The following is a 62,142-nucleotide window of genomic DNA, read 5'->3' on the forward strand; positions in this document are numbered from 1 at the left end:
GGAACACAATGTCAGGGGTGATGAAGCTGTGAAGGAATGGAGCAGATGCTGGAACTGGCATGCTGAAGAGGTGCTGGAGAGAGTCAACTCCTGGGGGACTGCTTCGAGCAATGGGAGGGTGTGGAGCAGGAGTGTTGCACACACTGTGACTGGGCCAGGTTTGCAAGAGAAATCAAAACATGGCCACACAAACACTTCTGTGTAGATGTTCACAGCAGCACTATTCACAATAGCCAGAAAGTAGAAATAACCCAAATGTCCATGAGCAGATGAATGGGTTTTTTGTTTGTTTTGTTTATGTTTTTGTTTTTGTTTTGAGACAGTCTCACTCTGCTGCCCAGACTGGAGTGCAAAGGCGCAATCTTGGCTCACTGCAACCTCCACCTCCTGGGTTCAAGCCATTCTCCTGCCTCAGCCTCCCGAGTAGCTGGGACTTCAGGCGTGCACCACCATGCCCGGCTAATTTTTGTATTTTTAGTGTAGACGCGGCTTCACCATGTTGGCCAGGCTGGTCTCAAACTCCTGACCTCAAGTGATCCACCTGCCTCGGCCTCCCAAAGTGCTGATTATAGGCATGAGCCACTGCACTCAGCTGGATATGTATTTTTTAAAATAGAGATGGGGTCTCACTATATTGCCCAGGCTGGTCTTAAATTTCTGGGTCAAGCAATCCTCCTGCCTCAGCTTCCCAAAGTGCTGGGATTATAAGCATGAGCCATCACTTCCAGTCAGGATAAATGAATAAACATATATGGTACAGTCAGCCTGGCACAGTGGCTCATGCCTATAATGCCAGCACTTTGGGAGGCCGAGGTGGACCGCATCACCTGAGGTCAGGAGTTTGAGACCAGCCTGGCCAACATGGAGAAACCCTGTCTCTACAAAAATGTAAAAATTAGCCGGGTGTGGTGGCAGGTGCCTGTAATCTCAGCTACTCAGGAGGGTGAGGCAGGAGAATTGCTTGAACCTGGGAGGTGGAGGTTGCAGTGAGCCGAGATCGTGCCACTGCACTCCAGCCTGGGCGAAAAGAGTGAGACTCTGTGAGACTCTGTCAAAATATATATATATATGGTACAGTCATGCACCACGTAACATTTCCATCAACCACTGACCACATGTATGACAGTGGTCCTATAAGATTATAATACAGTTTTTTGTTTGTTGTTTTGTTTTGTTTGTTTGTTTTAGAGAAGGTCTCACTCTGTTGCCCAGGCTGGGGTGCACTGGCACAATCTCAGCTCGCTGCACCCTCCACCTCCTGGGTTCAAGTGATTATCCTGCCTCAACTTCCTGAATAGGGATTACAGGTGTGCACCACCATGTCCAGCTAATTTTTGTATTTTTAGTAAAGTCAGGATTTCATCATGTTGGCCAGGTTGGTCTCGAACTCCTGACCTCAAGTGATCCATGTGCCTTGGCCTCCCAAAGTGCTGGGATTACAGGCAGGAGCCAGGACACCTGACTGTCATACCGTATTTTTACTGTATCTTTTCTATGTTTAGATACACGAATATTTATCATTGTGCTACAATTGCCTACAGTTTTCAGCGCAGCCACAGACTGTGCAAGTTTGTAACCTAGGAGCAATAGCCTGTACCCTATACCCTAGGTGTGTAGTAGGCTCTACCATCTAGGTTTGTGTAAACACATTCTATAATGTTCACACAACAATGAAATCGCCTAAGGACTCGTTTCTCAGAACATATCCTCATCATGAAGCGATGCATGGCTGTATTATCCAGTGGAACATTATTCAGCCATGACAATAAATGAAGCCCTGATACATACTGCAGCAAAGAAGACCCAGAAAACGCTGTGCTAAGTGCAAGAAGCCAGACGCAAAGGACTCCATATGGTAGGATCCCATTTCTATGAAATGCCCAGGTAATTCATCAAGACAAAAAGTGGATGTAGTAGTTGTTAAGGTTGGGAGGGAGGGTGGAATGAGGAAGTGACTGCTTGTGGATACAAGCTTTCTCTTAGGGGTGATAGGATGTTCTCAATTTTTTTTGTTGTTTGTTTTATTTTGTTTTGTTTTTTGAGATGGAGTCTTGCTCGTTCACCCAGGCTGGCATGATCTCAGCTCACTGCAACCTCCGCCTCCCGGGTTCAAGCGATTCTCCTGCCTCAGCCTCCCGAGTAGCTGGGATTACAGGTGTATGCCACCATACCTGGCTAATTTTTGTATTTTTAGTAGAGACAGGGTTTGTTGGCCAGGCTGATCTCGAACTCCTGAACTCAGGCAATCCGCCCACCTCAGTCTCCCAAAATGCTGGGATTACAGGCATGAACCACTGCATCCAGCCATGTTCTCCAGTTGATTGTAACTATGGCTGTACAACTCTGTGAATATACTAAAAGCTGTTGAAGTATACCCTTTATTTTGGTTTTGTTTTCGTTTTAAGAGACAGGGTCTTGCTCTTTCACCCAGGCTGGAGTGCAGTGGTTGCGATGTGGGCTCATTGCAGCCTCAACCTCCTGGGCTTAAGCAGTCCTCCTTCCTCAGACTCCTGAGTAGTTAGGATTACAGGCATGCGCCACCATGCCCAGCTAATTTTTGTATTTTTAGTAGAGATGGAATTTCGCCACATTGCCCAGGCTGGTCTTGAACTCCTGACCTCAAGTGATCTGCTTGCCTTGGCTTCCCAAAGTGCTGGGATTACAGGTGTGAGCCATGGCACTCAGCCAACATTGTATGCTTTACGTGGATGAATTGTGTGGTATATGAATTACACCTCAAAACTGTTTAAAAAAGAAGAAAGGATGGAGACTTTCTGAACCTAATCTGGTTCAGAGGCTGCCAGATTCGCAAAATACTTTTAAAAGGAAAGAAAGAAATGGGGTGGGGGAGGGAGGAGGAGTCGGGGGAGGGAAGAGGTGGAGAAAGAAAAGAAAGAGAAAGAAAAAAGAACGGGAAAGAAAGCGAGGAGGGAAAGAGGGAGGGAGAGTGGAGAGAGAAAGCAGGCGGGTTTCAGAATTCAGTCCTGAGTCTGCAGGAGGGGACAGCTGGAGACAGGGGTCGGGGTGTGGGAGTGGGGACAGTGAATATGAGTGCTCCTTGTAGCACCTGACTCATTGTCGCTCCAGAAATGTCACCTTCTTTCACTGTTTGGGGTTTGTGCTTATTGGGTCGTCACTATTGCCAGACTTGCTGCAAGACAGGGTCAGCCTGGAGCCAGCAGGGGGCAGCAGAGGACCACACAGACCCAAGCACCAGCCCAGCAGCTACCCGGAGCCCCTCAATGCACCCACCCTGTCTCTGCTCTTTTTTACCCCGCTGGGAACCCAGAGAGTCTATCCAGCTGCCCAAGGCCAAACCTGGACACCTCCCTCCCCACTCTCACTGCAGGCACCAGGCCCTGCCCTCCAGGCCTCTTGAACTTGGCCTTCCCCTGTCCCTGCAGCCCAGCCCTGGGCCAGGCAGCTTCTCTCCTCTCCCTGCCCCAGCCTCCCACCCGGACTCCTCCCCACTCCCATTCTCCTACCACAAAGCAGCCCAAAGGATCTTTCTAAAGCCCAAACTCAACCTAGCCCACTCCTGCTCAAAACCATCCGTGGCTCCCCAGTGCCCTCAGAGTCCAAGCTCCTCACCACAGCCTCTAACACCTGCAAAGTCCAGGGGATGCTCAGTCTCACCTCTCAGCACCCACCACCCTCTCACCCTTGCCCCTCATCTACAGTCCACCGGATTTAACTTCTTTCTGTTTCCCCACACACTGTGTTCCATCTCACTTCCAGGCCCTTGCACACCCCCAGGCACACAGTTCCACTCTTCCTGCCCACCCCATTCACCCTCCAAGTCTCAACTCATCTCCTCCTCCAGGAAGCCCTCCTTGACTTCCAAGCTGGGTCAGATCCCTCCTGTGAGCTCACTCACCCCAGCCCTGCCCACTCTGGGCCATCACTGCCTGGGGACGGGTCTGTCCCACTGGACTATGAGCCCTATAAGCACAAGTGCTGTCTCCATCACTGAAGGGCTTCAGCACTGACCAGCACAGGGCAGAGGCCCAAGGAGTGTGGATGCTCATTAAACACATCCTTCCCTTTCCCAGCCTAGCAGTCCCCATTCATTCATTGACAAACATTTATTGAGCAATTACTATCACCAAACTCTGTTACATGAACTTGACTGGCATGAGAGAGGTGAAGATGAATCAGCCCAGCTCCTACCTTCAGGAAGCTTGAGGTCTAGTAGGGGAGATGACCTGGAACTAATGTAATAATAATAATTAATAATAAACATTATTGAGCACTTATTATACGCCATGCACTGTGCTAAGGGCTTTACATTTATTCACTGATAACCTCACAACTGTTCTGGAAGGAAGCTTTGCCATTAAAAGTAATGGCAAGCCAAGGTGCAGTGGTTCACGCCTGTAATCCCAGCACTTTGGGAGGCCGAGGCGGGCAGATCACCTGTGGTCGGGAGTTGGAGACCAGCCTGACCAACATGGAGAAAACCCATCTCTACTAAAAATTAGCTGAGCATGGTGATGCATGCCTGTAATCCCAGCTACTTGGGAGACTGAGGCAAGAAAATCGCTTGAACCCAGGAGGCAGAGGTTGCGGTGAGCTGAGATCGTGCCATTACACTCCAGCCTGGGCAACAAGAGTGAAACTCCATCTCAAAAAAAAAAAAAAAAAAAAAAAAAGGAATGGCAAATTGGCAGGGTGCAATGGCTCATGCCTGTAATCTCAGCACTTTGGGAGGCTGAGGCGGGAAAATCACAAGGTCAGAAGTTCAAGACCAGCCTGGTCAACATGGTAAAACCCGGTCTCTACTAAAAATACAAAAATTAGCTGGGCGTGGTGGCAGGTGCCTGTAATCCCAGCTACTTGGGAGGCTGAGGCAGAAGAATCGCTTGAACCCGGGAGGTGGAGGTTGCAGTCAGCCAAGATGGTGCCACTGCACTCCAGCCCAGGCGACAGTGCAAGACTCTGTCTCAAAAAAAAAAAAAAAACTCACACCTATAATCCCAGCACTTTGGGAAGCTGAGGCGGGTGGATCATGAGATCAGGAGATTGAGACCACCCTGGCTAACACAGTGAAACTCCATCTCTACTAAAAATACAAAACTTAGCTGGGTGTGGCAGTGGGCACCTGTAGTCTCAGCTACTCAGGAGGCTGAGGCAGGAGAATGGCTTGAACCTGGGAGGTGGAGGTTGCAGTGAGCTGAGATGGTGCCACTGCATTCCAACCTGGGTGACAGAGCAAGACTCTGTCTCAAAAAAAAAAAAAGTAATGGCAAAACCGCAATTACTTTTGCACCAACCTAGCACTATGATTATTCCCATTTTACAGATGAGGAAATTGAGGTTAAGTAAGTGAAGCTGGCCAGGCACAGTGGCTCATGCCTTTAATCCCCTGACTTTTTTATTTATTTATTTATTTTTATTTTTTTTTTTTTTGAGACGGAGTCTCGCTCTGTTGCCCAGGCTGGAGTGCAGTGGCCAGATCTCAGCTCACTGCAAGCTCCACCTCCCAGGTTCACGCCATTCTCCAGCCTCAGCCTCCCGAGTAGCTGGGACTACAGGTGCCCGCCACCTCGCCCGGCTAGTTTTTTGTATTTCTTAATAGAGACGGGGTTTCACCGTGTTAGCCAGGATGGTCTCGATCTCCTGATCTCGTGATCCGCCCGTCTCGGCCTCCCAAAGTGCTGGGATTACAGGCTTGAGCCACCGCGCCCGGCCTAATCCCCTGACTTTAAAAGGCAAAGGCAGAAGGACCTCTTGAGCTCAGGAGTCCAAGATGAACCTGGGTAACATAGTAAGACCCAGTCTGTACACATAAAAAAATTATTTATTTACTTTTATTTATTTATTTATTTTGAGATGGAGCCTCTCTCCGTCACCCTGGCTAGAGTGCAGTGGCATGATCTCGGCTCACTGCAACCTCTGCCTCCTGGGTTCAAATGATTTCCGGCTTATTTTTGTATTTTTAGTAGAGACGGGGGTTTTACCATGTTGGCCCCGCTGGTCTTGAACTCCTGACCTCAAATGATCCACTCACCTCAGTCTCTCAAAGTGCTGGGATTACAGGCGTGAATCACCACACTGAGCCAAAAAAATTTAAAAATTAGCCAGACGTGGTGGTGTGTGCCTGTGGTCCCAGCTACCTGGGGGACTGAATTGGAAGGACTACTTAACCCCAAGAGGTCAAGGCTGAGGTGAGCCGTGATTGTGCCACCACGCTCCAGCCTGGGCGACAGAGCGAGACCCTGTCTCAAAAAAAAAAAAAAAAAAAGGTGAGGTCACACAGGGTATCAGTGGACAAGCTGAGAACGAAACCAAAGTCTTTCTAACGCCGAAACTTTGTCTTCTGCTCATTCCAACCTGAAAGGAAGGTGAACCAAGATGAAACCAGTGCCCATTCAAGCGGGGTCTGTGTGTCCAAGGAGAGCTGTCTGCCCTCTACAAAGGGCACAGAGGAGAGAGTGATGCTTAACCCAAAGGAGGTCTCGCTGATGGTGGAATTTCAGGCACTGTGTGTGCGTTTGGCCTAATTAGGTTGAGACCAATGTCCTTGACTGGAAATAAGATGCTCCTCCATGCCCATCCTTGGCTCCCAGGCTCTCCACCCAAGTTCTGCCCACCAGGGGACACTGCTTCCCTCTGCCACCTCTTCTTCCCACGAGCCCTGGTACACCCTACATTCTCAGGGCTGTGGCTCCTTGCTTTACAAATGAGTAAGTTGGTGGCAGGGAAGGAAGTGGGCTGGGCCATGACCAAGAGTCATTATGATTCACGGGGAAAACCCTGCCCTCCCGATTCAACTCTGTGTGCAAAAAGGCTTTGTGCGGGTTCCCAGGGTCACACAGTCAATGTATGTAGATAGATCACTAGAGGTATACACAGCCCCCTCACCACCGTCCACCAACTCCCCCACCCCCGGGTCTGCCTACAGCCCTGGATGGGGATCCTGTACCTGGGGGAGGTGTGGACAGGTATGGATTGAGGTTTTGTTTATATGTTGAACACACTGGGGTTCCAGGTAAGTTTCTGTCAGCAAAAAGCACTTCACTGCTGAGGCAGAAATTTCAAAATATTGAACCACTTTTGGATCCTGGCAGAAGAGAATTTTCCCAGGGTGATAAAAGTGTTCTAAAATTAGATTTGAGTGATGGCTGCCCAAAAGGAATTATGATATTATTAAAGAAATCATAGCTTTTCTGAACAACTGAAAACTCGAACACTGAGTATTTGAAGATATTAAGGAATTGTTGATTTTTACGTTCACTGTTTTGGTGAAATGATGGCATTGTGAGTGTGTTTATAAAATGAGTCCTTATCTTTTAAAGATACAGGCGGAAATAGCTATAAAATGATCTGATGGCTGGGATTTGCTTTCAAATAATACAGGAGAGGGCCGTGGGTGAGGAGAAGGAACCAGATTGCTCATGAGCTGAGTGACGGGTATGTGGTTGCTAGGGAAGACACTTCTCTCTGCGTTCAATGGGTGTGTAAAATTTCCCATAATAAAAAAGTGGTTTTTAAATTGTTTTAACCATTGGCCTGGTGCAGTGGCTCAGGCCTGTAATCCCAGCTAGCACTTTGGGAGGCAGAGGTGGGCAGATCGCTTGAGGTCAGGAGTTCGAGACCAGCCTGGGCATCCTGGTGAAACCCCATCTCTACTGAAAAAATATAAAAATTACCTGAGTATGGTAGCATGCACCTGTAATCCCAGCTACTCGAGAAGCTGAGGCAGGAGAATTGCTTGAACCCAGGAGGCAGAGGTTGCAGTGATCTGAGGTTGTGCCACTGCACTCCAGCCTGGGAGACAGAGTGAAACTCCATCTCAAAAAAAAAAGAAAAAATTGTTTTAACCATTCTAATGGAACGAGAAAAGAATTCTAAAAAATTCTTTTTTTTTTTTTTTTTTTTGAGACAGAGTCTCACTCTGTCCCCCAGGCTGGAGCGCAGTAGCGCGATCACAACTTACTGCAGCTTCCGTCTCCTGGGTTCAAGTGATCCTCCTGCCTCAGCCTCCAGAGTAGCTGAAATTACAGGCATGTGCCACCACACCTGGCTAATTTTTTTTTTTTTTTTTTTTTGACAGACAAAGTTTTGCTCTTGTTGTCCAGGCTGGAGTGCAATGGTGTGATCTCGGCTCACTGCAACCTCCGCCTCCTGGGTTCAAACAACTCTCCTGCCTCAGCCTCCCCAGTCGCTGGGATTACAGGCGCACGCCACCACGCCCCGCTAATTTTGTATTTTTAGTAGAGACGGGATTTCTCCATGTTGGTCAGGCTGGTCTCGAACTCCTGATCTTAGGTGATCCGCCCGCCTTGGCCTCCCGAAGTGCTGGGATTATAGGTGTGAGCCACTGTGCCCGGCCTTTCTTTTTATTTTATTTTTGGTAGAGATGGTACTCACTGTGTTGCCCCAGCTGGTCTGAAACTCCTGAGCTCAAGCAATCCTCACACCTCAGCCTCCCAAAATGCTGGGGTTATAGGAGTGAGACACCATGCCTGACCCAGGCCTAACCATCATTCCCAATCAAGTCCAACCCCTTCCCACTTTCCTGAAGGGAAAAATGAGGTGGAGAGAGAGGAAGGAACCCCTAACCAGGTCCCTTTAGGGTCCTCACAGAACCGTGGCACTCTCTGCTGGCCTCTATCCCCCTAACTCTGACCTTCACTCCCTCCCCTCCAGCACCTTCCAGAAAAGCTCTAGGTGGCTGGTCCCCCTCTGACCACCTTCTCCCACTTTCCCCTGCCCCTCACTCAGCTCCGGCCACACCAGGGTCCCTGACGTCCTTATGCTCATCAAAGCCTCTCCTGCCCCAGGGCCTTGAATTCACTTGTACCTTCTACCAAAAACACCGTCCTCCCACACACCCACAGGCTCCTCCTCTGTCACCTCCTTCAGGCCAGCAAGCGCCACCACCACCACCTCCCAAACTAAAACAGCAACCCCCGCTCCTCTCTACCCACTTGCCCTATTTTATTTGATTTTATTTATTTTGAGACACGATCTCGCTCTGTTGCCCAGGCTGGAATGCAGTGGTGCAATCTCAGTTCACTACAATCTCTGCCTCTTGGGCTCAAGCGATTCTCCCACCTCAGACTCCCAAGTAGCTGGAATTACTGGTGCACACCACCACGCCTGGCTAATTATTATGTTTTTTGTAGAGATAGGATATCACCATGGTGCCCAGGTTGGTCTCAAACTCCTGGCCTCAAGCAATCCACCCACCTTGGCCTCCCAAAGTGCTGGGATTACAGGCGTGAGCCACTGCACCTGACCTATTTTACTTTTTATAGCTTTTATCTCTGCCTGGCATTAAATGCCATATCAGGGTTTTTTTTTTTAATTATTATTGCCCATCTCCCTCCAATAGGAGTTAGCCCAACAAAGGAAAGGATATGCCTTTGCAAACAGCCTGGTACATAGTCCATGCTTGATAAATATTTGTTAAATGATTGAATGGCTTGGAAAAACCCAAATGAATGAGGTGAGGAGGGTGGGGACAGGTATCCAGGCACAGGGAACAGCCTATGGAAAGATCCGGGGCTTCTCCAATCCACCTGCCTCCTCTCCTGCATGGAAGCCTGCATGGAAGCCTGGGTGCTCTTTTTTTTTTTTTTTTTTTTTTTTTTTTTTTTTTTTTTTTTTTTTTTGAGACGAAGTCTCACTCTGTCACCCAGGCTGGAGCACAGTGGTGTGATCTCGGCTCACAGCAACCTCTGACTCCCGGGCTTAAGTGATTCTCCTGCCTCAGCCTCCTGAGTGTCTGGGATTACAGGTGCCAGCCACCATGCCTGGCTAATTTTTTTTTTTTTTTTTTTTGTAGAGATGGGGCTTCTCCATGTTGGTCAGGCTGCTCTCGAACTCCTGACCTCAGGTGATCCACCCGCCTCAGCCTCTCAAAGTGCTGGGATTACAGGTGTGAGCCACTGCACCTGGCCGCCTGGGTGCTCTTTCTAGGATCAGGAATTAAGGGGACATTTGGTCCTTTCTCCCCAAGAACAACTTCTCCAGGCCCAGACAGAGTCAATTTCAGGCCTTGCCAGGCTGGCACAGGAAGCCACACCCTGAGGTCAGATCCCTGAGCAAATATTATGGCCCCCGCGGCCCCGCCCAAGATAAGGGGAGGCTGAAAGGGGTTCGGAAACCTGCTTCAGCCTAAGAGATTAGCTCCAGCCAAATCCTCCGACTCGAGGCCTCCCCATCCCTGCCTAGGGAGGACGGGACACGGATTGTGCCATGGAGGCCCAAGTCCACCGTTTTCATCTAATATATATTGATGATGTCAGTGGTGGGCAGGGTCTTGAAGAGGAGATAAAGGAGTTCCCAGCCTCCCTCCCACTCCCGAGGGAACTAAGTGACTGGTGAGATAGGAGGGCTGGCGGGCAAGGGGCAACCCTGACCAAACAAGGTCATAGACCGTGTCCCCAGATGGCTGTGCAGAGAAGTTAAGACTCACCTGCTCCAACCTCATGAGGCAATGGCCTGGGGCCTCAGTTTACTTGTCCGCAAAATGGGTTTTCTTGGGGGTGGGCAGCGGGGAGCTGGATGAGATAACAGGAAAAGCTGAAGCTGTCAAAAAGAATAATGGACCAGGCACAGTGGCTCACACCTGTAATCCCAGCACTTTGAGAGGCCAAGGCAGGTGGATTACTTGAGGGCAGGAGTTTGAGACCAGCCTGGCCAACATGGAGAACCCCATCTCTACTAAAATTACTAAAATTAGCCTGGCATTGTGGCACATGTTTGTAATCCCAGCTACTCGGGAGGCTGAGGTGGGAGAATCGCTTGAACCCAGGAGGCGGAGGTTGCAGTGAGCTGAGATTGCGCCACTGCACTCCAGCCTGGATGACAGATCAAGACTCCATTCCAAAAAAAAAAGAAGAATGATATCAGCAGAATACATCTACAAGCTGACCACTTCTCCCATCCCTGGTTCAGCCACCACTGCCTCCTGCCTGGTCCAGCACTGCCCAACAGGAACAAGACTGGAGCCACGAACACAGTTCGACCTTTCCCAGCCTCATCTCATGAAGAAAGGCAAAATGAATGTATTTAACACAACATATGCAAAATGTCATTTCAGCACAGAATCAATGTAAAAAAACTGATTATCTGTTTTACGTTACTGCGGGTGTGTGCTTTTTTTTCCTTAATGAGACAAGGTCTTGCTCTGTCACCCAGGCTGGAGTGCAGTGGGGAGATCACAGTTCACTGCAGCCTCAATCTCCTGGGCTCAAGCAATCCTCCTACCTCAGCCTGCCAAATAGCTGGGACTACAGGCGTGCAACACCACTCCTGGCTAATTTTTAAATGTTTTGTAGATAGGTGTTGCTACGTTGCCCAGGCTGGTCTCGAACTCCTGGGCTCAAGTCATCCTCCCGCCTCAGCCTCTCAAAGTGCTGGGATTACAGGTGTGAGCCACTGCGCCCGGCCCCTCTTATTGAACCTCTACTCCAATGTCACTCTGACAATGTCACCTTGCTGCCTTGCATAAACCAGTGCCCCGACCACCTCCATCCTTTCCCCTGCTTTATTTTTCTCCATAGCGTTGTCCCCACCTGTTCTAATACTGCTCATGTTTGTATTCGTCTATTAACTGTCTCCCCAATCAACAGGTCAGCTCTATGTCTATTTTATTCATGGTTGTAACCCCACAGCGCCTAGCGCAGTGCCCGGCACATAGTAGGTGCTCCATAAACGTTTGCCAAATGGTGGAGGAACAACGGCCGCAGTGCCCCCAGTACGTGCTCTGAGGCAGGCCCAGCACTGAGCACCCCATGTGCCTATTTTAATCCTCAGAAGAGTCCCAGGGAAGTCGGTGTCATGATCGCCCCCCACCCACTGCACAAGCAGGCAAAAACCCCTGCCCATGAGAACCCTGTCTGCTTTCTGCCCAGCTGGGCGGCGCACAGCAGGTGCTAAAGAGCCTGCAGCTCTTGCTTGAACCAAGGATCTGGGCTCACAGCCGGAAGCACCAGAGGAGGGGCCGGGGGATGGAGGATGGGGACGGACTGGGAAGGGTGGGTGTGACGCTGCAGTGCCTCTAGAGCCCAGCCTGGTCACACTCTGCAGGCAGACAGCAGATCACAAGGAACCTGAGCCTCTCTGAAGACTTCTCTCTCTGTGTCATCCACACCTGGTGTCCAGTTCCACAAACATGCTCAGAGCCCCTGCGCTTGCCAGGCAATTTGCTAGGCAGTGCTGAGGACACGGTGGTGACAGCCCAGCCCTGCCCAGCTGAGGCTCCTAGGCCAGTGGGGGGAAAAGACCCAGCCTCAGACAGCAAGAACCCAAGGCAGTCAAGGCTGGGACAGGGAATTCCAGGCCTTGGAGTCCAGGAGGGCTTCCTGGAGGAGGGGGTTTGGGGAAGGCAGTGGAATACAGCAGAGGGAAGCAGGGATATTCTGGGTAGAGTGCAAGTGAGACAGAAGAACTGAAGCAGAGGGTTCCCAGAAGCAAGAGGTGTTCCATGTAGCTGGTCAGGTGGGCAGGAGTCAGGCCGGGCAGGACCTCCTGGGCCACAGCGAGGAACCTGGGCTTCCTCCCAAGGGCACTGGGGAGCCACAGCAGGTTCTGAGCAGGGAGGGGCAGAGGCAGGTTTTTGTTTTAGAAAGAGCCTCTGTCTGCCATGTGGAGGGGCAATGGGAGAGGGGGAGACCAGGGCCAGAGACTAGGGAGGAGGCTGGTGGGGAGACAGGAGGACCCACGCAAGGTGGTCTGGTGAGGTGGTCACCTAGACCAGGTCAGGGGCTTCAGGGATGGAGAGAAGATATACTTAGAGTCAGCTGCCAGAAGGGGTGGCATGTTCGGGGAGTAGGGGGAGGCATCAGGGAGGAGGCCCCAGGTCTCTTTTCCCATTGATGAGGTGGGTAGTGGCGCCTTCCCTGATAAGGAAACCAGGAGAAGAAACACTTCTGGGAGAAGACTCCCAGGTCAATTTGGGACAAGGTGAGTGAGAGGTGCCCAGGGACATCGGGGAGGCATCCTGATTGATACTGGGATGAGGTCCCAGGGCTCTGGGCCAGGATGGAGAAGGGTGAGGTGAGGTCACAGGTGGGGAGGGGGGAGCAGGAGGTGCCAGGACGCTCTCTGTGCCTCTCACCTGCACTCACCCATGACTCCTCAGGGCCTTCTCCCGCTTGTCAGTACCCTACCCTGTGAGGGCAGCCCAGGACACAGTGCTGGAGGCAAACCAGGACAGGTGAGCACAGATGTGGCCCCCTGCCCAGAAGCAGGCTGTGGAGGCCTCAGAGGAACCAGGACTCAGAAGCCATCAGGATGTGGGTGATAAGAACACGGCTATCAGCAGCTCCAGCACCACAACCCGCTCGGCTCCTGCCCAGCATCATCTCAGAGACACCTTCCCTGGTACCCTCCCTCCACCCCAATTTAAAGTAGCAAGCCAGGCCAGGGGCGGTGGCTCACACCTGTAATCCCAGCACTCTGGGAGGCCAAGGTGGGAAGATCACTTGAGGCCAAGAGTTTGAGACCAGCCAGGGCAACATAGCGAGACCCCATCTCTATAAAAAATAAAATGGTAAATCCCCTTTCTGACTTTATTTTTCAATCTGACGTGCAAGACATTTACCTTTCCTTTATGTACTCCCCAAATGTCGGCCCCCCAAGGACACGGATTTCATCTGTCTTGTGCACGGCTACATCCTCAGCACTTAGAACAGCACCTGGCAAACAATAGGTGCTCATTCAATGTTTGTCCAATAAATGAATGAGTGATTTACTGAGCATTTACTCTGTGCCAGTCGTGGCAAGTACCATACTTCACACGTGTATCTACTTAATCCTTACAACAGCCCTGTGATATGAGTACTATTGTTTTCCCCATTTTACAAATAAGGAAACTGAGGCCTGGCAGATTCCATAAATTGCCCAGGGTCCTGGAGGTAGGAAACAGTGGAACTATGTCCAGAGCCTATACTTTTTTTTGATGGAGTTTCACTCTTTTGCCCAGAGTTCAAGCGATTCTCCTGCCTCAGCCTCCCAAGTAGCTGGGATTACAGGTGCTCACCACCACACCCAGCTAATTTTTATATTTTTAGTAGAGACAAGGTTTCACCATGTTGGCCAGGCTGGTCTCGAACTCACGCCCAGCCAGAGCCTATACTTTTAATAACAGTTACACCAATCAGATCCACGTCCACCAGGTCCTGGCTTAAATCCCTGACTTGTAGCATCTCACTAACTGCTGTCAACAACCCTGAAGTAACGTCCATATCATCTCTATTTTTTTGTTTGCTTTTGAAATGGAATCTTGCTCTGTCGACCAGCCTGGAGGGCAGTGGTACGATCTTGGCTCACGGCAACCTCTGCCTCCTGGATTCAAGTGATTCTCCTACCTTAGCCTCCCTAGTAGCTGGGATTACAGGCATGTGCCACCAAGACCAGTTAACTTTTATTTTTTTGTTTTTGTTTTTGTTTTTTGAGATGGAGTCTCACTCTGTTGCCTAGGCTGGAGTGCAGTGGCGAGATCTCAGCTCACTGCAACCTCTGCCTCCCAGGTTCAAGAGATTCTCCTGTCTCAGGCTCCCGAGTAGCTGGGACTACAGGCGCATACCACCACGCCCAGCTAATTTTTTATATTTTTAGTAGAGACAAGGTTTCACCATATTGGCCAGGCTGATCTCAAACTTCCAACCTCGTGATCCTCCTGCCTCTGCCACCCAAAGTGCTGGGATTATAGGCATGGGCCACCACACCCTGCTAACTTTTGTATTTTTAATAGATACGGGGTTTCGCCATGTTGGTCAGGCTGGTTGCGAACTCCTCACCTCAGGTGATCTGCCCGTCTCGGCCTCGCAAAGTGCTGGGACTACAGGCACCTGCCACCACACCTGGCTATTTTTATTATTATTATTATTTTTAGTAGAGACAGGGTTTCGCCATGTTGGCCAGGCTGGTCTTGAACTCCTGACCTCAAATGATCCGCCCGCCTCAGCCTCCCAAAGTACTGGGATGACAGGCGTGAGCCACCACACCCGGCCATCATCTCTATTTTTCAGAATAATAAATGGAGTCTCAACAAGGGACTGTCCCCAGCCCCACTTTGGGTAAGTGCAGAGCCGGTGTCAAAACTCAGCTCTCCGTGGCCCCAAAGCCTCCAAATATGCCCATTTGACAGAGAGGGGAAAACAAGGCCTCCGAAGAGGGAGACAGAGAATGTGAATTTCTGAGCACTTTGCAGGAAGCCAAGGAGAGCCCCAAAGAAAACATGTAGCCATACAGCCTCCTGCCCTTCTATCTGGGTTTGCACACAGAACAGGGCTCAAATCCCCTCTCCCTGCGGGAACCTGGACAAGTGGGAGTCCCCACCTGGCACATCTCAGTCTGCAAAGGGGGAGTCCGAAAAGTGCCCACTTTACAGGGTTGCTTCGCCATCCACTGATATAACACCTATAGGTCCCCTGCACCAAGTGGGGCTGGGAAAGGTGCAGTGACTTTTTACTGATTTTATTCCTTGGTGACTCCCAAGCTCTCCGAGGAGGCCATGGGCCTGGGTGGTCGGTAAGCACTACCCGAAAATCTTCCCCTACTTTTCCTCTCTTCTCGGCGACCTGGTTCCTCTCCCAGTACCAAATCCGGGCCCTCGGCACAAAGAGGGTTAGGCAGCTGCCCCAGGAGGCCTGCCCAGGTCACGGCCTCTGGCCGGTGCCCGCCACACCCACCCTGGTACCCAAACTGGGCCCCAGATCCTTGGTGACTCGATCCCTCCAAATTCAGGTGATCTCCCCTGGCTCCAAATCACCAAACCCTCCCAGGTCCTGCGGCAGACGGAGCCGAGCCCCAACCAGGAAGGGGAGTCCGAGCACTGGGACTTCAACGCCACCATCTCCAAGACTCGGTTTGGGGTGAAAGATGGCGCTGACTGGGTACAGCTGGCTGCTCCTCAGTGGTGAGCGGGAATGGCACCCCCCAGCACCTCAGTCCCTTGAGGACCCCAGGGAGGGGAGGGGACCCCCCGTCTGAAAGAGGGAAGGTGTGAGCAGAAGTCCAGCGTGATAGGGAGGGAGGGCAGCCCTGCTTCACACCAGCACAGTTCACCCCTCCAAGAGGCACCTGCACTGGGCAGGCTGGGGACAGCCACCCAGAGAGGTTTTCAGGATGGGCTTTGGAGATTTCTAAGCCCAGGGCATGAGCCAGGACAAGGGAGCCGCTGTTGCTCCTTCATTCCTGCGGGTTTCTGTTTTATCAGCTATGGAAGCCTTGACGAGGCTAAACTCTTCCTAGAAGCTGTTTCTCCTGGAAGATGCAGCTTGGGGCAGTGGCCTTTCCCTTCTCAGCCTCTGTGTGCCTGTGAAATAGGCCTCACTGACAGAGTCATGTGAAGACCATTATAAGCAGCACAATATCTGCTGTGTGCCCGGAGCTGTTCTGAGAGCTTCTCATGTGTTTAAAAGCACCTATGAGGGGCCGGGCATGGTGGCTCACGCCAGTAATCTCAGCACTTTGGGAGGCCGAGGCGGGTGGATCACCTGAGGTCAGGAGTTCAAGACCAGCCTGGGTAACATAGTAAAACCCCATCTCTCCTAAAATACAAAAAATTAGCCAGGTGTGGTGGCACATGCCTGTAATCCCAGCTGCTCGGGAAGCTGAGGCAGGAGAATCACTTGAACCCGGGAGGTGGAGATTGCAGTCAGCCAAGATTGCACCACCGCACTCCAGCCTGGGCAACAGAACAAGACTCCATTTCTAAAAAATACCCCAAACCATCTATGAGGGAGGCCCACACATGAACCCCCACTTCATAGGGAGAAAACGAGGCTCAGAAAGGTGAAATCATTGGCTGCTGTCACACAGCCAAAAAGTGGCAGGACTGAGGGCTAGCCCCTCACTCCTAGCCACACTCTAACAGCCTGGAAAGTACCAGAAAGCTGGCCAGGCATGTAAGTCCTTTTTACGTGAGCACTGTCACAGCCGCCCGTTCCAGGCAACCACACGTCATTCAAACCCAAGCAGCCCCAACCATCTCATCAGGCTTGAGGCTGATCTGCTTGGTTGAGAAGGAAAGGGATGGAGTGTGTTCATCTTACCCCTGCTTTCCACTGTAGGCGAGCTTGGAGAGGCAGAGGAAGAGCCCCCGACTGGGAGTCAGGACCCAGGGGGCAGGCCCTGATGTCCTACGTGGGGCCATACAATTAGCTGGGCTGGATACGCAGCCGAATCTCGTGAGACTTGGTTGGGTGACTGTCACGATGGGAAAACCCTTTGGGTCCTGCTTAAAGCCACAGGTCCTGTGGGCTGAGCACTTGCTTTGCACTTGCTGTATGCAAGATGTGATGCTAGATCCTTGGCACAGTCCGTCAAACCCAATCCTCACAACACATCCCTCCCTCCCTGGGACTGAGTCCCTCCCTGGGACTGAGCTCCTGCATCTGACTAACATGTATTGGGCATTTACTGTATACCAGGCATTCTAAATGTGTTATGTGTACAGGATCCTTACAACCTTAAAGGCAGGTAGACCTGTCATCCCCACGTGACAGTTGGAAGAACAGAAACACAGAGAGAGTGTACTCAAAGCCACTCTATAGATAAACTCCCAGAAAGATTAGGTGGCTGAGATGTTGAGAGTCAGAGAGTCGCAGGTTCAAATCCTGGTTTTGCCTGTCCTCGTTTATACAGAAGGACATTGGGCTGGGGACGTGCCCCGAGCCTGAGTCTCTTCTTCTGTCAAATGGGGCAATTGATCAAACCTGCCTCATCCAACCCCTCTGACTCCTCTTCCTCAGCCACATTCCTGAATGTGGGGGCTGAGATCTCTATCACCCTGGAGCCTGCCCAGCCGACCGAAGGGGACAACATCACGCTGGTCGTCCACGGGCTTTCGGGGGAACTGCTCGCCTACAACTGGTACGCGGGGCCCACGCTCAGCGTATCGTACCTGGTGGCCAGCTACATTGTGAGCACAGGCGATGAGACTCCTGGCCCGGCCCACACGGGGCGGGAGGCTGTGCGCCCCGATGGCAGCCTGGACATCCAGGGCGTCCTGCCCCGGCACTCAGGCACCTACATCCTGCAGACGTACAACAGGCAGTTTCAGACTGAGGTGGGCTACGGACACATGCAGGTCTATGGTGAGACACCCCCCAACACCCGCCTCTGCCCCAGCCGGGCCTTCCAACCTCCTTCTCAATCCTTCTTAAAAAAAAAAAAAAAAAATCCAACAATGTTTAAACCATCAGGGAAAAAGTTTCTAAAATAACCTCAAAATGCTCATCTCCTTCAGGATGGCCTCCAGGATTAGACCTGCCTCCTAAACCCATTCTTTGTCCCTCTGGCTGAGGGTGTAGGGGCACAGCCACAATCCGGCCATGCCCCTTGTCTGGGGAAGGGAAGGCCCTCGGAGCAGGCGGTGCCTGGCCCCCTCCCCCTCTGTCTCTTGCCTCCACAGAGATCCTGGCCCAGCCCACAGTCTTGGCCAACAGCACGGCACTGGTGGAGCGTCGAGACACCCTACGCCTTATGTGCGGCAGCCCCAGCACCACAGCTGAGGTCCGCTGGTTCTTCAACGGTGGGGCCCTGCCCGTCGCTCTCCGCCTGGGCCTGTCCCCTGACGGCCGGGTGCTGGCCAGGCATGGCATCCGCCGGGAGGAGGCCGGTGCCTATCAATGTGAGGTGTGGAACCCGGTCAGTGTCAGCCGCAGTGAGCCCATCAACCTGACCGTGTACTGTGAGTCCTCCTGGCCCTACCAGAGATACCCAGTGTCCAAACCTCATGGATGGGGAAACCGAGGCCAGGAGAGGGGGCCCAAGGGCACACAGCGAGTCAGCAGGCAAGCTGGGGTTGGGGAACAGGGGCCCCTCTTAAAGTGCACTTGCCCTGGCCAGGCACAGTGGCTCATGCCTATAATCCCAGCACTCTGGGAGGCCTAGGTAGGAGGATCACTTGAACCCAGAAGTTTGAGACCACCCTGGGCAATATAGCAAGACCCCGTCTCTACCAAAAACATAAAAATTAGCCAGGCATGGTGGCACATGCCTGTAGTCCTAGCCACTCAGGAGGCTTGAGCCCCAGAGGCCAAAGTTGCAGGTGCAGTGAGCTATGATTACACCACTGCACTCCAGCCTGGGCGACAGAGCAAGATGCTGTCTCAAAAAAAAAAAAAAAAAAAAGAAAGAAAGAAAGAAAAAAACATACACTTGCCCCATATCCTAAAGGACTTCTACAGACTACCTTTACTATTGAATAATCCTTCAGTTAGGAGCAATATCTGCAGAGAAAGCAAACAGGGCCAGTTGCTTTGAAAAGGGAGCGGGGGAGGAAATAGTGTAATGGGAGGGGACACAAAATTTAACAACATAACCAAAGCACACAGTCATTCCCAGGGGCAGCAGATGTGCAGTGTGGAATCCTGGGAAAATAAATCACCGAGGTACATGAGGACCCGTGATGTAGAAAAACTTAGTGCCTAGAATCCTAGAATCCTACAACCAGAGAATTCTGGACTTCAGAAGCACTGAATTCCAGACTCTGAGAATCTTAGAACCTCTAGATGCAGAGTTTCTTAGAATCTTAGAATCTAATCCTGAAATCTTAGAGTCTAGAATCTTGGAAACAGATTTCTAGAACCTTAGAACCTTACAACCTAGAAGCACCAACTCTTAAAGCCCTAGAATTCTACACTCTTAGAATGGCTTTGTCAGAAAAAAACAAAAAATCATTTAGGCTTTTTTTATTTGTCAATGGAGCCATAGATTTCAAAAATACCTTGAAATGTTATCTGGCCCAACACATTCTTTTTACATAACAGAAAGCTGAGATCCTCTGAGAGGGAGTGATTCTCAAGATCCCAGAACAAGTTAGAGTTAAGGCCAGAGCTTTTTCTTCCCCTCCACGAGGCCAAGATATTCCCAGGGACCTAGCCTGGTGGAGAGAAAACCAGGGGTTCCCACCTCCACTCCTCCTTCCCTATACTGCCCCATCTCTCCCTCCTGCCCTCACAGTTGGCCCAGAACGTGTGGCCATCCTCCAGGATTCCACCACCCGCACAGGCTGCACCATCAAAGTTGACTTCAACACGTCCCTCACCCTGTGGTGCGTGTCCAGGTCCTGCCCAGAGCCCGAGTATGTGTGGGCCTTCAATGGGCAGGCCCTAAAAAACGGTCAAGACCACGTCAACATCAGCAGCATGACAGCTGCCCAGGAGGGGACGTACACATGTATTGCGAAGAACACCAAGACCCTGCTATCTGGATCTGCCTCAGTCGTGGTCAAGCTCTCTGGTGAGTCACCCCCACCCTGACCACCCCCAATCCCCATGGAGGCCTCATCAGGCTGTGAGGGTTAAGCCACCATTTGCCCAAAAGAGAATCGGAACATGGTAGATTCACAGTTCATTGATGAGCTGTGACAAAGTGGCATATCAAGTGGATCCCTTTGCATCTGGGTCTAAAGGGAGACAGCCCATGTCCTGTTCACCTGGAGAACAAATGGCAAACCATTGTGGGTTGACAGAGTGGAAAATCACTCAGATGTCACTTCAGGTGGGTGCCACTGTTCTAAATTCAGTCACCAGCTGCTTAGGGGCTTGACCTACCCCCCCACCACACAGACAGCTGAAATTCTGTGCAGCCAACTAGACTACCCAGTTATCTGACCCAGATGACAGGCATATACACACACACACACACATACACACACACACACACACAATTGGAGAATCACAGCCAATTGCTGGCAAATGGAGAAACAGCTGGGGAGGCATTGTCATCTTGCTTCTGTCCTAAAATGACCTGAGGGCTGGGGCAGTGCAGGTGGTTGTCATTTCAGAGCCATTGCGATCCTCAGGCAACATTTTCTCATCTTCCGGGGATGGCGGCTTTGAATATTAAGGCCTCATTAATTCCACCTCGGTTCCTTCCCAAGTGGCCATCATCCCCGGGGGACAGTGGGAAATGGTCCTTCCCTCCCTCCCACTAACAGGCTGGGTCTCATCCAAGGGGTGGATTTTCACCCAAAGCTGAAATGGCATCCCCAGAGGTAAGTGTGCCTCCCGCTCCACTCACCTGGGGCTTTGGCAGCTGGTCTTGATGGGAGACAGGGGGATGGACCAGAAGACCTCAGGCACTGCCCCAAGCCCTGCCTGTGCAGGCCAAGATGGGGGGTGTCCAAGGTATGCAGGTATGTTTAGGGAGTGGATACACTGCTCCCAAGGGCTTCTAGTACTGTCAGTAACTCTGTGGCAGGTGCTGGGAGAGAGACAGAAGAAAAGGAGACTAATCCGATGGAGGAGACATGGCCTCTGTCCTTGGAGAGACGGTCCTGGGACAGGGAAACATGGCTCCCTTATTCAAGGAATTGCTGCTCAAAGAGAACAGGCAATGCCTCATCCTCCATGAGCTTCCAACCAGTAATGAGGGAGATATGACAACTCACCCTCAGTGGGCTCCTAGTCAGATGGAGGAGACACAGTCTGCACTTGGGGAGAATTTTCCTTCTGATGGGGAGACGTGGTCTCCAGGAGACATGGCCCTGTTTTTTTTAGCGTTCCTAGTCTGATGGGGTATCCACCTTTGGGGTACTCCTAATCTGATGGAGGAGTACAGGTCCCCACTTTCTAGGAATTTCCAGTCTGATAGAATAGATATTTTCCTCTAATTTCTAAGGTCCCCAACTTGATTGGAAAAACCCAGCAACAATTTAGAATTTCTCAATCTGATGGAGGAAACAGGGCTGCCACCTTGTAGGAATTTTCAATCTGATGGAGGAGACATGGCCTCCCACCCTCTAGAATCTTTCAATCTGATGGAGGAGCTATGGTTTACACATTCTGGGGTCTCTCGGTCTGACAGACGCAAGTCCCAACCATCTCATGGGGAAGACATGGTCCCCATTTTCTGGGATTTCCACTCTGATAGGGGAGACATGGCCCCTATATTTCGGGAATTTCCATTCTGATGGAGGAGACATGACCTAACCTTCCAGGGTCTTCCAGTTTGATGGGAGAGACACCTCTCAAAGGCTGGGAATTTGTAGTCTGATAGGGGAGACACAGTTCCCTAGCAGACACTATTGGGACCCAGAATCCACCTCCACCACGACACAAGTCACCTCCTTCCTCAGTCTCCTTCCCAGCACCCTACAAGGGGAGTGCCAGCCAGCTGGGGGGAGGCCAGCAGGGGATGGGAGGGGGACACGATGCCAGATGCAGGCCAAGCTGACGCAGCCCCTTCGCTCTCTCCCCAGCTGCAGCAGTTGCCATGATGATCGTGCCCGTGCCCACCAAGCCAATGGAGGGCCAGGACGTGACGCTGACCGTGCAGGGCTACCCCAAGGACCTGCTGGTCTACGCCTGGTACCGCGGGCCTGCCTCCGAGCCCAACCGGCTGCTCAGCCAGCTGCCGTCAGGAACCTGGATTGCAGGCCCCGCACACACAGGCCGGGAGGTGGGCTTCCCCAACTGCTCACTGTTGGTGCAAAAGCTGAACTTCACAGACACTGGCCGCTACACACTCAAGACCGTCACACTGCAGGGCAAGACCGAGACACTGGAAGTGGAGCTGCAGGTGGCCCGTGAGTGTGTGGGAAAGGGCAAGGCATGCCCCTTTTTAGACAAGGGCTCCCAAAAGGAGCCTTTGCTTCCTCCATCAGGCTGGGGGACATAGACCAAAGATGGATATCCCTCCCCCATCAGACTGAAGGAAGAGACCTTGTCTCCTCCGTCTAACTTGGGAGTCCCCAAATAGGGCTCTGCCTCTTCTATCAAACTAATGACCTACACTGTGGGTAGACTGGCCTCCTCCATCAGACTGAGGGTTGATAAAGGGGACCCCCATGGCTTCTCTCTCAAATAAGAGGTACAGCAGACTGAAAGTTTTAAAAGAGTCTGACGGTGGAGCATCCTTTTTCCCGCAGACAGGTGGACCCTAAAACATAGGGTCCATATTGGGGAAATGGGTTAATGATGGGAGTTTACCTCTCCTATCAGACTGCAGGCATAGAGTAAGGATGAATCAGACTGGGAGATCCTATGCAATGGGGATCATGTCTCCTCCTTTCTATTATCGTGAAGGCAAAGTTTCTATCATCAGATGGTGGAGTTTCTCTTTCAAACTGAAATAAGGATGATCGACTCCATTAGGATGGAGGCTTCTACGTGTGGAAGTTGCGTCTCCTCCATCAGAACGGAAGTTCCCAGATGTTGGGCACCATGTCTCCCCATTGAACTGGGAGCTCTTAGAAGTCAGGAGCAATGTCTCCTCCATCAGACTGGGAGCTCTTAGAAGTCAGGAACAATGTCTCCTCCATCAGACTGGGAGCTCCCGGAGTGACGGTCCATGTCTCCTCCATCAGACCGGGAGCTCCCAGAGGCAGGGACCATGTCTCCTCCATCAGACTGGGAGCTCCTGGAGTCAGGGACTATGTTTCCCTCATCAGACTGGGAGCTCCCAGAGTCAGGGACCATGTCTCCTCCATCAGACTGGGAGCTCCCAGAGCCAGGGACCATGTCTCCTCCATCAGACCGGGAGCTCCCAGAGGCAGGGACCATGTCTCCTCCATCAGACTGGGAGCTCCTGGAGTCAGGGACTATGTTTCCCTCATCAGACTGGGAGCTCCCAGAGTCAGGGACCATGTCTCCTCCATCAGACTGGGAGCTCCCAGAGCCAGGGACCATGTCTCCTCCATCAGACCGGGAGCTCCCAGAGGCAGGGACCATGTCTCCTCCATCAGACTGGGAGCTCCCAGAGGCAGGGACCATGTCTCCTCCATGAGACTGGGAGCGGGAGCTCTCAGAGTCAGGGACCATGTCTTCTTCATCAGACTGGGAGCTTTCAGAGTCAGGGACCATGTCTCCTCCATCAGACTGGGAGCTCCCAGAGGCACAGTCCATGTCTCCTCCATCAGACTGGGAGCTCCCAGAGGCAGGGACCATGTCTCCTCCATCAGACTGGGAGCTCCCAGAGCCAGGGACCATGTCTCCTCCATCAGACTGGGAGCTCCCAGAGTCAGGGTCCATGTCTCCTCCATCAGACCGGGAGCTCCCAGAGTCAGGGTCCATGTCTCCTCCATCAGACTGGGAGCTCCCAGAGTCAGGGTCCATGTCTCCTCCATCTGACTGAGCGTCCCCAGAGCTCTATGAGTCCATGTCCCTACAGTAGGGCCAGGTTTCCCCCATTAGCTCTCAGACACTGGGGATGAGATCATTCCCCAAGTCTGGAATCTTGCCTCCCGCAGCAGCCAGAGCACTCTCAGAAGCCATGTCCCTGAGTTCAGGATGGTGCCTCCCCTATCACTGGAAATTTCCAGGATCAAGGACTCAACCACTGCCAGTCACCCACTTTCATCCATTCACTGATCAAACCCTGGTTTTCTGGGTCAGTGTTAGGGGAGAATGCTGTTCAGTGGCAGCAGGCCACCCCAACAAAGCCTCGGGATTCCTTTTCACCCATTCTCTCTTCTCACAGTCAACCTCCCTCCCTCGCACAAGGACCAACGCTACCTTCCTGAACCTGAACCTGGCACAGGCTGAGCGTGGGGTGGATTGGGTCACTGGGTGGCCCGGGGTGGGCAGGGGAGCAGAAGGGGTGGGGGCACTGGGGACCTGGTCCTCCATCTCTCTGACAGCCTCCTTCGTCCCCTCGCCCCATCTGCCCCCACAGCCCTGGGGTAGCAGCGTGACCCTGGAGACGTCCAGAGAGAAGAGCTCTTCGCACCATCCTCTGGTCCTCGCCCTCTGAGTGGGAACCGCTCCCCCCACAGCAAGGATGCCAGGCTGTGGTCCTGCTGTTCTCCTGCCTCCACCCTAGAGCTAGAGCCACAGGGCCCCACTCCCTCGCTGAGCTGTTGGGGAGCCACCGAAGCCATAAAAGTCCTGGTTAATGCACATGTGTGTCGGCCTCTCCTTCCACCACCGCTAGCCCCGCCATTTCCTGGCGGCCACACTCATTTCCTTTCCCGCCCAAGACTTTTCTCAGTCTGGGTGTGCACATGCAGGAGGATGGGCCCAGATCACTGTGCTCCACACCCCACTGCTGGATGCCAGGGCCTTGTGCCCCTCCCGCAGTGCCCCAGGTTATATGTGAGAGTCCTGCTCCCCAGCTGGCCAAGGACTGCCCCTCTTGAGGCACCAGCATTCTGTGGGACATGGCTCTCCCCTACACTGCACCTCACTTTGTCACCTGGGCCCCAAAACAGGGCTGCTTGTGCTTAGGAAATGACCATATTTCGCAAGAAGACTTCCATCACCTTCTGGTAGTCCTCACCCATTTAATCAAAGACACAACTTTGTCCTGGGATTCCCCGCACGTCTCTCAAACATTACCTGCACAACCCTGAAAATATCTCCATCCTTCTCTAGCCACAGAAAAGGCCCTGTGGGTGGATGAATGCAAGCAGGGAAGAGGTAGAGGCCAGGAGTGGAGAGCTGGGAAGTGGGGGCCGGAATGAGTGTGTTTTCTAACTCTTCTCATTAATGGGAGCCACAGGCCCCACCCAGCCGCAATGCCCCACTGGAAAGAGGCTCTTGGCATTGGTCAGAGTGGTGATGGCCGAGTCCAGGCTTAGAATAGAAAGACAGGTTTGGGCAGGGACGAGAAAGGCCCTTTTGGGGATGATTGTGTTGAGTTGGGGTGATGGGTGGTGAAAGACCTCCAGAATGTGGGTTACAAAATCTGGATCATAATCCTGAATTTGCCACGGATTCACTGGAGCCTCAGTTTGCCCATCAGTAAAAAGGTGTGGACTTGAGGTAGACCAGACTTTTCCAAACCATTTTTAAAAGACTCAGAGCCCTTTCTTCAAATGCAAGTTTACACAGCAGGTCAATTTATTATTAATATTTAAAATAGCAATGCAACAAATATAGCCACAGCACAGTGGCCCATGCCTGTAATCCTAACACTTTAGGAGACTAAGGTGAGAGAATCGCTTGAGCCCGGAAAGTTGAGACCAGCCTGGGCAATATGGCAAAATCCCATCTCTATTTTTTTTTTTTTTTTTTTTTTTTTTTTTTTTTTTTTTTTTTTTTTTTGAGACGGAGTCTCGCTGTGCTCCCAGGCTGGAGTGCAGTGGCGTGATCTCGGCTCACTGCAAGCTCCGCCTCCCAGGTTCACGCCATTCTCCCGCCTCAGCCTCCCAAGTAGCTGAGACTACAGGCGCCCGCCACCACGCCCGGCTAGTTTTTTGTATTTTTAGTAGAGACGGGGTTTCACCATGTTAGCCAGGATAGTCTCGATCTCCTGACCTCGTGATCCACCCGCCTCGGCCTCCCAAAGTGCTGGGATTACAGGCTTGAGCCACCGTGCCCGGCCATCCCATCTCTATTTTTAAAAATAAATAAATAAATGAAACCACCTGTAGATACCAATTCAATAGCTACACTCGTCTCCTCCAAAGTTTCTACAGAGTTGAAAAAGAATTCCTTAAATTTAAATAACACTGGGATTAGCCAGACATGGTGGTGCATGCCCATAGATCACTGGAGCACAGGGATTCGAGGCTGCAGTGAGCCATGACCGCACCACTGCACTCCAGCCTGAGCAACAGAGTGAGACTACATCTCATAAAAAAATGTTACATTTTACGAATAAAAGATAACACTTGGGGCCAGGCACAGTGGCTCAACCCTGTAATCCCAGCACTTTGGGAGGCCGAGGCGGGTAGATCACGAGGTCAGGAGTACAAGACCAGCCTGACCAACATGGTGAAACCCCGTTTCTACTAAAAAGACAAAAATAATCCAGGCATGGTGGTGTGCACCTGTAATCCCAGCTACTCAGGAGGCTGAGGCAGAATTGCTTGAATCTGGGAGGCAGAGGTCGTAGTGAGCTGAGATCACACCACTGCACTCCAGCCTGGGCGACAGAACAAAACTCTATCTCAAAAAAAAAAAAAAAAAAAGTGACACTTGGACTACAGAAGCAACTAAAATACAAAATATCAACCAGAATCAAATGACAGTAAAAGCATCATATACATCAAACCTGTGGGATATGGCCACAGCCATCCTTGAAGAGAAAAATGATAGCTTATCAGCACTGAGAGTACTAAAGGAAAAAGACTTGAAAATGAACAAAACAAGCTTTCTACTCAAGACACTAGAAAAAGTCCACAAAATGAGCCAAAGAAAAAAGCTAAGGAATGAAGAAAGGTAAAAGCAGAAATAGATGAAATATAAAACAAAACATGACCAATAAAACCTAAAGCTGATTCTTTGAAAATGTAAATGAAATAGACACACTTTTTCAGGTGTGATCAAGAAAAAAAAAAAAAAGAGAAGTATAAATAAGGAACACAAATAATAAAGAGCTAAGGAGATTAATATATAAGATAAAAGGCCCTGGGGTGGGTGCTGTGCTCACACCTGTAATCCCAGCACTTTGGGAGGCTGAGCCAGGAGGATCACTTGAGCCCAGGAGTTCCAGACCAGCCTGAGCAATGTAGCAAGACCTCATGTCTACAAAAATTTTTCAAAAATTATCCAGGAATAGTGGTGCATGCCTGTAGTCCCAGATACATGGGAGGCTAAGACAGGAGGATTGCTTGAACTCAGGAGGCCAAGGCTGCAGTGAGCTATACTCACCCTACTGCACTCCATCCTGGGCAACAGAGCAAGACTTTGTCTCTAAAATGAGAGAGAGAGAGAGAGAGAGAGAGAGAGAGAGACAAAAGAGAAACTGATCTGGTTGAAGCAAAGGTTGCTCAATAAATATACATTGACTGAAGAGGGATCTGTTGGTTGCTCCCCATACCACTGCCCACCCTGCTTCCATGACACAGACACTGCCTCCCTCTCTAGAAGCTGAAAACGTCAAGTACTCACTTTCCCAAACTGCCTTGCAGCTACAAGCAGCCATGTGACCAATTCAAGCCAATGAGGAAGCAGAGAGTCTAAAGTTCCACCCACTGACTCCACCTCACCTGAGGGGACCCTGAGGGAGCTCTATGGAGTTTTAAAGCTATTATCTAAATTAGTGGTCTCCATTGTGGGGCTTCTAGCTGGGACATGAGGATGGACTTGAGCCCATGCTGCTAACCCCAACACTATCCAGCCCAGAAAGAAGAAGTAGCATCCATATTCCCACCCTCACCCCACCCCTATCCACCCAAGTTCACATAAAAACTTGACATAGATGGGGCTAGAGTCTAGATATAACAGAAATTCTTGGCCAGGCACGGTGGCTCACGCCTGTAATCCCAGCACTTTGGGAGACCGAGGCATGCAGATCACGAAGTCAGGAGATCGAGACCATCCTGGCTAACACGATGAAACCCCGTCTCTACTAAAAATACAAAAAATTAGCCGGGCGTGGTGGCAGGCACCTATAGTCCTACCTACTCGGGAGGCTGAGGCAGGAGAATGGCGTGAACCCAGGAGGCAGAACTTGCAGTGAGCCAAGATCACACCACTGCACTCCAGCCTGGGCGACACAGAAAGACTCCATCTCAAAAAAAAAAAAAAAAAAAAAAAAAATTATCTTCAGTGGCTAGGCTGGGCACTGTGGCTCATACCTATAATCCCAGCACTTTGGGAGGTTGAAGTGGGCTGATCATCTGAGGTCAGGAGTTCGAGACCAGCCTGGCCAGTATGGTGAAGCCCCATCTCTACTAAAAATACAAAGAAATTAGCCAGGCGTGGTGTGATCAAGAAAAACAAAAACAAAAACAAAACAGAAGTATAAATAAGGAACACAAATAATAAAGAGCCAAGGAGATTAATATATAAGATAAAGGGTGGCCTGTAATCCCAGCTACTTGGGAGGCTGAGGCAAGAGAATTGCTTGAACCCAGGGGGCAGTGAGCTGAGATCACACCATTGCACTCCAGCCTGGTAACAAGAGTGAAACTCCATCTCAAAAAGAAAAGAAAAAAGAAAAGAAAAGAAAGGAAAAGAAATTATCTTCAGTGGCTAGTAAGAGATATTGGAACTAACATAAACAAATAGATGAAATAGATATACAGGGATTCATTTATATGGCTAGAAGATTATTTTTCTCACACGTAAAAAATCTCCAGAAGCAGATTGTTCAGAGCTGGAATGGAGGCCCTGTAGTGTCATCAGGGACACAGCTCTATTTTTCTGTTCCATTTTCCTTACCTTGGGGCTTCCCTCCTCTCCATCACCTCATGGCCCAAGATGGCTGCTGGAGTCACAGCTGCCTCATCCATATTCCAGGCAAGAAGCAGAAAGAAGGGGACAAAGGGAAACAACAACAAAAAAATTCCTCCTAGCCAGTTTATGAACTGTGCTCCTTTTAAGGGAACTTTACCTAAGGCCCATCCAACAACCCCTGCTTAGATCTGTTTGGCCAGCTCATAGTACCATGGCCACCCTAGCTGCAAGGGAGGCAAGGAATTTCAGTCATTGCCTTGGGTATGTTGCTGCCCCAATTAACATCAAGGTTCTTGTATTAAGAAAGACTGAAAGAATGTCCCAGGTGGGCAGCTGGCAGGCTTGGCCACTCCAAGCCTTGGAACTTCTACCTCCCCAGCTAGGCAAAATGGCCTTCCTCACCTGAGCCCAAGGAGTAAGAGTCACAGCCCCAGTAGCAGGGGTTTGGGAAAGATGGGAGCTGCTGCTCTGAGCTGTAATTGTGTGCAGTTGATGCAGAATGAGGCCAGCAGGAGGGGTAGAGGGAGGGAAAGAGAAGCAGCTCAGGTTTCTAGGTCAAGTCAGATCCCATAGCCTCAGGGTGTGGTGGAGGCTCAGATGTCCCCAAGACCAGGTCCTCCGTCCCTCTGGGCATCTCTGTGCTCTTTTACTGAATTATCCCAAGTAGTACAATCCCCTTCATTAAGAGTCTAGGAAAGAATAATAACAATAACCACAAAATAATAATCACTTCTATATCTCGAGCATCAGTGTATTACTCCATTCTCACATTGCTATAAAGACATACCTGAGACTGGGTAATTTATAAAGAAAATAGGTTTAATCAACTCATGATTCTGTGGGTTATACAGGCTTCTGCTTCTGGGGAGACCTCAGGAAACTTACAATCATGGCAGAAGGTGAAAGGGAAGCAAGCACATCTTCACATGGCCAGCAGGAGAAGAAGGTGGGGTGCTACACACTTTTAAACAAGCAGCACGAGGGGAATGGTGCTAAAACATTAGAAACTATCCCCATGGTCCAATCACTTCCCATGAGGTCCCTCCTCCTACACTGAGGATCATAACTGGACCTGAGATTTGGGTGGCAACGAAGAGCTAAACCATATCAACTGGTTTTGTCCTTTTTCATGCAAGATCTCAATTCCTACAGCAGCTCTTAAGAGAAGTTACTATCATTCCCCCAACTTACAGGTGAGGAAACTAAGGCACAGAGACTTGAAAACTTTGCTCCAAGTCTCACAGTTCCCATGGGTCCTAGGTGGTGGTGCTGGTGGGGGAGTCCTCTCCATTGTTCAGCAGAGCAGGGGGTTTCAGGGCACAGCTCTGAGGTCAGACAGAACTCTTTTTAGCTGTGGGATCTTGGGTACATTGCTTGCTTTTCCTCCTTGTAAAATGGAGATGATAATACTGCCCCTGCCTCCTAGGATTGTTGAAAAGATTACATTAGTTAATACAAGTAAAAAGCCTGGAACATGGATGCTCAATAAGTGCCTATGACCCGGACTAAGGTGTTACCTTTTTTTTTTTTTTTTTTTTTTTTTTGAGACGGAGTCTTGCTCTGTCGCCCAGGCTGGAGTGCAGTGGCCGGATCTCAGCTCACTGCAAGCTCCGCCTCCCGGATTCACGCCATTCTCCTGCCTCAGCCTCCCAAGTAGCTGGGACTACAAGCGCCCGCCACCTCACCCGGCTAGTTTTTTGTATTTTTTAGTAGAGACGGGGTTTCATTGTGTTAGCCAGGATGGTCTCGATCTCCTGACCTCGTGATCCACCCGTCTCGGCCTCCCAAAGTGCTGGGATTACAGGCTTGAGCCACCGCGCCCGGGCAGGTGTTAGCTTTTAACAACAGGCAGATGGAAAAAGCAAAGATAACATTTTTCTTTTTCTTTTTCTTTCTTTTTTTTTTTTTTAGATGGAGTTTCACTCTTGTTGCCCAGACTGGAGTACAGTGCACAATCTCGGCTCACTGCAACCTCTGTCTCCTGGGTTCAAGCAATTCTCCTGCCTCAGCCTCCCCAGTAGCTGGGACTACAGACATGTACCACCACGCCCAGCTAATTTTTTTTTTTTTTTTTTTTTTTTGGACATTTTTAGTAGAGACGGGGTTTCTCCATTTTGGTCAGGCTGGTCTAGAACTCCTGACCTCAGGTGATCCTCCTGCCTCGGCCTCCCAAAGTGCTGGGATTACAGGCATGAGCCACGGCGCCCAGCCTCTTTTTTTTCTTTTTTTCTTTTTTTTTTTTTTTTCCAGGCAGGGTCTCAGTATTATCCAGACTGGAGTACAGTGATGTGATCATGGCTCACTGCAGCCTCTCAAGCAGCTGGGACTACAGGCATGAGCCACCATGCCTGGCAATTTTTGTATTTTTTGTGGAGTCAGGGTCTTGCTATGTTGTCCAGTCTGGTCTCAAACTCCTGGGCTCAAGCAATCCTTTCACCTCAGCCTCCTAAAGTGCTGGGATTACAGGTGTGAGCCACCACACCCCGCCTCAAAGATAACATTTGTCCTGGCGAACTTAATCCTACTAAGCAGGTTTGCCTCGATTTATGTAATATATGATGTTCTTTACATTGTAATCACTGAGATTTGCTTACAAAAAGTAATAATAGGCCGGAAGCGGTGCCTCATGCCTGTAATCCCAGCTACTTGGGAGGATGAGGCATGAAAATCACTTGAACCCAGGAGACAGAATTTGCTGTGAGTGGAGATCGCACCGCTGCACTCCAGCCTGGACAACAAAGTGAGACTCCATCTCAAAAAAAAAAAAAAGTAGGTGGATCACGAGGTCAAGAGATTGAGACAATCCTGGCCAACATGGTGAAACCCCATCTCTACTAAAAAATACAAAAATTAGTTGGCTGTGGTGGCGCACATCTGTAGTCCCAGCTACTTGGGAGGCTGAGGCAGGAGAATTCACTCGAACCCAGGAGGCAGAGGTTGCAGTGAGCCAAGATTGCGCCACTGCACTCCAGCCAACTTGGAGACAGAGTGAGACTCTGTCTCAAAAAAAAAAAAAGTAATAAAAGTAATAATAATAAATGCATATGAAGTTTTAGAAACACAATGCTCATCATCACAGGTTCCAGGGTTAGGTGCTGTCAGCACAAATTCTCTGACTTGCTCCTCAAAGCTTCCCTTTGAAATGGAACTATCAATACATTTCCCAAATCTCCTAGATGTTTATTAACATAAACGTCCTTGCGAGGAACACTGGCTAACACCTATTATCCCAGCACTTTGGGAAGCTGAGGCAGGAGGATCACTTGAGGCCAGGAGTTCAAGAACAGCCTGGGAAACATTGCAAGATCCTGTCTCTACAAAAACAAAAAACAAACAACAGAATGAGCCGGGCATGGCAGCACTTGTCTGTCGTCCCAGCTACCTGGGAGGCTGAGATGGGAGCATTGCTTTCACCTAGGATTTTGAGGCTGTAGTGAGCTGCGATGGTGCCATTGCACTCCAGCCTATTAGACAGAACAAGACCCGGTCTCAAAAAATACAATACAATACAATACAATAAAAAATTATATATCCATGGGCCCAGAAAACCTGTCTCTCCAGGGCGGGGACTTAAAAGCGGAATTTGTTTTGTTTTATTTTGTTTTGTTTTGAGACGGAGTCTTGCTCTGTCGCCCAGGCTGGATGGAGTGCAGTGGCGCAGTCTCAGCTCACTTCAACTTCTGCCATCCGGGTTCAAGCTATTCTTGTGCCTTAGCCTCCCGAGTAGCTGAGATTACAGGCGCTGGCCACCACGCCCAGAAAGCAGAATTTTTAACAAAGGGTCTAGGGAATTTTTGTCAGCTGGAAAGTTGGGGGACTCAGATGCAGAGACTGTTTGACAAAAAAAAAAAAAAAAAAGGAAAGTGAGACACCACAAAGAAGAGGAGGTGACTTGCCCATAGTTACTCAACCAGAAAGGAGCGGGGGCCAGGATTTGGCCCAGAGAGGAGCAGGAACTAGTCCAGGGTCACACAGCAGGTTTCAGACAAGGGCTGAGACTGGCGCCCTTTGCTGTCCTGAGCAGGTCCACAGTGGCTCCTCGCCTCCCCCATAAAGCCACGAAGCTCTGGTGGCACCAGGGGCCCTCAGATTCCACCAGCCATGGGCGGGGAGGCAGATCACACCCCTCTCAGCCCCAATCCCTTCCCCCTTACCCAAGCTGCCTTTTCTCAAATAACTGCACTGGGGAGGGCAGGGAGTCGGGGTGACCTTGAGGCCAGAATACACAATGGCCCAGTCCCTCTCTGGAGCCCTGCCAGGGAGAGGAAGGAAGCCTGCCCTGTTTTTTTCCACGGACTGGAATGTTGATTCAGGATGGAGAGCAGGGAGGAGGGAAGGGGGAGGAGGGAGAGAGAGAAAAAAAAGAGGAAAGAGAAGGGAGTAGGAAGAGGGTGGAGGAGGGAAAAAAGGGGAACAGGGAAAAAGGGAGAAGAAGGAGGTGGAGGAGGAGGGATGGGGGAAGAAGAGGAGAAGAAAGAGGAAGGAGACAGACGAGGAGGACAGAGGAGGGGGTGCCAAGGCAGGCCAGACTTTGGGAACCAAGGAGTGAACCCCATCAGCTTCAGCCCATCCTGACACACAGTGTGGAGAATGCCGAGTCCAGAGAGGACACCCCAGATCTGCAAGGTTGCACAGGACCAGTGCAGCCAAAGGGCCTCACCTGTGCGGCTGTCTCCTGCCCGTGGAGGCAGGAGCTCCCTGAGTCCGCACTCGACCTTCAGACGCAGGTGTCATGCTGCACGTTCCTCAGAAGAGAAGACTGAGGCGCCGAGAGGTAGAGTCACATTTCCTGGAGCATCTCCCCTTGGGATCGGACTCCAGGGCCCTTACAACGGTCTGCAGGCCTGCCCTCCCCTCATTCCCTTCATCCTCTCCTCTCCTTCACTCACTACAGCCACCCTGGCCTCCTGGCTACTGTTTGAACAAATCAAGCAACTCCTTCCTCAGGGCCTTTGCACTGGCTGTTCCCGCTGCCAGGAATGTCCTTCCCTCAGACACCTGCATCACCCCAGTCAGGTCTCTGCTCAAATGTCACCTCCTCAGAGGGGTCCCCTGTACACCCAAAGTTGTCTGGCTTTTTTCTTCACAGCGTTTATCGCTTACACAACTAACCCAACTTTACATTTTATATTTCTTCTTTTTTTTCTTTTTTGAGACAGAGTCTTGCTCTGTTGCCCAGGCTGGAGTACCATGGCACAATCACAGCTCACTGCAGCCTGGAACTCCTGGGCTCAAGTAATCCTCCTGCCTCAGTCTCCTAAGTAGCTGGGACTACAAGTGCTCACCACCATGACCATGATCTGCTAATTATGTGTGTGTGTGTGTGTATATATATGAGTGTGTGTGTGTATGTATGCATGTGTGTGTGCGTGTGTGTGTGCGTGTGTGTGTGTGTGTATATATATATATATATATATATTTTTTTTTTTTTTTTCCTTCCTGAGATGGAGTCTCACACTCTCGTCCAGGCTACTAGAGTGCAGTGGTGCAATCTTGGCTCACTGCAACCTCCACCTCCCAGGTCCAAGCGATTCTCCAGCCTCACCCTCCTGAGTAACTGGGATTACAGGCGCCTGTCACCACGCCCAACTAATGTTTGTATTTGTGTAGAGACGGGTTTCACCATGTTGGCCAAGCTGGTCTTGAACTCTATCTAGAATACACAATATATCAAACATTTCAACAGAAAAAAAAAATCTGACTTTTTTTTGGGTGGGTTGTGGGGAGATGGAATCTCAATCCATCACCCAGGCTAGAGTGCAGTGGCATGATCTCAGGTCACTCCAACCTCTGCCTTCCAGGTTCAAGTGATTCTTCTGCCTCAGCCTCCTGAGAAGTTGGAACTACAGGCTTGCACTGCCTTGCCCAGCTAATTTTTGTATTTTTAGTGGAGTCGGGGTTTCACTGTGTTGGCCAGGCTGGTTTCGATTCCTGACCTCAAGTGATCAGCCCGCATCAGTCTCCCAAAGTGCTGGGATTATAGGATTGAGCCATCACGACTGGCCATTTTTTTGTCTTTTTGATGACAGCATCTTGCTCTGTCATCCAGGCTGGAGTGCAGTGGCACAACTACAGCTCACTGCAGCCTCCAATTCCCGGGTTCAAGCAATCCTCCCACATCAGCCTCCCAAGTGAGTAGCTGGGACCACCCTGTGCACCATCACACCTGGCTATTTTTAACTTTTTGTGCAGACAAGGTCTCACTGTGTTGCTCAAGCTGGTCTCGAACTCCCAGCTTCAAGCCGCCCTCCTACCTCTGCCTCCTAAAGTGCTAGGATTATAGGCGTAAGCCGCCATGGCTGGTCAACAATATAGTTTTTTAAACGGGCAAATTATCTTAACAGACATTTCTCAAAAGAAGACATACAATGGCCAACAAATACATGAAAACATACTTAACATCATGAACTCATCAGTGAAACGCAAATCAAAACCACAATGAGGTATTATTTCACCTGAGTTAGGATGGCTGTCATCAAAAAGACAAAAAATGGCCTGTTGTGATGGCTCAAACGCCTGTAATCCCAGCACTTCAGGAGGCCGCTGTGGGCGGATCACTTGAGGTCAGGAATTCGAAACCAGCCTGGCCAATATGGTGAAACCGCGACTCTATTTTTGTAAAAATACAAAAATTAGCCAGGTGTAGTGTTGCAAACCTGTAATCCCAGCTACTTGGGAGCCTGAGGCAGGAGAACCACTTGAACCCAGGAGGCAGAGGATGCAGTGAGCTGAGATGGCGCCATTGCACTCCAGCCTGGGCAACAGAGAGAGGTTGGTTCCCTCTCAAAAAAAAAAGGAACAAGGATTCAACAGCTTTGAGGGCCATGGTGAGGATTTTGGCCATCATCCCGAGTGAGGTAGGAGCCACAGAGGCTGGATGGGTTCAGATTCAGATTCTTTGGATTCAGGTTCTTTTTTTTTTTTTTTTTAAGATGGAGCCTTGCTCTGTCACCCAGGCTGCAGTGCAGTGGCTCACTACAACGCCCTGCCTCCGGGGTTTAAGTGATTCTCCTGCCTCAGCCTCCCCAGTAGCTGGGATTATAGGCATGTGCCAACACACCCAGCTAATTTTGTTGTTGTTTTGTTTTGTTTTTTGAGACAGAGTTTCACTCTTGTCTCCCAGACTGGAGTGCAATGGCACCATCTTAGCTCGCTGCAACCTCTGCCTCCTGGGTTCAAGTGATTCTCCTGCCTCAGGCTCCTGAGTAGCTGGGATTATAGGTGCACACTATCACGCCAAGCTAATTTTTGTATTTTTAGTAGAGACGGGGTTTTGTCATGTTGGCCAGGCTGGTCTCGAACTCCTGACCTCAGGTGATCTACCCGCCTCGGCCTCCCAAAGTGCTAGGATTACAGGTGTGAGCCATCATACCTGGCCCTGATTCAGATTCTAACAGGATCCCTCTGGCCATCAGGTAGAAAGAGACTGTTGGGGGCAGAATTGTGCTGCAAGGGATGAGAAGAGTTAGGGGTCTCCAAGCTTTGAGCCTGAGCCACTGCAAAGATGAAGCTGCCATTTCTGAGGCCAGAGCCTGCAGGTAGAGCTGGGTTGGAGGTCGGAATGAAGATATGCCTTGTTTAAGGCCAATGAGCAGGGAGCCTCACCCGAGGCACACAGGCTCCAGGTGGGAAGTTGGCGACGAGTTGCGGACTGTGGTTTTCACCCGCCTCGTGGGGCCCCCTCATCCTCTCCCCGAACTTCCCCTCACGACCTGGTGGAGCCAGCTTTGTTTGTTTCCCTCCCATCATCCGTTTCATGATGGGGAAGGCTGGTTTTCCCCTAACCCAGCAGACACCTCTTCCCTCAGCCTGTCCCTGACCCTCCCACCTCGGGAAGCCCCAGGCGGGCCTCCCAGAATGTCCCGGCAGGATGGGGCTACTGCTACCATTCATCCAGCCAGATGAACCCCAAAAGGGGAAGTGGGTCACCCATAGTCACCCGGCCCATGGTCAGCTGGGGACTTCAGGATCTCATCTCTTCACTGCCCCACCGCAGCGCTGGGAGGCTTTCCATGTACACTTCTCATCCTCCCCACATTTCACACGAGAAAGCAGGGGCTCCAAGAGAAGCCCACACTCACCTAAGGATCTCCAAAGATGGGGGTGTCTGGATTTGAACTTAGGTCCTGGCAGATGTTGTAAGCTCAGAGGAGAAGGCAGAGAGGATGAACAGAACCCAGCCCTGCCCTCCCAGATCCAGTGGGAAGGCAGACTTGTCCCCAGGTAATAATGACTCAGTAGAATTCACAGCCTGGGATGGAGGAGTCCAGGAGGCTGCAGGAGCTCAGAGCGGGTGCCTGACCCACACTGGGGTCAAGGAGGGCTTCCTGGAGGAAGGGACAGCTCATCTGATACCTAGAGGATGAATGGGGGTTACTAGGTATAAATAGTGCAGGGAGAGGGAAGAGTATGTGCAAAAGCCCAGGGTTGAGAGGGAACCTAGGGGCTTCCAGCAAGGCACAGCGGCTCACGCCTGTAATCCCAGCACTCTGGGAGGCTGAGGTGGGCGAATCATCTGAGGTCAAGAGTTCAAGACCAGCCTGGCCAACATGGTGAAACCCTGTCTCTACTAAAATACAAAAATTAGCCAGGCGTGGTGGCCTGCACCCACAATCCCAGCTACTCGGGAGGCTGAGGCACGAGAATTGCCTGAACTTGGGAGGTGGAGGTTGCAGTGAGCCGAGATCACACCACTGCACGCCAGCCTGGGCAACGAAGTGAGATGCCATCTTTCTCTCAAAAAAAAAAAAAAAAAAAAAGTGGGAACCCAGGGGCTTCTAAATCCAACCATGTCCTGGCCCTGATTAAAACCTCCTACGACTGCCCTGGCAAACTCTTTAGTTTGGCATTCATTCATTCATTCAATAAACGTTCCCTGGAGTGCATTGTCAGCGTCAGGCCCCAGGGGAACACAGCAGTGACCACGACAGCCCCACCAGACCGTGACCCTGACCAGGGAGCTCACGAGTGCAGAGACATCTACTCCAAGACCTGAAGGAGGAGTAGGGGAGATGCTGGGGAAGAGGCAGGGAAGGGTGTTCCTGGCAGAGGGAACAGCCTGTGCGAAGGCCTGAAGGTAAGTTTTGCATATGACACCTTTGAGAAACTACTCATTGTTCAACTGAAGCAGAGGCTTGTTCAGAAGAAGTCAGCCTTGTGGCTGGGTGTAGACTTCCTCCTTAGGGCACCGGGGAGCCACCGTGGAGTTGTGAGCAAGGGAGAGACAGGGGTAGGCTTGTACTTCCCAGAGACTCCCCCAGCTGCCATGTGCAGGGTGAATGGAGTGACGCATAGAACCCAGTTTCAGGGGGTAGTTTGGGACTTGGATCCAGGTCCCAGGGAGAGAGTCCATAGAGCCCTTTTCTGGTCTTCCAAGGCGCCGCTCTCCCCAAGTTCCAGATGGAAGGCGTGCCCATGGCAACCGCTAGGTGGTGCCCGTACACCACCAGCCAGGTCTTTGTTTGCCAAAAGTAGATCAGGCCCAGAGCTGGACAGAACTGCCCCGGGGTCAGGAGAGCAAATCCTCTCTGTCTTTAGGTCCTGGCTCCCTGGCCAGGCATCCTGGGCCCATTTGTCTCCCGGGCTCAGGAAGGAGCTGGCTGAGCTGCAGCGAGTATGTTCTTTGTCTCTTTCCATACCTTGGAATCTCAGACTGAAGCCACGTCTCTTTCCTCACTTTGGAATCTCAGACTGGAGCACCCTGGCTCCCACTTCAGACAGGGGATTCTTACCTCCCTCATCAGACTAGCAGGCTCCTTGTCTCCCCACCAGTTTGAGGAGTTCCCCATTTCTATCATTCATTTGGAAGCTCATCAGCTCTCCCAGAAGGCATGGGAGCCCTTCAACACCCCCATCAGACTAGGACTACCCGTCTCCCCCATCAGATTAGAAATGCATTGTCTCACACATCATAATGTTGCTCCTTACCTTCCCTGACAGACTGGAAATACAGACTGGACACTCGTTCTTGCTGCAGGGGGCTGGAGCTTCTTATCTGCTTCACTGGATTTGGACAATCCTGTCTCCCTCATGGGATTTGGTGAGAGCTCCTTAGTTTCCTTATTTTTCTCACTGTGCTGGGCCACCTTGTCCCCCACCATCAGATTGGGGAACACCTTGTCTCCCAGTCAGACCAGAGGGTTGGACTCCTCCGCCCTTGCAAAGGTTCCTGAGTCCTTCTTACATCCATAGAAGGAACCATGCCTATTTTACCAAGAGGGAAACTGAGGCACAGAGAAGCAAATACCACTTCTCTGTCGAGCTGCAGATGCCTCCCCCTCCTCCTCCGCCGGCTGCTCTGCCCCCACCCTCTCCCGCCCCCGCCCCTGCCCTGGGTAACTCCCCTGGCACCAGGAGTAGGGGAATTTTGCCCTGCTGGCCTCTGCACCAACCACCTCCCCTTATCGGCAGCGTCGCCAGCCACCGGTGGCAGCCCAGGGTTAAAGTCCGGAGACAGCTCGGGCGCAAAGCGGATAGGGAGGGAGGAGTGGCGCCCAACCCAGAACGGGGACTCCCCGGAGGTCGAGCTCCCACGCTGCTGGGAGCAGAGGGGATGGGCAGGGCCGTGTCCCATGGTAAGGTGTGGGTTCAATTCTTCTTTTCTAGTGTGGTCTTGAACCTGGAACTTCACCCCCACTGGGAGCCTCAGCTTCTCCAGCTTTAAGGAGTCAGGTGTGTGAAAACGCCCCAGCTCTGGAGTCAGACTCCAGGCGTTTGAATGCTGGCTCCTATAACCTGCTGTGTGACATCTGGGGCCATCGAGCGCATCTCTCTCAGCCTCAGTTTCCCCAGTTGTGCAATGAGGATCCCTACTGGGTGGTGGTGAAGGCTCCATGAGTTCACGCACAAGAAAACCTTGGGAGAGTGGCTGATAGTGGCGTCAGCAAGCCAGCATGCACCCCACCCTTTCCTTCCAAGAAAATTGCCTCCTAAATCTATGGTTGGTAACCTTCACCCCTCCCTCTTTGACCCACCTCCTAACCCAGGCCACCTGGTGTCTTGCTACACAGCTGGTCTCCCTGCCCACACCACAGTCAGAGGCGTCTTTGGAAACCCAATCCTGACCCCTGCTCAGAATCTGCCATGGCTCTCCAGTGCCCCCAGGAGAAAACCAAGTGCTGTACCACAGCCACAGCCTGACCACTCGCTGCCTGTATTTTCTTTCTCTTTCTTGCTTTCTCTTTTTTTTTTTTTTAAAGACAGGGTCTTGCTCTGGCCCCAGGCTGGGGTGCAGTGGCGCCGTCATAGCTCACTGCAGCCTCAACCTCCTGGGCTCAAGTGATCCTCCCACCTCAGCCTCCTGAGTAGCTGAGACTACAGGCACATGCCACCACACCTGGGTAAATTTTTTAATTTTTTTTTTTAGAGATAGGGTCTCACTCATTGCCCAGGCTGGTCTTAAACTCCTGGGCTCAAGCCATCCTCTCACCTCAGCTTCCCAAAATGCTGGGACTACAGGTATGCACCACCGCGCCCAGCCTCCTTTCTGGTTTCCTAATAAAGCCTTTTGTTCACCTCCTTCAAACACTTCCCCACACTCTTCAGGTCTCAGCTCAAACAGGGCAGGCCTGGTCCCCTTGGTCCTCTCTGTCCTCCCTCTCCTGGTTCCCTGTACCTCTCCAAAAGCCCCCATCACCGAAAGAAGTAAAGATGTGGGGCCGGGCGTGGTGGCCCACACCTGTAATTCCCAGCACTCTGGTCACAAGAATTGATTGAACCCCAGAGGCAGACGTTGCAGTGAGCTGAGATTGCGCCACTGTACTCCAGCCTGGGCGACGGACAGACTCCATCTCAAAAAAAAAAAAAAAAAAAAAAATTGGCCGGGCAAGGTGGCTTATGCCTGTAATCCCAGCACTCTGGGAGGCCAAGGCAGGCAGATCACTTGAGCCCAGGAGTTCGACACAGCCTGGGCAACATGGTGAAAACCCCATCTCTGCAAAAAATACAAAAATTAGCTGGGCATGGTGGTGTCTCTACTAAAGAATACAAAAATTAGCTGGGTGTGGTGGAATGCACCTGTAATCCCAGCTACTCAGGAGGCTAAGGCATGAGAATCACTTGAATCCAGGAGGTGGAGACTGCAGTGAGTCAAGATCATGCGACTGCACTCCAGCCTGTGTGACAATGCAAGATTCTCTCTTAAAAAAAAAAAAAAAAGTCCCCACTCTGGTCCAGCCACCATCACGGATGGCCTGGACCATGCAGTCACCTCCTCACGGGTCTCCCTGCCTGGGTCCTTGCCGCGTGCCCGAAGGGACCTGTCTTTCCCCTACATGCAGCCACAAGGATCCTGTTAACACCTAAGTCATCAGGAGGCTGAGGTGGGAGGATTGCTTGAGTCCAGGCGGTCGAGGCTGCAGTGAGCCAAGATGGCACCACTATACTCCAGGCTGGGCAACAGAGTAAGACCCTGTCTCTAAACGATAATAATAACAACAAATTAAATTAAATTGAAACCTGGCCTGGGCGTGGTGGCTCATGCCTGTAATTCCAGCACTTTGGGAGGCCGAGGCAGGTAGATCACCTGAGGTCAGGAGTTGGCCAACATGGTGAAACCCTGTCTCTACTTTAAAAATATAAAAATTAGCTGGGCGTGGTGGCACATGCCTGTAATTCCAGCTACTCAGGAGGCTGAGGCAGGAGAATTGCTTGAACCTGGGAGGCGGAGGTTGCAGTGAGCCGAGATGGCGTCACTGCACTCCAGTCTGGGCAACAGAGTGAGACTCCATGTTTTAAAAAAAAAAAAAAAAAAAAAGTCAGATTATCCCTCCCCTGCCCAGAACCCTCCATGGCTCCCATCTCCCTCTGAGTAAAAGCCTACGTCCCTACAGTGGCTCATAAGATCCTGATCCATCTCCTTGCCACCATCCCCCCGGCCATCCTCCCTTCCACTCTCCCCCAGCTCATTCTGCTCCAGCTACACTGGCCTCAAAGAGCCGTTCCAACCCACCTCTGGGCCTTGGCACTTGCTGTTCCCTCTGCCTAGAACACGCTTCCCCCAGATGTCCACATGGTTCATTTCCTCCCCTCCCTCAAGTCTTAGCCCCAAACGTCATTCCTTGGAGGGCCTCCCTTGGCCGCTGGATTTAAATAACAGCTTCGACTTCCTACCCTCCATCTCCCTCATTCCCTCACCAGCTTTATTTTTCTCCATAGCAGATACCTGCCATTGGCTGTATTTTCCTTGTCTTGTTGACTGTCTCCTGGATGGATGGAAGAGTCTGTGACTCCCCAAGGGCAGGAATCTTATTTGGTCAACACCGGGGCATGGCCTGAAAAACCTGTTAGCAGAGTGAATGAATCGGATGTGTTTGTTTTGAAAAGGTAAGGCGTTCACAAGTTCCAAAATTCAAAAAGGACCAAATGGCAGTGAGCAGTCGCTTCCCTACCACGACTCTGCCCGTCCCCTCCCCAGTCCCGTTCTCACCTCCCAGTTTCCGTTCTTTTTCTTGTTCTTTTTTTTTTTTTTTTTGAGACAGGGTCTCACTCTGTCACCCAGGCTGGAGTGCAGTGGTGCCAGCATAGCTCACTGCAGCCTCAACCTTCTGGACTCAAATGACCCTCCCACCTCAGCGGCCCTAGTAGCTGGGACCACAAGCACGCACCACCATGCCCAACTAATTTTTGTATTTTTGGTAGAGACGGGGTTTCACCATGTTGCCCTGGCTGATCTCGAACTCCTGGGCTCCAGGGATCCATCCATCTTGCCCTCGCAAAGTGCTGAGATTACAGGTGGGAGCCACTTCGCCTGTAATCCATGTGTCCTTCCCTCTTTATGCAAATTGTGCACGGTTTTGCTGTGGCCTGCATCTTCCCCTAGCAATACAGCAATACATCTGGAAGATCACACCGCATCAGCACCAGAAAAGCTTCCTCCTTCTTTTTTTTTTAATAGTTGCACGCACAGTGTCGACTGGTGGACAGAAGAGAGCTCTTGCCGCAATTGTTATTATATTTCAGGACGGGTGTGGCTTGATGCCGAGGAGCTTAGCATCATCTCTCAGACCCGGACTCACGTCGTAGCTCTACAGCCAGAACTCCCACAGGCTGCTGGTGGCATGCAAGCCCCGAGCAGCCACTTTGGAAAATGGTTTGCCAACTTCCCGCAAGATTAAATATACACTTCCCTTAGGACCCAACAATTTTATTCCTTGGTATTGACCCGAGATAAATGAAAACTTATTTTCACACACACAAAAAAACTGTATGCACACACTCACAGCAGCTCTGTTCACAATTGCCAACAACTGTAAACAACCCAAATGTCCTTCAGCTTGTACGTGCGTAAGTGAGCTGTGGCCCATCCACAGAGTGGAATATCACTCGGCAATGAAGAGGAACTGCTATCGATACACACAACATGGATGAACCTCAACTGCGTTATGCTGAGTAAAAGAAGCTAGGCTCAAAAATTACAGTATTCAGCCGGGTGCGGTGGCTCACGCCTGTAATCCCAGCACTTTGGGAGGCCGAGGTGGGAGAATTGCTTGAGCCCAGGAGTTTGAGACCAGCCTGGGCAACATGGTGAGACCCCATCTTTATAAAAATAATGATGATGATGATGATGATGACAATGATTATAATGATAATAACTACATTACTCCATTTACAAGACATTCTGGAAAAGGCAAAACTATAGGGACAGAAAACAGACCTGTGGTTGCCAGGGGTGGGGTGGGGGATGGGCATGACCCCAAAAGGGCAGATGAGGGGTTTTAGGAGTGGTTGGACATATCCATATTTTGATTCTGTTGGTGACTACACAACCACATGAGCCTGTCAAAGCTTAAAGAACTGCATGCCCCACAGGCACTTCGGGAGGCCAAAGCAAGAGGCCAGGAGTTGAAGACCAGCCTGGGCAACACAGTGAGACCCCATCTCCACCAAAAATACAAAAATTAGCTGGGCGTGGTGGCATGCACTTGTAGTTCCAGCTAATGAGGAAACTGAGGCAGGAGAATCGCTAGAGCCTGAGAGGTTGAGGCTGCAGTGAGTGGTGATAGCACCACTGCACTCCAGCCTGGGTGACAGAGTGAGACCCTTCTTCAAAAAAAAAAAGAAAAAAATGCACACTGAAAAGAGCGAATTTTACTGTAGCTAAATTTGTTAATGATGATTTATTTTTAAAGGACTACGTATTCTGTAATCCCATTTACATGTCATCCTGGAAAAGCAAAGTTATAAGGATAAAAAGCAGCCAGGTGTGGCGGCTCATGCCTGTAATCCCAGTACTTTGGGAGGCTAAGGCAGGTGGATCACTTGAGGTCAGGAGTTCGAGACCAGCCTGGTCAACATGGTGAAACCCCATCTCTACTAAAAATACAAAAATTAGCCGGGCGTGGTGGCCGGCACCTGTAATACCAACTACTCAGGAGGCCGAGGCAGGAGAATCGCTGGAACCCAGGAGGTGGAGGTTGCAGTAAGCCGAGATCGTGCCATTGCACTCCAGCCTGGGTGACAGAGCAAGACTCCATCTCAAAAAAAAAAAAAAAAAAAAAAGCAGATGTAGCTGGGCATGGTGGCTCATGCCTATAATCCCAGAACTTTGGGAGGCTCAGGCAGGTAGATCACTTAAGGTCAGGAATTCGAGACCAGCCTGGCCAACATGGTGAAACCCCGTCTCTACTAAAAATACAAAAATTAACCAGACATGGTGGCGTCCGGCTGTAATCCCAGCTACTAGGGAGGCTGAGGCAGGAAAATCACTTGAACCTGGGAGGCAGAGGCTGCAGCAAGCCAAGATTGCACCCCTGCACTCCAGCCTGGGTGACAGAGCAAAACTCTGTCTCAAAAAAAAAAAAAAAAGAAAGAAAAAGAAAAAGAAAAAAGAAAAGAGGCCGGGCGCAGTGGCTCATGCCTGTAATCCCAGCACTTTGGGAGGCCAAGGCGGGCAGATCACGAGGTCAAGAGATTGAGACCATTCTGGCTAACACGGTGAAACCCCATCTCTACAAAAAATTCAAAAATTAGCCAGGCATGGTGGCAGGCACCTGTAGTCCCAGCTACTTGGGAGGCTGAGGCAGGAGAATTGCTTGAACCCAGGAGGCAGAGGTTGCAGTGAGCAGAGATCACCCCACTGCCCTCCAGCCTGGCAATAGAGGGAGACTCCATCTCAAAAAAAAAGGGAGGGGAAAGAAAAGAAAAGAAAAGAAAAAGTAGATTGGTGGTTGCCAGGGTCTGAGGACAACGGGAGGAGATGACTGCAGGTACAGCACAGGGGACCTTTTCTGGGTGCTAGAAATGTTCTACATCTTGATCAGCATATGATTAAATGATTGTACATGTTTATCAGAACTCATCTAACATACTTCTTCTTTAATTTAATTTTAATTAATTTAATTGATTTATTTTTGAGAGAGTCTCACTCTGTCACCCAAGCTGGAGTACAGTGGCAAGATCACAGCTCACTATGATCTTCACCTCCTGGGTTCAAGTGATTCTTGTGCCTCAGCCTCCCAAGTAGCTGGGATTATAGGCATGCGCCACTACGCCCAGCTAATTTTTTTATTTTTTGTAGAGATGGGGTCTCGCCATGTTGCCCAAGCTGGTCTCAAACTCCTGGGCTCAAGTGATCTGCCTGCCTTGGCCTCCAAAGTGCTGGGATTACAGGCATGAGCCACCACGCCCGGCCAAACACACACAGTTGAAACAGGTGTATTTTATTGTATGTTAATTATACCTCAATACAGTTGATTTTCAAAATCTAAATTACTGGCCTGGTGCGGTGGCTCAGGACCGTAATCCCAGCACTTTGGGAGGCTGAGGCAGGAGGATCGCTGGAGCCCAGGAGTTCAAGACCAGTCTGGGCTGCCTGGCAAGACCCTGTCTCTACAAAAAAAAAAAAAAAAAAAAGCAAAAACTAGCAGGGCATGGTGGCACATGCCTGTAGTCCCAGCTACTCAGGAGGCTGAGGTGGAAGGATCACCTGATCCCCAGGAGGTGGAGGCTGCAGTGAGTCCTGATTGCACCACTGCACTCCAGCCTGGGTGACAGAGTGAGACCCCGTCTCAAAAAACAAACAAACGCCGGACGCGGTGGCTCACGCCTGCAATCCCAGCACTTTGGGAGGCCGAGGTGCGTGGATCACGAGGTCAGGAGATCGAGACCATCCTGGTTAACATGGTGAAACCCCGTCTCTACTAAAAATATAAAAAATTAGCCGGGCGTGGTGGCAGGCGCCTGTAGTCCCAGCTACTAGGGAGGCTGAGGCAGGAGAATGGCCTGAACCCAGGAGGCAGAGCTTGCAGTGAGCCGAGATCGTGCCACTGCACTCCAGCCTGGGGGACAGAGCCAGACTCTGTCTCAAAAAACACACACACACACACTTAGCTCCTCTTCCCCTTATTGGCTGTGTGACCTTAGACAAAGCTCCTAACTTCTCTGTGCCTGGGTAAAGGATTAGGGAGTTGGGGAGGAGGGAATGATCACTGAGGGCAGGTGCTGAGGTCTCAGGTCTCACTGTGGATTCACAATGCAAGAAACGTTTGCAGTTGAAACAGAGGGGCTTTATGAGCTTTTAGAGTGGAACTAGAGACAAAGACCTGAGCAGCTGACAATGGCTTCTGTGTCTCAGGAGGGTGGGCGGTGGGCTGAGCACTGTCAGGACCTCACCTGCATCCCTTTGAACCATCGGGCACTCCTTTGCTGATCTGGAAAAGTGAGTAGAGCCATCCTGGGGTCCCAGAGGAATGGCATTGAGGGCACACAATTAACAGTAGCCTTGTGAACAGTCAGACAGGCTTCACAGCCCGTGCCCAGAGGCCTCTGCTGTTTGGGGCAGTGCTGGATACACACAGCAGTGACAGCCCCAGGCCTGCCCTCAGAGGCTCACACATGGGGAAGACTGGTCCATCCCTCCACAGACAGTCGCATCCCAGAATGTTGGGGCTGGCAGGGTCAGGGGGCTCCTGACTCAGACTGGAAAGAAAAGTCAGGGAGGGCTTCCTGGAGGAAAGGCTGTCAGAGCTGGAGCCTGATGTGTTTATTGAGCACTTACCATGTGACCTGGTTTGGATCTCCAAGAAAGAGGCATAGTTTTGAGGTTGAAGTGAAAGGGGTATGTATGCAAGGAGGATGGTGGGGGAGAGGCCTTGGCTAAGAGGCAGAAAGGGCTGTGGGTGGGACAGAGCCAGAGGGATAAGGCTGAAGGGACACGGTACCTGGCATGGGTCCTCTGCAGCAGGATCTTGGACTTTCTCCCAATGATGGGGCTTAGGAAGAAGCAGCTTCCTCAAGTTTCATCCTGTGCAAAGGGAGGACCAGGCAGGAGGAGGTGGGGAGGCCAAGGAAAGGCCATGGAAATGAGAAGGGGCTATAAGAGACACCTGGGGGAGGGGACACAGGGAGGGTGAGAAGACCTGGGCCCCCACTCCTTTGTCTTCTCTGTTCTCACTCTGAGCCAGACGGCATTGGCCGGACAGCTTCCTCGTTTCTAAAAGTTTAAGATAGAGGGCTGGCGAGGTGGTGCATGCCTGTAGTCCCGGTGCTTTGGGAGGCCCAGGCAGGTGGATCACTTGAGCCTCCTGTTTGGAGCTGTAGTGAGCTATGATCACATCACTGCACTCCAGCCTGGGTGACAGAGCAAGACCCCATATCTAAAAATAATAATAATAATGAATAATAAATAAAAATTTAAGATAGTGAATCTGGCCATGCACAGTGGCTCATGCCTGTAATCCCAGCACTTTGGGAGGCTGAGGTGGGCAGATCACCTGAGGTCAGGAGTTCGAGAACAGCCTGGCCAACATGGCAAAACCCTGTCTCTACTAAAAAACACAAAAAAATTAGCTGGGCGTGCTAGCGCGCACCTGTAGTCCCAGCTACTCAGGAGGCTGAGGCATGAGAAGCACTTGAACCTGGGGGACAGAGGTTGGCATGAGCCAAGACCGCACCACTGCACTCCAGCCTGGGTGACAGAGTGAGACTCCATCTCAATAAAAATAAATACATAAATAAATAAATAAATAGTGAATCTTAAGTTTGCCAAGGATGCATTTTTACCTTTCTTTAGTTCTTAAGACTCTGATCATTCTTTTTTTTTTTTTTTTTTTTTAAATTTCCAGGGTTTTTGTGCAGGATTTGCAGGTTTTTTACACAGGTAAAGGTGTGCCACGGTGGTCTGCTGCACCTATCAACCCATCACCTAGGTATGAAGCCCGGCATGCATTAGCTATTCTTCCTGATATTCTCCCTCCCTCTGCACCCCTCCCCGTCCCAACAGGCCTCAGTGTGTGTTGTTCCCCTCCCTGTGTCCATGTGTTCTCACCATTCAGCTCCCACTTATAAGTGAGAACATGTGGTGTTTGGTTTTCTATTCCTGAATTAGTTTGCTGAGGATAAATGGCTTCCAGCTCCATCTGTATCCCTGCAAAGCACATGATCTCATTCCTTTTTATGGCTGCATAGTATTCCATGGTGTATACGTACCACATTTTTCTTTATCCAATACTCTGATCATTCTTAATTTTTATTTTTATTTTACTTATTTATTTATTTATTTATTTATTTATTTATTTAGAGACAGAATTTCGCTCTTGTTGCCCACGCTGGAGTGCAATGGTGCAATCTCAGCCCACTGCAACCTCCTCCTCCTGGGTTCAAGTGATTCTCCTGCCTCAGCCTCCCGAGTAGCTGGGATCACAGGCATGCACCACCACACCCGGCTAATGTTGTATTTTTAGTAGAGATGGAGTTTCTCCACGTTGGTCAGGCTGGTCTCAAACTCCTGACCTCAGGTGATCTGCCTGCCTCAGCCTCCCAAAGTGCTGGGATTATAGGTGTGAGCCACCGTGCCTGGCCTAATTTCTTAAATCCTACCCATTTTTGCTCCTAAAGTTCTGTAACTGCAGGTTTATTTGATCCTTTGATAGTAAGATTCATTCATTCAGTAAATACTTACTGGGCCTCTATTCTGCCCTAGGTCCCAAGGATTCAAGGGAGAACAAAATGTATAAAATTCTTGCCATGACAGAAATCACATTTACTGAGCACTCACTATGGGCCAAGTTTCATGCCAGGTGTACACATATAGCATTACCTACATGATGAGTTAGAGACTTCTATTATCCCCATTATCCAAATGGGGAAACTGAGGCATAGGGTTCTGGAATCCTTTGTTCCTAAAAGTCTAGGATTCTAGAATTCTTCCTCTTCCTCTTCCTCTTCTTCTTCTTCTTTTTGGGACAGGGGCTCACTATGTTGCCCAGGCTAGAGTGCAGTGGCATGATCATAGCTCACTACAGCCTCAATCTCCCAAGCTCAAGAGATTCTCCCCCCTCAGCCTCCTAAGTAGCTGGGACCACAGGTAGGGTCTCACTTTGTTGCCCAGGCTGGTCCCAAACTCCTGGGCTCAAGTGATCCTCCTGGTTCAGCCTCCCAAAGTGCTGGGATTACAGGCATGAGTCACTGTGCCCAGCCTAGAATTCTTTGCACCTAAGATTGTAGGGGTCTAGAATTCTTTGTCCTTAAGATTCACTTAAGGCCGGGCGCGGTGGCTCAAGCCTGTAATCCCAGCACTTTGGGAGGCCGAGACGGGCGGATCACGAGGTCAGGAGATCGAGACCATCCTGGCTAACACAGTGAAACCCCGTCTCTACTAAAAATACAAAAACTTAGCCGGGCGAGGTGGCAGGCGCCTGTAGTCCCAGCTACTCGGGAGGCTGAGGCAGGAGAATGGCGTGAACCCGGGAGGTGGAGCTTTCAGTGAGCTGAGATCCGGCCACTGCACTCCAGCCTGGGTGACAGAGCGAGACTCCGTCTCAAAAAAAAAAAAAAGCTGCCGGGCGCGGTGGCTCAAGCCTGTAATCCCAGCACTTTGGGAGGCCGAGACGGGCGGATCACGAGGTCAGGAGTTCGAGACCATCCTGGTTAACACGGTGAAACCCCGTCTCTACTAAAAAATACAAAAAACTAGCCGGGCGAGGTGGCGGGTGCCTGTAGTCCCAGCTACTCGGGAGGCTGAGGCAGGAGAATGGCGTGAACCCGGGAGGCGGAGCTTGCAGTGAGCTGAGATCCGGCCACTGCACTCCAGCCTGGGCAACAGAGCGAGACTCTGTCTCAAAAAAAAAAAAAAAAAAAAGATTCACTTATGCTTGAATTCAACTGAACAATGGATATAGGAAAAAGTGCTGAATCTCATTATTGATCCAGGAAATGCAAATTAGAACCACCCTGAGATTCCAATCCACACATACACATACCAGGATGACTCATATTTTTAAATCTGGTAGATCCAGTACTGGAAAAGATGTGGGGCAAGGATAACTCACAACAGACATTGAAGATAGGAGTGAGAATTGGCTTGACCATGTGGGAAAAGCGTCTGGCCGTGTCTTCTACATGGGGAAACCCTGTAGCCTAACAATTCTAGTCCTGGAGAATGCAGAAAACCACACGCTCACGAGCATGAGCAGTATTGGCCAAAACAGTCAGAAAGTGGAAACCAACCTTCTGCCCATCAACAAATTCATAAATTGTGCTATATAGGTGGGCACAGTGGCTCAAGCCTGTAATCCCAAAACTTTGGGAGGCTGAGGCGGGTGGATCACTTGAGGCCAGGAGTTCAGGACCAGCCTGGCCAACATGGAGAGGCCCCTGCCTCTACTAAAAATACAAAATTAGCCTGGCATGGTGGCGCATGCCTATAGTCCCAGCTACTCAGGAGGCTGAGGCAAGAGAATCGCTTGAACCCAGGAGGCAGAGGTTGCGGTGAGCTGAGATCGTGTCATTGCACTCCAGCCTAGGCAGCAAGAGTAAAACTGTGTCTCAAAAAAAAAAAGTTCCCTTTATTGGCCTGACATGGTGGCTCACACCTGTAATCCCAGCACTGTGAGAAGCCAAGGCAGGAGGATCGCTTGAGGCCAGGAATTAGAGATCAGACTGGGCAACTAGCGAGAATCCATCTCTATAAAAAGTTTCGTTAAAAATTAGCCAAGCAGCCAGGTACGTTGGCTCCTGCCTGTAATCCCAGCACTTTGGGAGGCCGAGGCAGGTGGATCACCTGAAGTCAGGAGTTCAAGACCAGCCTGGCCAACATGGTGAAACTTCGTCTCAACTAAAAATACAAAAAAAAAAAAAAAAAAAAATTAGCTGGGCATAATGGCGGGTACCTGTAATCCCAGCTACTTCAGGAGGCTGAGGCAGGAGAGTCGCTTGAACCCGGGAGGTGGAGGTTGCAGTGAGCCGAGATAGTGCTATTGCACTCCAGTCTGGGCGACAATAGGAAAACTCTGTCTCAAAAAAATAAAAATAAAAAAATAATTAGCCAAGCATGGTGGCATGCACCTGGGGTCCCAGCTACTCAGGAGGCTGAGGCGGGAAGATTGGCTGAGGCCAGGAGTTCGAGTCTCCAGTGAGTTATATCACACCCACTGTACTCTAGCCTGGATGACAAAGTGAGACCCCATCTACAAAAAAGATTTCCTTTATTAAAAATTCAAAACCGTAGTGGTCGTAGGTAGCAAAAATATAAAGAAAAGCAAGGAAATTATACCATAAAAGTCAGAATACAGGTTACCTTTCCAGGAGGGAGGGAGCTGTGGGGCATGAAGAGGTGTGAAGGAACTTCTGAGGAACTAGTGACACTATTTCTGGGTTTTGTTTTTTTGTTTTTTTGTTTTTTTTTTTTTTTTTTTTTTTTTTTTTTTTTTGAGACAGAGTCCTACTCTGTCACCCAGGCTCGAGTGCATTGGTGCAATCTCGGCTCACTGCAACCTCCACCTCCTCAGTTCAAGCGATTCTCCCGCCTCAGCCTCCGGAGTGCCTGGAACCACAAGGCGAGCACCACCACACCCCACTAATTTTTGTATTTTTAGTAAAGATGGGGTTTTGCCGTGTTGCCCAGGCTCCTCTCGAACTCCTAACCTCAGGTGATCCGCCCACCTCGGCCTCCCAAAGTGCTAGGATTAGAGGCATGAGCCACGGTGCCTGGCCCAGCAACACTATTTCTTAACCTAACTGTTTCCTTTACAAAAGTCTCTGAAACAGAACAGTGTATTTTAATTGTACGCAATTCTCCCCATGTTATATTTCATAATTTTCAGGGATTTTTTTTTTTTAATCACATGATTCCAAATCTCTGTTCCTCAAATGACGTGGCTTTCCAGGGGGCAGTGGGCAAAAGTTCTGAGCCCTGGCACGGAGACCCGAGGGTACACCGGGAACCCACGGGAGAATTTGGGATCCAAAACACCAAATACAATCTGATTTTCCCAGAAGTGAGCAAATGTGCTGTGACTCTGTGTGACCACAGTGGGCTGAAGTGGCAAGTTCAGGGGTAGGTGATGTTCAAAGTAAAGGCCACAAGCCAGCGCCTCCCCGCCCCCACCCCACCTCCTGCCGAGCATGACGTCAGTAAGAGTGGTCATCTATTTCTCTTCCCACCAGCCACCACAGAGCCTGGCTGTCCCTGGGAGGAGGTGCAACCTCAACAATCCTGGGCCAGTCCCGATCTTTTTGGATGTGGAAATTGAGCCTGCCCAGGATCGCTTGGCTGACAGGCTGCCGTGTGGGCATTTGTTCCTGGCTTGTGACCACCTGACTCCGCAGGGATGAGGCAGTAGAGACAGCCCTGCCCCATCCTCAGTATCCTGGAAATGTGTTGGAGGGTAGGGTGCCCCAGACCGGGACACTGGGATGGCGGTTGGGAACAAGGGAGGTGAGCGTGCCATGTCCCCGGCTCAAATGAGGAAGGGCCCAGTGTCACTCGGCTTTCCCAGGAGCCTGAGGGACTTTTGCATCTGTATTTTTAAACCCTGGTGGCCACAGGGCAGGTTGTGGCCTTGAGTAGGGGAGGCACCGACTTCCAGGGAAAAGGCTGGAGTTTCAGGAAAGGGACTGTCCCTTCCTCCTGGATGGGCACCATGCTCCACCCTGCCAGGGTGGGCTTAAGAAGAGGGGCTGCTAATTCAATGGGAGGGCTTGCCCCTACTCAGGGAGTGGCTAGGCTGATAGGGGAGGCATGATTTCCCCCAACTCAAGTCAAGAAGGAACCACAAATCTGATGGAGGAGGCACATACCAACTCCCTCCTGGGGAAATTTATATTTCCTAGTCTAGTTTGAGGGACAAAACTTAATTTTACTCGGACAGTACTCCTAGTCCCAGGAAGGATTCAAGCTTTACAGCATAGTGAGCTCTAGTCTGATGGAGGAGGCAGGACCCAAACCCACCCTCAGGGAGGTTTCCTATGAGGGTGGAGCCATGTCCATTATCTTCAGGAAACTCTAGTCTAGTCTGACATTCATCCAAATGTCCTCGGGGGAGAAGGGGCAAAATTGCTCCCCTCGATTGAGAATCTAGGCAGAGGAGGGAGGCATGCTGCCCCACCTTATTTTATTATATTTTTCCTTTTAGACCTAGTCCTGAACCCAGATGCCCCATGCATCTTCAGGGAACTGATGGGAGAGGCAAAATCCACTTTTAGAGCTATCTAATCTGTGAAGAAGTCACACTTTCATTCTCGGGGAGATTCTGATCTGATGGAGGAGGAACAATGCAATCCAAACCCTCGAGGAACTCTTACACTAACGGGAAACAGGTCCCCACCTTGGGGGCCTCCAAGTCTGGTGGCAGAGCTCTTCCTCCCATCCTTGGGAAGCTCTAGTCCAATGGGGGAGGCACTCCCCCACCATGTCAGCGCCTTCTTTCCCTTACCTTCTCCCTGACCTCTGGCTGCCTGAATGAGCACGGCAGGGGGCTTCCCCTCCCCATCTCCCTGGTGAATCCTAGAATCAGGGAACTTCTGCAGGAGGACACCATGGTTCCCCAGCCCTGGGACTTCCCTTTATCCGTCAGCCCAAGCCCAGGGCCTCACTGGGGGGCCAGACATGCCTGCCCTGCAGATCACGGCTCACCTATCACCCAGTCCCCATGACACCCTGGTTATTGCATGTCCACAGCATCCCAGGCCCCGCTGGGGCTTTCCATGCCTGACCTCGCCAGTACCCTACCCTGAGAAGGAGGAGTCTGTCCTCACTTTACAAACAAAGCTTAGAGGGCATTGCACTTGCCAGAGGCCACACAGCCAGAAACTGGCAGAGTGGGGAACAGACCCAAGTGGGTCTGACTCCAGAGCCCCGGCTCTTTAGGAACAAGGATGAGGATGATGTATGTATACAGTCCTCACTTTCTGCCAGGCAACCCTGCCAAGGGCTGTATTGCTGACTCACTAGATCTTCTCAGCCATGGTGTTGTTATTCTCATTGTCATTATTCTGTGACTCAGACAGGGAAACTGAGGCCCAAAGAGATTAGATGAGTATGTAGCAGAGCCAGTACTCACAGTCAGGTTGTCTGACTCCAGTGCCATTGTCACAGCTCAGCTCCCCTAGAAGACAGACGTTTATAGGGAATTGGGCATGCAAAAGATTTATGGACCAGCCTGGGCAACATAGCAAGATCCCATTTCTGCAGAAATTTTAGAAATTAGCCAGGCGTGGCTGGGCACGGTGGCTCACACCTGTAATCCCAGCACTTTGGGAGGCCAAGGCGGGCAGATCACTTGAGGTCAGGAGTTTGAGACCAGCCTGACCAACATGGAGAAACCTCGTCTCTACTAAAAATACAAAATTAGCCAGGCGTGGTGGCCCATGCCTGTAATCCCAGCTACTCGGGAGGCTGAGGCAGGAGAATCACTTAACCCAGGAGGCAGAGGTTGCAGTGAGCTGAGATCCTGCCATTGCTAGCCTGGGCAATAAGAGAGAAACCCCATCTCAAAAAAAAAAAAGAAAAAGAAATTAGCCAGGCTAATTTCTACTACACACTTGTAGTCCCAGCTACTCAGGAGACTGAGGTGGGAGCACTGCACTTGTGGTCCTAGCTATTCGGGAGACTGAGGTAGGAGAATCGCTTGAGCCAGGAGGTTAAGGCTGCAATGAGCTATGATTGCACCACTGCACCTCAGCCTGGGCAGCAGAGTGAGATCCTGTCTCTTACATACATATATATCTCTTAAATACATATATATATACACACACACATATATATATTAAATATATATATATGCAGGGCACAGCACCTCAGAAAGGAAAGGGGGAAGCAAGAGGAGTGAGCAAGGGGGACCACCAAGTTGTAATGCTCCCCCACAGAAAGGCTTTTTCATTAGAGAAGTCCCACACTGGTCAGAAATGGCTAGCACCTCTGAACCCCACCTGTCATTGGCTGGAGACTGCCCAGGAGACCATGCCCCGGCTGGTAAGCTGAGGCAGAACTCAAAGAAGCCAATTGCCAACGTCAGAGGCTGTCGGCTATCTCTGCATGCGTGGCAGCAAGATCAAAAGTCCGTTTGACTTTTCTAATTTCTGAGACAGGGTCTCACTCTGTTACCCGGGGTGGAGTGCAGTGGCATGATCATAGCTCACTGCAGCCTCAGCCTCCCCAGGCTCAGGCGATCCTCCCACCTCAGCCTCCCAAGTAGCTAGGACCACAGGCACACCACCACCATGCCGGGTTAATTTTTGTATTTTTTTGTAGAGGCCAGGAATGGTGGCTCATGCCTGTAATCCCAGCACTTTGGGGGACCGAGGCAGGAGGATCACTTAAGGTCAGGAGTTTGAAACCAGCCTGGCCAATATGGCGAAACCCCATCTCTACCAAAAATACAAAAATTATCCAGGATTGGTAGCACCTGCCTGTAGTCCCAGCTACTTGGGAGGCTGAGGCAGGAGAAATCACTTGAACCCAGGAGTCAGAGGTTGCCACGCCCGCCACTGTACTCCAGCCTGGATGACAAAGTGAAACTTTGTCTCAAAAACAAAAAAAAAATTTTTTCTGGGCATGGTCGTGTGTGCCTGTAGTCCCAGCTGCTTGGAAGGCTGAGCCAGGAGAAACTCTTGAGCCTGGGAGGCGGAGGTTGCAGTGAGCAGAGATCACACCACTGCACTCCAGCCTGGGCAACAGAGCAAGACTCTGTCTCAAAAAAAAAAAAGTATTTTTTTTTTTAGAGATGGGGTCTTGCTCTGTTGCCCAGGCTGGTCTCGAACTCCTGGGCCCTGGAGATTCTCCCATCCTGGCCTCCCAAAGAACTGGGATTAGAGGGATGCGCCGCCACACCCAGCCAACAGGTTTTTTCTTGAAGGGGGATGTGAGCTGCCTGTCTCTGTGGCTGCCACTCCCATCCTATATGAATAATAGCAATCATTTTAAAATAATATCTTCCATTTACTGAGACTTTCCTCTGTGCCAAGACTGTGCTGACGTGTGTGAATTCATTTGACTCTCACAACACTGCCGGAAGGCATGCACTGTTTTTACCCTCATTTTATAGATGAGGAAACTGGGGCTCCGAGAGGGTAAATAAATCACTTGCCCAGGATCACACAGCTGGTAAGTGACAGAACTGGGATTCGAACCCAAACAATTAGACAGGGCCCCATTCACAGACGAGGACACTAGCCCACTAATACCCGATTGTCTACTGTTACCTCGTTGGGACCACTGGGACCTTCCTTCCTACACCCCACCTTCCCAGACCCCCATCCACCCACCCAGGGCAGATACTGATCTCCACACTCCCCCCACCGAATCACCCCGCTGTGATCAAGGCAGCTGGCAGGGGCGGCGGAGGGGTGGGCAAGAGCGCCTAGTCTCCCTGGCCTGCCAAGAGAGGATGTCGCAATCCTCTGACTCAGCGTCGTGCGTGCAGACCCAGCAAGAGGCAGAAAGGGGAAGATTAAGTCTTGGCTTAGGCCCCAGATGGGCTGATTCTGCTCAATGCCAGGAGCTCCCACAGCTGCCAAGGCTCCAGGGTGGGGAGGAACCAGGAGGTGCCGGCCATGCTCCAGGAAGCTGGCCCGCATTCACCCGTGGGGGTGGGGCAGAGCAGCCTCAGGGAGCCGTGTAGTCTTCCAGCCCAGGGCCCAGACTGGAGGCAGCCTGACCTTGGGCATGTCCCTCCCCATCTGGGCCTAGAGTCTCTGTATCCCTCTGTCTGCAGAACTCACTTGCTCTCCCTGAACCTCCCTAGAGACTCTAGTGGTTGTTCCTCCTCAAGGGACCCCTAAGTCTATCTCTAGTTTTTTTTTTTCTTTTTTGTTTGAGGCAGGGTCTTGCTCTGTTGCCCAGGCTGGAGTACAGTGGCATGATCTCAGCTCACTGCAACCTCCACCTCCCAGGTTCAAGCGATTCTCCTGCCTCAGCCTCCCGTGTAGCTGGGATTACACGCGCCCGCCACCACACCCGGCTAAGTTTTGTATTTTTAGTAGAGACAGGGTTTCGCCATGTTGGCCAGGCTGGTCTTGAACTCCTGATCTCAGGTGGATCCTCCGGTCTCGGCCTCTCAGAGTGCTGGGATTACAGGCATGAGTCACCATGCCCGGCCCCTTAAGTCTAACTCTATTCCCTCCTGCTGCAATGCCATCCTCTCTCCACCCACGGACCCTCCCCATACCAGGAGGCAGCAGAGAAGAGCTCCAGGGTGTGGATCTCCATGGGTGTCCTCGGGCACGTGACTTTCCCTCTCCATGCCTCAGTTTCCCCATCCAAACCATTTCTTCCCAGGGAGAAGGGGTCTAGAATCAAACTGGAAGGGTGCACCTGCAGTCTCCGAGACTCATGACCACTTCTCCCAGGTCAGAAGCGTGCTGGGGTCACAGGGACTTGGCTTGAAATCTCAGCTCTCCCCAGTTCCTCACCATGTGACCCGGGCCATGAGTTCACTTCTCTGTGCCTGTTTCCTCCTCTATAAAATGGGGTTTTTAGCTGAATTTTCTTACAAGGTGTTGAGAGGATTAAGTGGGCCAATTCTTAGTTGCAGCTCAGGCCAGAGTGAATGTTTCTGTCTTGTGTCCTCTGTGTGTAGAAAAGGGTGAGAAGGAGGCCCTGGTCTGCTGGATAGGGTAAGGGTTAAGGCCAGCAGTATGGAGACAGAAATAAACATTACATTCATTCATTTATTCCACACACTTTTCTTATTTAATCTGCTCAATAAGCCTGTGAAACAGGATCTGTTATCATCCTGTTATTATTACTATTACCATTATTTTGAGACAGAGTCTCACTCTGTAGACCAGGCTGGAGTTCAGTGGCATGATCATAGCTCACTGCGGCCTTACACCTCAAGCGATCCTTCCGTCTCACCCTCCCAAGTAGCTAGGACTGCAGGTGCCCCCTGAGCCCAGCTAATTTTTAAAAACTTTTTGTAAGTCTGGCGTGGTGGCTCACGCCTGTAATCCCAGCACTTTGGGAGACCGAGGTGGGTGGATCATAAAGTCAGGAGTTCAAGCCCAGCCCAGCCAATATGGTAAAACCTCATCTCTACTAAAAATACAAAAATTATCTGGGCGTGGTGGCATGAGCCTGTAGTCCCAGCTACTCAGGAGGCTAAGGCAGAAGAATCGCTTGAACCCGAGAGGTGGAGGTTGCAGTGAGCCAAGATTGCACCATTGCACTCCAGCCTGGTCAACAAGAGCAAAACTCCATCTCAAAAAAAAAAAAAAAAAATTGTAGAGACAGGGTGTCACCTTGTTGCCCAGACTGATCTTGAACTCCTGGTTTCAAGGGATTCTTCCTTCTACCTTGGCCTCCCAAAGTACTGGGACTACAGGAGCACACCCCATGCCCAGCCCCATTCCCCATTATTAAAGTCACAAGGGGCTGGGCACGGTGGCTCACACCTGTAATCCCAGCTACTCAGGAAGCTGAGGCAGAATTGCTTGAACCAGGGAGGCGGAGATCGCAGTGAGCCAAGATCATGCCACTGCACTCCAGCCTGGGTGACAGAGCGAGACTCTATCTCAAAAAATAAAAATTAAAAAATAATAAAGTCACAAGGAAGGCACACAGAGGGAAAGCCACTTGCCTAAGGTCACACAACTGGCACATGAAAGAGCCAGGGCTCAAAACTATGTCTCTAAGCCCAGCATGTTGAATCCTATTTTCCCCAATGAAGCAGGTCCTGCTATTGAAAACATAGGGCATTACAGGTGGCTCAAGCCTGTAATCCCAGCACTTTGGGAGGGCGAGACGGGCGGATCACGAGGTCAGGAGATCGAGACCATCCTGGCGAACACAGTGAAACCCTGTCTCTACTAAAAACTACAAAAAACTAGCTGGGCGAGGTGGTGGTCGCCTGTAGTCCCAGCTACTCTGGAGGCTGAGGCAGGAGAATGGCGTGAACCCAGGAGGCGGAGCTTGCAGTGAGCCGAGATCCGGCCACTGCACTCCAGCCTGGGCGACAGAGCGAGACTCCGTCTCAAAAAAAAAAAAAAAGAAAAGAAAACATAGGATATTTGATGAGGACAATAATAATACATAATGTTATATTATTATTATTATAAAACTAATAGCAGCTAAATTGCATTGAGAGCTTTCTATACATCAGGCTCCATAGGACAGAGTCATATTTTCTTGATGTGATCCACTCTGCAGATGAGGAAGCTGAGGCTCCACGAGGTTAAGTAACCACCCGGAAGTCACAAAGCTAAGGATCAGGAGACAGGACTTGCACCCAGGCCTCAATTCAAAACAAAGGAGGCCAGATGTGGTGGTCACGCCTGTAATCCCAGCACTTTGGGAGACCGAGGCGGGAGGATCGCTTGAGCCCAGGAGTTCGAGACCAGCCTGGGCAACACAGTGAGATCCCTGACTCTACAATTTTTTTTTTTTAATTAGCCAGTCATTGTGGCACATGCCTGTAGTCCCAGCTACTTGGGAGGTTGAGGCAGGAGGATCACTTGAGTTCAGGAGTTCAAGGCTACAGTGAGCTATGATCCCACCACTGCACTTCAGCCTGGGAGACAGAGCCAGATCTTGTCTCAAAAAAAAAGCAGGACAAGACCCAATAATTGAGCCAGATGGGAACTTAGGCCCTGACCAGCCCTACTCTCTCCTCTTAGAAAGAGAAATTGAGGCCCCTAAGAGCAAGAAAGCTGCCTCAAACCTACAGACTTCCAGATGGAATTTCGTTTCCCTCTCAGGACTTTGAGCAGGTAAATTCCTGGCCTTTCCTCTCCCAGGATGGGCTGGGGAAAAAGAAGCAGCAGCTGGGCAGGAGATCTGAACAGGTACAAAGCGCGGCCTGCATGAGGGGAAAGTGGTTAGACACCAAGCAGAACTTCCGGGCCTCCTCTGGGAAGTTTCTGAGACTCATCCAGGGGCTGCCCCTGCGGGTGGGGGCCCTCCAGAGGCCAAGGCCCAGAGAAAGGAGACCCTAGTCCTTTCCGTCTGGGGTGCAAGGAGCGGGGGGAACAGTGGGGGCGGCCATCCTGGTTCCGCATCCTCCGTTCCCGACATTGGAGGGAGGCTGCTATGGGAGCTGGGACTTTCCTGAGAGCAGAAGATTCTGGGAAATTAGAGACAGCTGCAGGGCGGGGCTGCCTCCCAGCCTCCCTTCCCTTCCCTCCCCTTGGTCCCCGCTGGCTCCGGAGGCACGCCTCTCTACCCCTCCACCCCATGAGCTCCTCCTCCCCTAGTCCATGCCTTCCACCCTCAGATCTTTTCCCCCAACCTCTTTCTCCTCCCTCAGATCTGGCCTCTACCCTCAGACTCTCTCCAAATCTTCTTCCCTCAGACTCCTCTTTCCCCTCCAACTCTCTCCTCCTCCCTCAGAGCTGCGTCTCCTCACTTAGAGCTTCTCAGACTCCTCAGACTGTGCGCTCTCCCTCAGATACTCTCCCCTTCCCTCACCTCCTCCCCCAGACCCTTACCTCCTCCTTCAGACCCTCACCTCCTCTCTCAAACCCTCGCCTCCTTCCTCAGATGCTTACCTCCTCCTTCAGACCCTCACCTCCTCCCTCAGACCCCCGCCTCCTCCTTCAGAGCCTCACCTCCTCTCTCAAACCCTCGCCTCCTTCCTCAGATGCTTATCTCCTCCTTCAGACCCTCACCTCCTCCCTCAGACCCCCGCCTCCTCCTTCACACCCTCACCTCCTCTCTCAAACCCTCGCCTCCTTCCTCAGACTCTTATCTCCTCCTTCAGATCCTCTCCCCCTCCTCCCACTAACCCATCTATTTCTCTCTCAGACCTGTCTTCCTTCTTCAGATCCTCCTCCTTCAGACCCTATTATCCCTCATCCAACCTCAGAGAACTTTCAGTACCCTCTCTCCCAGCAGCACCCTCTCTCCCAGCCCTTCGAAGCCCCCGCAGGACCCATCACATCTTCTCCCCTCTCCAGTCCTGCTAGATTGGAACCACTGCACCACCTGCCCCGGGATGCCAGGAGTGGGACAGGCTTGGGTGTCCTTCCGACCCTACCTCTGAGGGTCCCCACCCTAAGCCTCACCCCTCCAAACTTCAGCTTTCCTTTCTGTGCCGTGGGGTAGTGCTCCACACCCCTCTCCTGTGTCTGAGGGTCCCCAGGGGTGGGGTTGGGTGGGCAGGGAACACAAAACTCAGCCTATCCAACCCAATTCCTCCTCTCCCTTTGCTGTGGCCCTCACAACACCAGCAGGCAGGGGTTGCCATTGGTCCCATTTTCCAGAAGAACAAACTGAGTCTCAGGATGAAATGGCTTGTCTAAGGTCCCACGGGGAGCAAGGGGTAGAGGCAGAATTTGAACACAGGTCTGTGCTCGGGATGTTTCACCATGAAGCGGGGTAGGCAGAAAAGATCAGGGAGGGAAGGGATGAGGCCTCTCCCCACAGCCACTTCTCACATCCTGGGTTAACGATCCACTCGGGTGGGGCCTGAGTCCGGCCAAAGTCCCTTCCCTGGGCCCCAACACCCACTTTCAAGGTCCCAGGGGACAGAGACAGCAACAGAGATGGGGAGACAGAGACAGAGGGCGGGGCGGGAGACAACCAGAGGGAGGTCAGGCAAGTTGCGAAGACAGAAGGAGACCGGGGGAGAGAACCAGAGAGACGCCGCAAGCCCCCTGGGCAGGTCTGGGGTGCAGCCACCATGCCCCGCCCTCTGTGTGCCCAAAGCCTCCCTCTCCGCCTCCTGTGACTCAGTGACCCGGACTCAACCCCAGCGGCTGCCCCGCCCCCAGGGAAATCCGGGAAAGCCCCGGACCTTCGGGGCCCCACCCCGGGGCGGGGAGAGGCAGAGAAGGGGAGGAGACCGGGAAGAGTCCCGCCTCCCCCCTCCTTCCCTCCCATCTCCTGCCTGAGTCATGCCCCCAACCCGCCTGGCTTGTTCCCCACCCATCAACCCCTCTTCGCGGTGGGAGGGGA

The 62,142-nt window shown here is 51.1% G+C and overlaps 1 protein-coding gene across 1 annotated transcript; it reads left to right on the plus strand.

Moving 5' to 3' along the window:
- The first annotated feature begins 13,625 nt into the window (after positions 1–13,625).
- On the plus strand, positions 13,626–24,805 carry CEACAM16 (carcinoembryonic antigen related cell adhesion molecule 16). The gene is made up of 7 exons (XM_025368885.1): positions 13,626–13,735; positions 15,744–15,877; positions 17,715–18,059; positions 18,377–18,655; positions 19,930–20,208; positions 22,172–22,498; positions 24,586–24,805. The coding sequence occupies exons 2-7, from the start codon at positions 15,841–15,843 to the stop codon at positions 24,594–24,596; spliced, it is 1,278 nt and encodes a 425-aa protein (XP_025224670.1). The 5' UTR covers positions 13,626–13,735; positions 15,744–15,840; the 3' UTR covers positions 24,597–24,805.
- The last annotated feature ends 37,337 nt before the right edge of the window (positions 24,806–62,142 follow it).

This window comes from Theropithecus gelada, chromosome 19 (genome assembly GCF_003255815.1).
Source record: "Theropithecus gelada isolate Dixy chromosome 19, Tgel_1.0, whole genome shotgun sequence".
Classification (NCBI taxonomy): domain Eukaryota; kingdom Metazoa; phylum Chordata; class Mammalia; order Primates; family Cercopithecidae; genus Theropithecus; species Theropithecus gelada.

Bases quoted from the DNA above. Each gene is read 5' to 3' on its own strand.
- CEACAM16 (XM_025368885.1), top strand. From the start codon at position 15,841: ATGGCGCTGACTGGGTACAGCTGGCTGCTCCTCAGTG. The intron at 15,878-17,714 runs GTGAGCGGGAAT...CCTCTTCCTCAG, and splicing joins CAGCTGGCTGCTCCTCAGTG to CCACATTCCTGAATGTGGGG. The intron at 18,656-19,929 runs GTGAGTCCTCCT...CTGCCCTCACAG, and splicing joins CATCAACCTGACCGTGTACT to TTGGCCCAGAACGTGTGGCC.